A 72,089-nucleotide genomic window follows, 5' to 3' on the forward strand; every position below is an offset into this window, starting at 1 on the left:
TACTAATTAAACACAAAAAACACAACCGAAACAGAGGCTAGGTAAATTATTTATTACTAAACAGGAGCAGAAAGGAAGGAATAAAAATAAAATTGGGTTTCCTCCAAACAGGTGCTATCGTTTAACGCCCCTAGATAGGCATAAAAAGCAAGGATAGATCTAGGTATTGCCATCTTTGGTTGGTAATTCTTCAATGAGGCATCTAACATCCTTAGGAATTTCTTTATTTTTAGTTATTATCAAACTTTTAGGCACACGATCGAAGAAATCATTTGTAACAAATGGTTCCTTAATGATAGCAACAAGATTGGGATGAATACTTATAGATTTGAGATCCGCAGTTTCCTTACTAGAGGATTCACCCTTATTTTTAGGAACATACATAAGCTTGGCGATTTTAGTAGGAGGACTTGGAGTATTCTTTATGGAAGAATAAGTGGTTCCCAAGTTGGTAATGATATCTTCAAGTTTAGCGATCCTAGTGGAATCATGATTTATTTTCTCATTAACTATGGGCTCCTTCTCTTTAATATCTTTCAAAGTGACTCCTACTTTAGATCCATATTGAGAGATTCGGTTGTGGATCTTTTTATCCAAATTTTCAATTGACTCTACGATAGAAACCTTATTTTCAATAATTTCGAGCCTTTGCATTACATGCTCCAAAGTTAATACAGTTCCATTAACCAAAAGAGGTGGTGAGCCAAATAAATCTAGCATAGCATTATAAGAATCAAAAGTGTGGCTACCCAAGAAATTCCCTCCAGTAATGGTGTCAAGGACATATCTGTACCAAGGAGCAACGCCTACATAAAAATTGCGAAGAAGAACAGAAGTAGATTGCTTCCTGGTAGATCTATTTTGAGCATTGCAAATTCTATACCAAGTTTCTTTTAGCTTTTCTCCCTCCCTTTGCTTAAAATTTAGAACTTCATTCTCAGGAGACAACGGAGAAGATAGAGGACTCGCCATACGACAAACAAGCGGAAAAGAGGCAAACGGAAAAGAAAGGGAGGATATATATATATATATAGAGAGGGTGAATAAAACGGCAAGGGTGAAGTGGGGGAGAGGAAAACGAGAGGCAAATGGCAAATAATGTAATGCGGGAGATAAGGGTTGTGATGGGTACTTGGTATGTTGACTTTTGCATAGACTCCCCGGCAACGGTGCCAGAAATGGCTCGTTGTCAGGAGTCAAATCTTGACTTGCACGAACCTCCCCGGCAACGGCGCCAGAAATTCTTCTTGCTACCTCTTGAGCACTTCGTTGGATTTCCTTAGAAAGGATGATGTAGCAAAGTAGCATAAGTATTTCCCTTAGTTTTTGAGAACCAAGGTATCAATCCAGTAGGAGGCTGCACGCAAGTCCCTAGTACCTGCACAAAACAAATAACTCCTCACAACCAACGCGATAAGGGGTTGTCAATCCCTTCGAGGTCACTTACGAGAGTGAGATCTGATAGATATGATAAGATAATATTTTTGGTACTTTTATGATAAAGATGCAAAGTAAAATAAAAGCAAAGTAAAAAGCAAAGGAAATAACTAAGTATTGGAAGATTAATATGATGAAGATAGACCTGGGGCCATAGGTTTCACTAGTGGCTTCTCTCAAGAGCAGATGTATTTTATGGTGGGTGAACGAATTACTGTTGAGCAATTGACAGAATTGAGCATAGTTATGAGAATATCTAGGTATGATCATGTATATAGGCATCACGTCTGAGACAAGTAGACCGACTCCTGCCTGCATCTACTACTATTACTCCACTCATCGACCGCTATCCAGCATGCATCTAGAGTATTAAGTTCATGAAAACAGAGTAACGCCTTAAGCAAGATGACATGATGTAGAGGGATAAATTCATGCAATATGATAAAAAACCCATCTTGTTATCCTCGATGGCAACAATACAATACGTGCCTTGCTGCCCCTACTGTCACTGGGAAAGGACACCGCAAGATTGAACCCAAAGCTAAGCACATCTCCCATTGTAAAAAAGATCAATCTAGTAGGCCAAACCAAACTGATAATTCGAAGAGACTTGCAAAGATAACCAATCATGTATAAAAGAATTCAGAGAAGGTTCAAATATTGTTCATATATAATCTTGATCATAAACCCACAATTCATCGATCTCAACAAACACACCGCAAAAAGAAGATTACATTGTATTGGGATCCAAAAAGAGAGAAGAAGCCATCTAGCTAATAACTATGGACCCAAAGGTCTGAGGTAAACTACTCACACTTCATCGGAGAGGCTATGGTGTTGATGTAGAAGCCCTCCATGATGGATGCCCCCTCCGGTGGAGCTCCGGAATAGGCACCAAGATGGGATCTCGTGGATACAGAAGGTTGCGGCGGTGGAATTAGGTTTTTGGCTCCATATCTGATCGTTTTGGGGTACGTAGGTATATATAGGAGGAAGGAGAACATTGATGGAGCAACAGGGGGCCCACGAGGGTGGAGGGCGCACCTGGGGGTAGGCATGCCCCCCTACCTCGTGGCCTCCTCCTTTATTTCTTGATGTAGGGTCCAAGTCTCCTACATCATGTTCGGTGAGAAAATCACGTTCCTGAAGGTTTCATTCTGTTTGGACTTCGTTTGATATTCCTTTTCTTCGAAACCCTAAAATAGGCAAAAAAACAGCAATTCAGGGTTGGGCCTCCGGTTAATAGATTAGTCTCAAAAATAACATAAAAGTGGATAATAAAGCCTAATAATGTCCAAAACAGTAGATAATATAGAATGGAGCAATCAAAAATTATAGATACGTTGGAGATGTATCATCTGTATCTTCCATGTTAGGCGGGTTATTCTTAAGAGGAGTGAACTCCGCTCCTCACTCACGAGAAAATGGCTCTTCACCGGATGCCCAGTCCCATGCTTTATGCAAATCAAATCAAAATAATTGCAAACAAAACTCCCCATGGGACTCTTGTTAGTTGGAGGCACTCGTTGTTTCGAGCAAGCCATGGATTGATGCTTGTTGGTGAAAGGGGAGTATAAACTTTACCATTCTGTTTGGGAACTGTCGGGGATATACCCCGTGGTATGACCCGGCTGGAGTTGTAAACCAGCGAATGGTAAATTGGCGGAGAGTTAAGACAGATGGTAGCACCAGCAGGTGTTAAGTCAATCATAACCTGGCAGACAATGTTAAACCGGCAGACAATGTTAAACCGTCAGACGTTAAGAAGCCCAGGAAGGGAAGTCAAAATAGTTTAAGTCTTAGTCCAAGATGGACTCTACATGTAACCCGCCCCTTTAACTTATATAAGGAGGGACAGGGCTCCCCAAAGAGGGACGAGTAAAAAGAAACAATCTTAGGTCTAGACACAAAGAGGAGAGCCAGTTTACGGCGACTCCCTCATGATGATAATGAGATCTAGCCTCAAACAACATGTAGGGTTGTTACCGGATGATGTTTCGCAGGGCTCGAAGTTGTCTAAATCCCTGTCTTGTGTTGCGTCTTTCGATTCCGCTCAGCCCCTCTCAAGCTACCACATAGATGCGTTGGCCTCGCGACTAAGTCCTGACACTAAGGACATCTGTTGTGACAATTCCACGATAGTTGGCGGCCACCGTGGGGCTAGCGCACGATGGTGTTGAGTTCTTAGAGGGATTTTTTCCAGAGTTTTGAGAAGATCACGACTGGCCGGGTCAGCAAGAGCCGGGTGGCATCTACGTTGTACCACGCCCTCAAGCCGCCGAGACAGAAAAGAAATCGGTCTCGCCAAGATAAACCGCTGCTTCATGTGGTCTGTGAGAAGCTGGCAGGTTCTGACGACATAAGTAGATATATCAAATCAATCTTCGTCCAAGCCAATTTAAACTAGTGCAATCGGCGAGTCACCGTCATTGTTCCACGTACAATTATCTAAATCCATGTTGTTCAAGAGACAGTCAACAGGGATCACCTGCGTCATCTGCCAGTACAAACGGCGATCAGGACAAGTGCTTGTGGCCACGAGAGAGCTCCGGATTGATTATACCCAAAATCTAAAAAGTGACCGTGCACTAACTAGAGAAAACGAGCGGCTGGGCTTCCTAGTTATGCATGAGTTGTTTTTTTGTTTGCTAGTGCATGTCGTTATCAGTATTTAATATGTTCACACTGGTTAATCTAGTTTGAAAGAAATAGCTCCACGTACGATTATTTTGATTTTCCGAATTTTTAAAAAGCCATATCTTTCAAACCGCGCGTCGGAATTCAGATTCGTCTTCACTGTTAAATTCTTTGCGACGAGATCTTTAAAACTAGATCCCGCATGAGTATGTTTCGACGAAACTTTTTTGGTGCCAACTTTGGCGCTATATTGTGCAACTTCAGTACTGCTTTGTGCAACTTTAGTACTGCATTATGTAATTTTTTTTCAAACCCAGTTTTTTGAAGCTGCATCCACAGTAGTTATATTTGCACACATAGTAGTCCTAGTTGGCACATATATGGCCACAAAGTTGCACAACCTGGTCCGTATAGTCGCATATGAATTGTCATAGCTTGTAATGTAGTCTAGTTGCACACACATTGATGTTTGGTTGGCTTGTAACGTAGTCTAGTTGCACACAAATTGATGTTTAGTTGGCAGGAAGACTATTTGCACACATATATGCTTAGTTGGCTTGTAATATAGTCTAGTTGCACACACATTGATGTTTAGTTGGCAGGACACTAGTTGCACACACATATGCTCAGTTAGCGCGACAATGTAGTCTAGTTGCACACACATTGATCGTTAGTTGGCAGGACTAGATACACACACATATACTCCGTTGGCGTGATGATGTAGTCTAGTTGCACATACATTGAACGCCGCGAGGGTTTCAACGATGAAAACGGATTTGAATTTTGACACACAGTTTAAAAGATATATCTTTTATAATTTTCAAACCAAAAAATTAATACATTAAAGACAAATATGAGAACAGACATCCATCACGTGAAAAAAGACCACATATGGATAATTAATTAGCAATGTCCTTTTAACACTTTCAGATTACGGTAATTTTACTCTAGTATGTGATAGTGACTGGACCTCTGGCACCAGGGGCCGGCCGCTCGCGAGCGGCACCGAGCGCCTGGCCGCCAGCTAGGCCGGTATATTATGGGACCGGTCTAGCTGGTGGCCGGGCGCTCGCTGCCGCTCGCGAGGGGCCGGCCCCTGGTCCAGACGTCAAATCATTGCCACATGTTAAAAAGAGGAAAATTACTGTAATCCAGAAGTACTAAAATGACACTGCTAATTAATCACCCTACGTGGTCTTTTTTCACGTGATGGATGTATGTTCCCATGTTTGTCCCTAATGCATTAACTTCTGATTTTCAAAATTATAAAAGACATATCTTCTAAACCGTGTGTCGAAATTCAGATCCGTTTTCATCGTTGAAACCCTCGCGAGATGCTCTTCAAAAATAGATCCCGCATGGGGATGTTTCGACGAACTAGTCTTCCTGCCAACTAAATATTAATATGTGTGCAACTAGACTACATTGTCACGCCAACTAAGCATATGTATGTGTCAATAGTCCTGACAACTAAACATCAATGTGTGTATAACCTAGACTACATTGCCGTGCCAACTGAGTATATATGTGTGCTAATAGTCCTGCCAACTAAACATCAATGTGTATGCAACTGGACTAAATTACAAGCCAACTGAGCATATGTGTGTGCAACTAGTCTTTTCTGCCAACTAAACATCGATGTGTGTGCAAGTAGACTACATTACAAGCCAACTAAACATCAATATGTGTGCAACTAGACTAAATTACAAGCCAACTGAGCATATGTGTGTGTGTAACTAGTCTTCTCTGCTAACTAAACATCAATGTATGTGCAACTACATTACAAGCCAACTAAACATCAATGGGTGTGCAACTAGACTACATTACAAGCCAACTGAGCATATGTTTGTGCAACTAGTCTTCACTGCCAACTAAACATTAATGTGTGTGCAACTAGACTACATTACAAGCCAACTGAGCATGTGTGTGCAACTAGTATTCTCTGCCAACTAAACATCAATGTGTGTGCAACTAGACTATATTAGAAGCCAACTAAATATTAATGTGTGTGCAACTAGACTAAGTTACAAGCCAACTGAGCATATATGTGTGCAACTAGTCTTCCCTGCCAACTAAACATCAATGCATGTGCAACTAGACTGTATTACAAGCCAACTAAATATCACTGCATCGATTCAGTTGGCTGCACTATCGTCTTCAAATCACTAGCACGTCCCCAATAATTGATGTTGAAATCTGCTAGCTTGTCTTCCTCATGGCACAACTCCAGCTCCAAAATGTTTGAATCTAGGCGAGCATGTATCAAAGAAACTGAATAAGGCGAGGCCAAATCGGTGTAGCTAACATCAACGGGCAGGATCTAAAAGAAAAGTACAACTAGGAGCGGGATCCAAAGAGTAGTATAGTGTTGACACTCGATCCCCGCTGACGCTCGATTGCCATGGCAGTTGCCGCCGCTGCTGCTTAAAGGAGACGCCCAACATGAGGTAGCAGGTACTTTGACGACCACCACGAAACCGCCATCCACAACCACGACGCCGACGACATCTCTCTCTGGCTCTGAGAAAAAGGGGAGAGGGCGGCGGCGCTGTTGCTGCTCCGGCCCCACGGCCGACCTGCTCGCCGCACTCCGTCGCTCCGCCGAACAGAGCGTCGGCGTGGACCTCCGTGCCCGGCATCAAACAGAGACGAGGAATGGGGATCGAGAAGAGGAACGAGAGAGATGGCAGAGTGAATAAGGCGAAGAGAGAGAGAGATGGAGTGGTCGTTTCTAACAGCGACCTGTCGTCTAGCGCGGCCGCTCAGTTCGACTAAATCGTGCACGGCCACTTTTTAGATTTTGGGTATATTATGTCCAAAGTTACTACCGAATCATCTGCTGGAACTGGATAAGGCTACAGGCTCGGACTCCTCGAAAAAACCCGCCTCACCTCTGCCGTTGCTAGTTTGCGCCTTCAACTCGTCAGCCGCTGGCCGCGCCCTCTGCTGCTCTGTTGCTGGCCGTTCTTCGCCGGTTCATCACAGCTCGACTTCTATTCCACCAACCCGCCGCCGCAGTTACGGCCTCCAGAGTGCCCTTGCTGTTGTTGCCGGTTGTGCACGAGCCGCCTCCGACTGTGCTGTGCCAGTTGTCGAAGCCTCTGCTTCGCTCCTTCAAGTCGCCTCCATGGTCACTTCTGCCACGCCGACCCGCTGCTGCTATAGGCGTACCTCGAGACAGTTTTTGTGTCGCCTGAATTGCCTTGGGCCGCCAAGTCAACTCCAACCCGGAAACGGATAGAACTCCACCGGCTTCGCTTTCACTGGGCCGACCCGGATTCGCCTGCAACGAGTCACCGCTGTGACGCACTCCGAGTTGCCGCGCCTCCGTACCAGATCACTGGACCAGCTGCCGCTTTAAGTTGCCGCCTTGCCGGTTTCGCCAGTGCGCCAAACTATCCCGGCCTGGATTCAGACGCCTCTGCCGCGGCCTCGCACTATGCGGCCGCCTCTGACAGCACGAACTCGTGCCTTGACTCGCCCCAGGCCATCCGCGCCCATCATTCGGCCGCGATGGCCACGACCTCTCGCCCCGCCCTCGGTTCTGCTTCTGACTGCCGCAAATCGCCGCGGTTTCGGAGTGCCTCAGCCTTGCTTGACGGCCTCAATCGCGACTCTGCCTTAAGGGCATCTCCAGCCGCGCCCCCAGGAAGGCCTCCCCAGGCGATTTTTTTGCGCCGGCGCCGAAAAAACGGCCCAGTCGCGCCCCCAGGAGCCCGATTTTCGCCGGCTTGGGCCGAAAACAGCGCCGGCGGACCCAGGCCGAACCCGGCGCGCTGGGAGGCGCCCGGGGGCGCCGGGGCGAGCTGTTTTGGCGCGAAAAAGACGCGGGCCAGCCGCGTCAGCGACTCGGCGCCTCGTCTTCCCCCAACGGCCTCGGTTCCCGCGTGGAATCAATGGCAAGGCTGCCACCGGTCAGCCTTGCCATTGATTCCTCACGGGCGGTGCGTCACGGGACAGCGTGCCGACGCCTCCCCTCCCTTGCACGCGTACACACGGGCGCGGCCCGGCTATAAAAGCCGGCGGCCTCCACTCGCATGTGCCCACACCAGCCCCGCCCCTCGCCGCCGTCCAACCGCTTCCTCTCCCTACCTCTCCCGAGCGCCGCCGCCCAGCCCCTCCCTCTACCTCTCCCGAGCCCGCCCAGCCCCACCGTCGCCATGGCAGAACGCTTTCGCCGGAGACGAGGCGGCGGCGAACGGCTTCGGCCACCGTTCGCTCCGCGAACAGGAGTCCTGGCTCCTGTTCCAGGCAAACATCCCGGCGCCGCCGGACATGCGCGCTGGGCCAACGGGGTGGAGACTCAGCGCCGGGGGAGTGCCCATTCCCCCATTGCCCGACGCCGTGGTGAAGCCGAAGTACTTCGCCGAGGAGGTCGAGATCGTGCGCGCGTCCCTCACCGACGCTGAACTCTCCCTCCCCCAGTACGCCGCCGACAACCACGCGGCCTGGGCGGCGTATTTCAAGCGCCGCCAGCAGCAGCGCTTGGCGTCCACCAACGGCGCGCCGGTGGTCGGCGGCCGGCAGAACAGCGAGGGACGCCACCTCTGGTGGGGCGTCCCCGGCCGCACACTCGAGGGCGTGCTCACGTACCTCGAGGGCGGCAACGATCCGCCGTTGGCGTACCCCCGGCGAGGGTGGCCGCCCTGGCGCGGCACCAACGCGCCGGGCCATGGGCGCCAAGGAGGTTCGGCGCCTCCTCTTCTTCCTCCTCATCACGCTCTTCTTCACACTCCTCCGGCTTTCCGGCGCTGCTCGGCGTCAAGGCCAAGCCCGCAGCGGAGACGCCGCTCGGCCGGCGCACTCGCGGCGCCGGCATCGGTATCAACGAGGGCGGCCGGCGCGCCTCCTCCTCGTCGGCTCCCCCGCGCTTCGTCAAGCCAAAGACGGAGCCGGGGCTGGCACCGGTGAAGGCGGAGTTCGACGACGACGACGCGGCCCTCGAATGGGCGCGCCAGGACTCCATTGCGATGGAGAAGGCGCGCCGCGAGAAGGAGAAGGAGCGCCAGTGCGCCGCCCTACGCCGCTTCGAGGAGCGCCGACGCGGCCGCGAGGAAGGCGGGGTCGTCGTCTTATGTGTCAGCGACGACGACGACGCGTCGCCGCCTGTTCGCCATGGCGACGCCGGGCAGGGGTCCAGCAGGGGCACCCGCGTCAAGGAGGAGAAGGCCGATGACGACGATGGCGGCGACGACTTCAGCCCCTTTCTTTTTTTAGATTAGGTTAATGTAATGTTTGGCCGAATTTCGCCGAAATTTGCCATTTTTGACCGAAATTTAACTAGTTTTTATCATAACTTCGCCGAACGGTTCTTTTTTTTAATACACGCCTGGGGGCGGCCCTGGGGGCCGACGGCTGGGGACCGACTCGCCCCCAGGGCCATTTTTTGCCGGCTCACCCCCAGGCGGCGCTTTTAAACGCCCCCTGGGGGCCAACGGCTGGAGATGCCCTAACTCGCCGGGCTGCTCACCTCACCGGATAGTGAGCCGCCGTTTTTTCTTTACCTTTGTGTGGAGACGCCACCGAAGCGCTGCTACATCCATGGCCTCGCTGCGCCTCAAGCCGTCGTTTTTACTGAAACTGTCGATCATCAAATCACCTATACACTACTCACTACAAACCGGCTTGCATCGACTGCGCGACGAGACGTCGTTGCTGCGCCGGAGCTCTGGGGCTCGATGACCTGCCCGCCGCCGTTCGCCCGCGGGCTCCAACTGCCGAATCGCCAAGTTGCCATCGGCCCTGCTTCTCCCGGGCTGACCTCCACGACCCAGCCTCACTGCTTTAAACCGGTGCCCCCGAGCTGTCACTTCCAAGTCGCCATGGTGGCGCGCCTTTCTGCTTCAAGCCGCCTCCCGCGCTGACCTCTGGCACTGCCACGCCGTTTTACCCGGCGCCCTCAATTCGCCCCGGGTCAACCCACTTCCGCCGCGGCACAGCCACGACGCACCTCACCCTGGGCCGCCCGACGCGCCAAGCCGCGCTGGCGCTGACCTCTCGTTCCGAGCCGGGTTGCTCACCTCCGAGCTGGGTCACTCAGCTCCCGCGGACGAAGCGGAGCTGCCGTGGTCAGGCTGCGTCGCTTCCGATTCACCTCGCCGCTTCATCCATCGTGACCTTTAACCGGTCTCGCGCTTTGACTGCGCACGTTGAGTTGGAATTTTCTCTCCACTGATAAACCGCCGTCGGGTCAAGTTGATCCTGTTAGAACTAATCTTGTTATTGATGAGTCATGCATGTAGTTCAAGCTGCGGAAGGTGTGCACGTCAGAGTTGTGCTTCACGTGTACACATATGCAAAGCTAATTTGTTTAGTTAGTTCCATGCATAGATTAGTTAGTGCCTTAGTGCATGCATGGGTGTTAGTTGGGTAGCTGGGTCGTACTAGATAATGGGGAGAATTCAGGGATAAGTTAGCTGGATGTGCTCGTACGTGGTATGGTGGCCGAGTGTGGCGGCTGGGGTAGTGCGTGCATGTAGCTAGGAAGTTGGTTAGTGGGTTAGTGGCGTGAGTTTTGCATGGCTTGAGTGCCTACCTTCGTGTATATATATTGCACTGAGTAAATGGAAAAGAAGAGAGAGGGCTGAGGAAAATGTAGTCACGGTGTGCCACTAAGGAAGTGCCTCACGGCAAAGCTAGTTGGGCTTCTTCCTTGGTGCGTGTGTGTAGAGTTTCTTGTGTGTGTGTGTGTGTTCTTGTGTTCTTGAGAGAAACCTCAAGAGAGTTGTGTAAGGCAGCTTAAGGTAGAAGGAGCGGCGCTGCAACGCGAGGCGGCGCCAACAGATCCGGCCTCACCGCCGCCGATGCGGCCGTCCGAGTCGCCAAGTGACCCGCCTTGGGCTTCATCTGCATCACCACCACTGCCGAATCACCTTACTAGCGGTACGATGAAAGATCTGTCTATGCCTTCTGCTTGGCCACCGGGTTGAGCCGGCCCTGTTACCTCCGGATCACCCCTGTCTGACTGTCTCCGCCAAATCGCTGAGCGCCTCGAGCCTTTTTGCTGCTTCTCGCGGGCGAGCTACAGCGCCCCGAGTCACCCAAATCTGAGCACGCCGAGCTTGAGAGCTGGCCGAGGGTCCATCTGAGTCGACCGGTGCAGTGCTTTAGGTCACCACCTCGGTTGCGGTGAACGGACCATTCATCATCCAAAACCGTTTTGCCATCTACAAACATCAGGTGCTATTCATCTCAAAATTGTTTTATTAACACATATTATTTCTATCAAAGGACAAATTACTTTGATTTGTATATTTTTATATACAGGACCATTATTCACTACAAATATGGTTTATACCACCGATATGGAGCACGGATTGATAATATTCCGTCTGGGGATACTCCGGGACATATCATACGATGAATGGACGCACACAAGCTGTTGCCCTTGCGGTCCGGTCCACATCAGCTTGCTGGGATCGTGTCAGCTCGTTGTCAATTGGCGTGCGCAAATCGCCGCCCCCGGGGTCTGGTTTACATCAACACACCGGGCCGCACCTGTGTGCAGGAGCTGTTTATTGTATGAGCAAGTCACTGCTTGGGTAGCCCGGTTTTTCTTCCAATAAATAGGAGGCAAACTATTATTCAGCCGCCGTATGCACTGGATGGATCAATGAACATGCGCACAAATCGCTGCCACTACAGTTTGGTCAACTTCAAACAACCAGTTGGAAGGAGCCATTGGCCGAGTTGCTGACACGGCTCATACGGGATCATTTATAACCCGACGCAGTCACCTCAGCCTTCTGTGAATTTACATCGCGTTATCAACACCAATGATATATACCTTCTGCTATGGTCAAAGTACGGAGAATCTCAAGACAACTCCTTGAGTCATCTTACGACTCGGGGGCTACGATGATATGATTCAGCAAGTCTTGCCGGTTTAAGCAAATTCAAAAACCCCAGGACGATGGAGGGAAAGATAACCCGGTCCCGGAGGCTGTTACCATATCGATGACAATTTGAAGGCCGTCAGAAAATCTCCTGTTCAAAGTAAAAAATGCCGGTTTAAAATCCGGTTCAAGAGAAATCTGTTCTCCCACAAAGCTGTAAAGCTCTCAAATCCGGTTTAAGAATTTCCGGTTCAAAAAGGAATTAACTTCTCGCAAGTTCGAGTTTAAAGGCCGTCAGAAAATTTCCGGCTTAAAAAGAAGGATTCCGGTTCAACATCCGGTTGAAGAGTCATCTCTCTCACAAAGCTTTGAAGCTCTCAATATCCGGTCTAAGAATTTCCGGTTCAAAAAGAACAAACTCTCGCAAGTTCGAGTTCTCAGGAAAAATTTAAGGGACCAAAGAGAGTCTGCTGCACAGCACAGCTCAAACATAGGTACCCTTTGAGCACAGCTCACAGTATCATTTGGGGGCTTGGTCGTATTCGAACCATAGCTACACCTCTTGATCCGGCTATCAAGCCAATATTATCATAAGAGCACAGCTCTGGTTATTTCAGTAATCCGGCTATCAAGCCAATATTATCATAAGGGGCCAAGTCTGCTGCACAGCACAACTCAAACATGGGTATCCCTTGAGCACAGCTCATAATGTCACTTGGGGGCTATGTTCCAACCATAGTCACACCTCTTGATAGGCTTAAAGCCACCAGGGAAATCACTTGGGGGCTCTGGTCGTATCCGAACCATAGCTTATACCCTCTTGATCAGCATAAGGGCACCAAGGAAATCACTTGGGGGTTTGGTCGTATCCGAACCATAGCTACTCTTCTTGATAGGCATAAGGCCACCAGGAAAATCACTTGGGGGTTATGGGTTCGAACCATAGCTACACTTCTTGATAAGCATAAGGGAATTAGGGAAATCACTTGGGGGCTTGGTCGTATTCGAACCGTAGATACACCTCTTGATCGGCGCAATGCCACAATTATGACTACATGGGGGCTCTGGTCGTATCCGAACCATAGCTTAAACCCTCTTGATCATACATATACATCATCATATGTTGCATCATACGTTGCATCATCATTACATCATCATAACATGTATCATATGTGCATGGATATACCGGCTTATATGGCACGAATCGGTTTTCAAACCAGATTATTATTCATAATCTTTAATAGCCAACATGGCTGGATTTTCTTATGGTTATCAAATAACCAGTATTATGATTAAGGTTTTCAAAGTCGCTTTAGCACAATGATTATCATATTATCAATGGATATGATTTATTCTGCAATTGAAGGAATAGTCCCGAGTCGCTGCAGGCTTACGACCCGACACTTGGGGGCTACATTATTCAAGTAGGGATTACACCAAATACACAAGTCTCATGTCACTGCAACCATGCACCATGACACTTGGGGGCTAATGCAAAGTCATTGTTTTCTCACTTGTTGAAGACCCGACTCATCACATCATAATGAGCCGGCCCTTGGGGGCTACCAATTGCTCCTGTCAACAATTCAAGGTACATAAATTTTCATCTATTATTGAAGGATCCACTGCTCAGTTGGTAAAGCACAGAGCTCTCAACCTTGTGGACGTGGGTTCAAGCCCCGTGATAGGGGTTACATCGTATAATGTTGTTCTCAATGAGGTACACATAAAGTCCCAGCTCAATATTATCTTACTGAGCCGGCCCTTGACGGCTACACGTTGCTTTTTCAAGTCTACATGTTAATATCTATAAAGCCTCTGCTCATTATTGCATAATGACCCGACCCTTGGGGGCTATACTGGTTGAAGTTTTTATAAGCATAAGGCAATTTCAATTCCCGGCAGGTTGCTGCAAGCATGACAACCCGGCACTTGGGGGCTACATATATGGAATACTCAGTTCTGACTGGTGATTGAGATGAACAACTGGGATTTCTTCAAACTTGTGATAGCCATATTTAAAGCAAGTCTTAAGCTGTTGCTATGCTACCTTCTTAAGACTTGGGGGCTACAAGTGATGGACATATAAGAGGTATATTTTCAAGCAGGATGTTAACTACAATTATGACCCGCTGCCATCAATAATTGTAAACCGACAAGTTTAAGTCTTAAACCGGCAAAGTTCTACATTCTTAAACCGGCAAAGTTCTACATTCTTAAACCGACAAGTGATACATCTCCGACGTATCTATAATTTTTGATTGTTCCATGCCAATATTATTCAACTTTCATATATTTTTTGGCAACTTTTTATATTATTTTTGGGACTAACATATTGATCCAGTGCCCAGTGCCAGTTCCTGTCTGTTGCATGTTTTTGGTTTCGCAGAATATCCATATCAAACGGAGTCCAAACGGTATAAAAATGGACAGAGCTTATTTTTGGAAAATATGGAAAATTCGGAAGGAAATCAACGCGAACCAGTGCCCGAGGTGGTCACGAGGCAGGGGGGCGCCACCCCCTAGGGCGCGCCCCCTACCCTCGTGAGCCCACCAAAAGGCGGTTGACGCTCTTCTTTTACCGCAAGAAAACTACTATTCGGAAAAAAAATCACGGCGAAGGTTTCAGGCCAATCGGAGTTACGGATCTCCATATATATACGAAACGGTGAAACAGAGCCAGAACAGAACGCAGAAACAGAGAGAGACAGAGAGACAGATCCAATCTCGGAGGGGCTCTCGCCCCTCCCATGCCATGGAGGCCAAGGACCAGAGGGAAACCCTTCTCCCATCTAGGGAGAAGATCAAGGAAGAAGAAGATGAAGGGACCCTCTCTCCCCTTCTCTTCCGGTGGCGCTGGAACGCTGCCGTGGCCATCATCATCATCACCACGATCTACACCAACACCTCCGCCATCTTCACCAACATCTCCATCACCTTCCCCCCTCTATCTACAGCGGTCCACTCTCCCGCAACCCGATATACCCTCTACTTGAACATGGTGCTTTATGCTTCATATTATTATCCAATGATGTGTTGCCATCCTATAATGTCTGAGTAGATTTTCGTTGTCCTATCGGTGGTTGATGAATTGCTATGATTGATTTAATTTTCTTAGTTGTTCTTTATCTTTAGTTATGGATATGGAACACGAAATACCAAAAAAAATTAGGTGTACTTTCTGCTCATGGAGATGGGGAACCTCCTAAAACCCTCGATGCTGGTTATGTGAAAGAAATTATGTACTACTTTAATAATCCTGAGAAAACCCCATTCAATTATGTAATGGGAGTAACGTTGGATCAACGTGAATACTTTAGGGATTACCGCTTGACACAAAAAGGGAAACTATTATGGGATCAAATTCATATATTGAATTGGTATGCTAGGCAACAATGCTTGAGATATGATTATACTTGTTGCTCTAAGGTGAAGGCTCCACACCTTCCCTTTTCATGTGAATTTAATGATAATGAAACCTTAGCTTCTTATGCTAATGGTATATATGATTACTATGATGTGGAACAAATAGAAGAATTTGTTGCTTTTATGGGTGCTTATGAAATTGAATCTATGTTTAAAGAGTTTGAAGATTTTGATGATGTTGTTTATAGACCTGAAAATTTAGCTATCCTGAAATATTGTTATGAGAATTATGAATACAATTACGAAATTAATGCGCTTATTAAGAAAGTCTCCGTTGTCCAAGAGGAGACTAATATTTTGCAGGAATCTATGCAAGAAGAAGTTGATGACACTGTTAGCTCATTAGATGAAAAAGATGAGGAGGAGAGCGAAGAACAAAAGGAGGAAGAGCGAATTGATCACCCGTGCCCACCTTCTAATGAGAGTAACTCTTCAACTTATACATTGTTTAATTCCCCTTCATGCTTACCGAAGGATGAATATTATGATAATTGCTATGATCATGTCGATTCTTTTGAAATATCCCTTTTTGATGATGCATGCTATGCTTGTGGCCAAGATGCCAATACGAATTATGCTTATGGAGATGAACTTGCTATAGTTCCTTATGTTAAACATGAAATTGTTGCTATTTCACCCAAACATGATAGTCCTATTATCTTTTTGCATTCTCCAAACTACACTATATCGGAGAAGTTTGCCCTTATTAAGGATTATATTGATGGGTTGCCTTTTACTGTTACACATGATGATTTTAATGAATATAATATGCATGTGCTTGCTGCTCCTACTTGTAATTATTATGAGAGAGGAACTATATCTCCACCTCTCTATGCTTCCCACATGATAAAATTGCAAGAAACTGTTTATACTATGCATTGTCCTTTACTAGGTGTGCATGAATTGTTCTTTTATGACATGCCGATGCATAGGAAGAGAGTTAGACTTCGTCATTGCTTGATATATGTTGCTTTGTGCTCACTACTAAATTACAAATCATTGTTAATTGAAATTGTCTTTGATATACCTTGGGATCCGGGTGGATTCACTACTTGAGCACTATATGCCTAGCTTAATGGCTTTCAAGAAAGCGCTGCCAGGGAGACAACCCGGAAGTTTTACAGAGTCATTTATTTCTGTTGAGTGCTTCCATATAGTTTAAAAACAACAAAAATAAAGAGGGGAACCCAAAACTTTGTCAAAAAAGAAAGTGAAAGTGAGAAAGACAAGCACTGGTGAAGTGGGAGAGCTCCTTGAACTTTGTTCATGCTCATGGCAACTTTGAGAATCTTGATTACAGAAACTTTTATACAAAAATAATTATCCCCTTGTACAATTACATTTTATTATAAAAATAATGTGCCAAGGTTTGCCTTTAGGATGTTTACATTTGCTTGATGGTTTGTACGGTGCAGGACAGAAACTTTGGCTGTAGTGCGCGATTTTACATTTTTAGCTGGAACGTCAAATGGTTCTGATTCTTTTTGCACTGTATTCCTATACAAATTGTTTATTTTTTATAATTTTGGTAGAATGTTTCAAGTACCATAAGTATGGTGAATGTTCAGATTATTACAGACTGTTCTGTTTTAGACAGATTCTGTTTTTGATGCATAGTTTGCTTGTTTTGATGAAACTATCAATTTATATCAGTGGATTAAGCCATGAAAAAGTTATATTACAGTAGACACAATGCAAAAACAAAATATGAATTGGTTTGCAACAGTACTTAGAGTAGTGATTTGCTTTATTATACTAACGGATCTTACCGAGTTTTCTGTTGAAGTTTTGTGTGGATGAAGTGTTCGATGATCGAGAAGGTCTCGATGTGAGAAGAAGGAAGAGAGGCAAGAGCTCAAGCTTGGGGATGCCCGAGGCACCCCAAGTAAATATTCAAGGAGACTCAAGCGTCTAAGCTTGGGGATGCTGGGGAGGCATCCCCTCTTTCTTCAACAAGTATCGGTATGTTTTTAGATTCGTTTCGTTCATGCGATATGTGCAATCTTGGAGCGTCTTTTGCATTTAGGTTTTCATTTTTCTTTTATGCACCATGCTGGTATGAGATAGTCCTGGTTGATTTATAGAATGCTCTTTGCACTTCACTTATATCTTTTGAGTATGGCTTTATAGAATGCTTCATGTGCTTCACTTATATCATTTGAAGTTTGGATTGCATGTTTCTCTTTACATAGACAACCGCCATTTGTAGAATGCTCTTTTGCTTCATTTATATTTGTTAGAGCACGGGCATATCTTTTGTAGAAAGAATTAAACTCTCTTGCTTCACTTATATCTATTTGGAGAAATGACAGGAATTGGTCATTCACATGGTTAGTCATAAAATCCTACATAAAACTTGTAGATCACTGAATATGATATGTTTGATTCCTTGCAATAGTTTTGCGATATAAAGATGGTGATATTAGAGTCATGCTAGTGGGTAATTGTGGATTGTAGAAATACTTGTGTTGAGGTTTGTGATTCCCGTAGCATGCACGTATGGTGAACCGTTATGTAACGAAGTCGGAGCATGATTTATTTATTGATTGTCTTCCTTATGAGTGGCGGTCGGGGACGAGCGATGGTCTTTTCCTACAATCTATCCCCCTAGGAGCATGCGCGTAGTACTTTGTTTTGATGACTAATAGATTTTTGCAATAAGTATGTGAGTTCTTTATGACTAATGTTGAGTCCATGGATTATACGCACTCTCACCCTTCCACCATTGCTAGCCTCTCTAGTACCGCGCAACTTTCCCTGGTACCTTAAACCCACCATATACCTTCCTCAAAACAGCCACCATACCTACCTATCATGGCATTTCCATAGCCATTCCGAGATATATTGCCATGCAACTTCCATCATCATCATATACATGACTTGAGCATTCATTGTCATATTGCTTTGCATGATCGTAAGATAGCTAGCATGATGTTTTCATGGCTTGTCCGTTTTTTGATATCATTGCTACGCTAGATCATTGCACATCCCGGTACACCGCCGGAGGCATTCATATAGAGTCATATCTTTGTTCTAGTATCGAGTTGTAATATCGAGTTGTAAGTAAATAAAAGTGTGATGATCATCATTATTAGAGCATTGCCCCAGTGAGGAAAGGATGATGGAGAGTATGATTCCCCCACAAGTCGGGATGAGACTCCGGACGAAAAAAAGAGAAATGCCAAAAAAAGAGAAGGCCCAAAAAAAAGAAAACAAAAAAATGAGAGAAAAAGAGAGAAGGGGCAGTGCTACTATCCTTTTTCCACACTTGTGCTTCAAAGTAGCACCATGTTCTTCATATAGAGAGTCTCTTGAGTTATCACTTTCATATACTAGTGGGAATTTTCATTATAGAACTTGGCTTGTATATTCCGATGATGGGCTTTCTCAAATGCCCGAGGTCTTCATGAACAAGCAAGTTGGATGCACACCCACTTAGTTTCAGTTAGAGCTTTCATACACTTATAGCTCTAGTGCATCCGTTGCATGGCAATCCCTACTCACTCACATTGATATCTATAGATGGGCATCTCCATAGCCCGTTAATACGCCTAGTTGATGTGAGACTATCTTCTCCTTTTTGTCTTCTCCACCATCATATTCTATTCCACCTATAGTGATATGTCCATGGCTCACGCTCATGTATTGCGTGAAAGTTGAAAAGGTTTGAGAACGTCAAAAGTATGAAACAATTGCTTGGCTTGTCATCGGGGTTGTGCATGATGTGAATATTTTGTGTGGTGAAGATGGAGCATAGCCAGACTATATGATTTTGTAGGGATAACTTTCTTTGGCCATGTTATTTTGAAAAGACATGATTGCTTTATTAGTAGGCTTGAATTATTATTGTTTTTATATCAAAGGATAGATTATTGCTTTGAATCACTCGTGTCTTAATATTCATGCCATGATTAGATATGTGATCAAGATTATGCTAGGTAGCATTCCATATCAATTTTTTTATCATTTACCTACTCGAAGACGAGCAGGAATTAAGCTTGGGGATGCTGATACGTCTTCGTCGTACCTATAATTTTTTATTGTTCCATGCCAATATTATTCAACTTTCATATACTTTTTGGCAACTTTTTATATTATTTTTGGGACTAACATATTGATCCAGTGCCCAGTGCCAGTTCCTGTCTATTGCATGTTTTTGGTTTCGCAGAATATCCATATCAAACGGAGTCCAAACGGGATAAAAACGGACGGAGCTTATTTTTGGAAAATATGGAAAATTCAGAAGGAAAATCAACGCGAACCAGTGCCCGAGGTGGTCACGAGGCAGGGGCGCCCCCCTAGGGTGCACCCCCTACCCTCGTGAGCCCACCGGAAGGCGGTTGACGCTCTTCTTTTGCCGCAAGAAAACTAATATTCGGAAAAAAAAATCATGGCGAAGGTTTCAGGCCAACCGGAGTTATGGATCTCCATATATATACGAAACGGTGAAACAGAGCCAGAACAGAACGCAGAAACAGAGAGAGACAGAGAGACAGATCCAATCTCGGAGGGGCTCTCGCCCCTCCCATGCCATGGAGTCCAAGGACCAGAGGGGAAACCCTTCTCCCATCTAGGGAGGAGGTCAAGGAAGAAGAAGACGAAGGGGCCCCCTCTCCCCTTCTCTTCCGGTGGCGCCGGAACACTGTTGTGGCCATCATCATCATCACCGCGATCTACACCAACACCTCTGCCATCTTCACCAACATCTCCATCACCTTCCCCCCTCTATCTACAGCGGTCCACTCTCCCGCAACCCGCTGTACCCTCTACTCGAACATGGTGCTTTATGCTTCATATTATTATCCAATGATGTGTTGCCATCCTATAATGTCTGAGTAGATTTTCGTTGTCCTATCAGTGGTTGATGAATATCTATGATTGATTTAATTTTCTTGTGGTTATGTTGCTGTCCTTTGATGCCCATTATATGATTGCGCGCGTGGATCACACCCTAGGGTTAGTTTGTATGTGGATAGGACTATGTATTGGAGGGCAAGAGTGACAGAAGCTTCAACCTAGCATAGAAATTGATGCATACGGGATTGAAGGGGGACCAATATATCTTAATGCTATGGTTGGGTTTACCTTAATGAACATTAGTAGTTGCGGATGCTTGCTAATAGTTCCAATCATAAGTGCATAGAATTCCAAGTCAGGGATGACATGCTAGCAGTGGCCTCTCCCACATAATACTTGCTATCGGTCTAGTAAAGTAGTCAATTGCTTAGGGGCAATTTCGCAACTCCTACCACCACTTTTCCACACTCGCTATATTTACTTTATTGTTTCTTTATCTAAACAGCACCTACTTTTTATTTACGTACTCTTTATTATCTTGCAAACCTATCCAACAACACGTACACAGTACTTCTAGTTTCATACTTGTTCTAGGTAAAGTGAACGTCAAGCGTGCGTAGAGTTGTATCGGTGGTCGATAGAACTTCAGGGAATATTTGTTCTACCTTTAGCTCCTCGTTGGGTTCGACACTCTTACTTATTGAAAACCGTTGCGATCCCCTATACTTGTGGGTTATCAAGACCTTTTTCTGGCGCCGTTGCCGGGGAGCAATAGCGTGGGGTGAATATTCTCGTGTGTGCTTGTTTGCTTTATCAATAAGTAATTTTTATTTGATGTTCTTAGTTGTTCTTTATCTTTAGTTATGGATATGGAACACGAAATACCAAAAAAATTAGGTGTACTTTCTGCTCATGGAGATGGGGAACCTCCTAAAACCCTCGATGCTGGTTATGTGAAAGAAATTATGTACTACTTTAATAATCCTGAGAAAACCCCATTCAATTATGTAATGGGAGTAACGTTGGATCAACGTGAATACTTTAGGGATTACCGCTTGACACAAAAAGGGAAACTATTATGGGATCAAATTCATATATTGAATTGGTATGCTAGGCAACAATGCTTGAGATATTATTATACTTGTTGCTCTAAGGTGAAGGCTCCACACCTTCCCTTTTCATGTGAATTTAATGATAATGAAACCTTAGCTTCTTATGCTAATGGTATATATGATTACTATGATGTGGAACAAATAGAAGAATTTGTTGCTTTTATGGGTGCTTATGAAATTGAATCTATGTTTAAAGAGTTTGAAGATTTTGATGATGTTGTTTATAGACCTGAAAATTTAGCTATCCTGAAATATTGTTATGAGAATTATGAATACAATTACGAAATTAATGCGCTTATTAAGAAAGTCTCCACTGTCCAAGAGGAGACTAATATTTTGCAGGAATCTATGCAAGAAGAAGTTGATGACACTGTTAGCTCATTGGATGAAAAAGATGAGGAGGAGAGCGAAGAACAAAAGGAGGAAGAGCGAATTGATCACCCGTGCCCACCTTCTAATGAGAGTAACTCTTCAACTTATACATTGTTTAATTCCCCTTCATGCTTACCGAAGGATGAATATTATGATAATTGCTATGATCATGTCGATTCTTTTGAAATATCCCTTTTTGATGATGCATGCTATGCTTGTGGCCAAGATGCCAATACGAATTATGCTTATGGAGATGAACTTGCTATAGTTCCTTATGTTAAACATGAAATTGTTGCTATTGCACCCACACATGATAGTCCTATTATCTTTTTGCATTCTCCAAACTACACTATATCGGAGAAGTTTGCCCTTATTAAGGATTATATTGATGGGTTGCCTTTTACTGTTACACATGATGATTTTAATGAATATAATATGCATGTGCTTGCTGCTCCTACTTGCAATTATTATGAGAGAGGAACTATATCTCCACCTCTCTATGCTTCCCACATGATAAAATTGCAAGAAACTGTTTATACTATGCATTGGCCTTTACTAGGTGTGCATGAATTGTTCTTTTATGACATGCCGATGCATAAGAAGAGAGTTAGACTTCGTCATTGCTTGATATATGTTGCTTTGTGCTCACTACTAAATTACAAATCATTGTTAATTAAAATTGGCTTTGATATACCTTGGGATCCGGGTGGATTCACTACTTGAGCACTATATGCCTAGCTTAATGGCTTTAAAGAAAGCGCTGCCAGGGAGACAACCCAGAAGTTTTACAGAGTCATTTATTTCTGTTGAGTGCTTTCATATAGTTTAAAAACAACAAAAATAAAGAGGGGAACCCAAAACTTTGTCAAAAAAGAAAGTGAAAGTGAGAAAGACAAGCACTGGTGAAGTGGGAGAGCTCCTTGAACTTTGTTCATGCTCATGGCAACTTTGAGAATCTTGATTACAGAAACTTTTCAACAAAAATAATTATCCCCTTGTACAATTCCATTGTATTATAAAAATAATGTGCCAAGGTTTGCCTTTAGGATGTTTACATTTGCTTGATGGTTTGTACGGTGCAGGACAGAAACTTTGGCTGTAGTGCGTGATTTTACATTTTTAGCTGGAACGTCAAATGGTTCTGATTCTTTTTGCACTGTCTTCCTATACAAATTGTTTATTTTTTATAATTTTGGTAGAATGTTTCAAGTATCATAAGTATGGTGAATGTTCAGATTATTACAGACTGTTCTGTTTTAGACAGATTCTGTTTTTGATGCATAGTTTGCTTGTTTTGATGAAACTATCAATTTATATCAGTGGATTAAGCCATGAAAAAGTTATACTAAAGTAGACACAATGCAAAAACAAAATATGAATTGGTTTGCAACAGCACTTATAGTGGTGATTTGCTTTATTATACTAACGGATCTTACCGAGTTTTCTGTTGAAGTTTTGTGTGGATGAAGTGTTCGATGATCGAGAAGGTCTCAATGTGAGAAGAAGGAAGAGAGGCAAGAGCTCAAGCTTGGGGATGCCCGAGGCACCCCAAGTAAATATTCAAGGAGACTCAAGCGTCTAAGCTTGGGGATGCTGGGGAGGCATCCCCTCTTTCTTCAACAAGTATCGGTATGTTTTTAGATTCGTTTCGTTCATGCGATATGTGCAATCTTGGAGCGTCTTTTGCATTTAGGTTTTCATTTTTCTTTTATGCACCATGCTGGTATGAGATAGTCCTTGGTTGATTTATAGAATGCTCTTTGCACTTCACTTATATCTTTTGAGTATGGCTTTATAGAATGCTTCATGTGCTTCACTTATATCATTTGAAGTTTGGATTGCATGTTTCTCTTTACATAGACAACCGCCATTTGTAGAATGCTCTTTTGCTTCATTTATATTTGTTAGAGCACGGGCATATCTTTTGTAGAAAGAATTAAACTCTCTTGCTTCACTTATATCTATTTGGAGAAATGACAGGAATTGGTCATTCACATGGTTAGTCATAAAATCCTACATAAAACTTGTAGATCACTGAATATGATATGTTTGATTCCTTGCAATAGTTTTGCGATACAGAGATGGTAATATTAGAGTCATGCTAGTGGGTAATTGTGGATTGTAGAAATACTTGTGTTGAGGTTTGTGATTCCCGTAGCATGCACGTATGGTGAACCGTTATGTAACGAAGTCGGAGCATGATTTATTTATTGATTGTCTTCCTTATGAGTGGCGGTCGGGGACGAGCGATGGTCTTTTCCTACCAATCTATCCCCCTAGGAGCATGCGCGTAGTACTTTGTTTTGATGACTAATAGATTTTTGCAATAAGTATGTGAGTTCTTTATGAGTAATGTTGAGTCCATGGATTATACGCACTCTCACCCTTCCACCATTGCTAGCCTCTCTAGTACCATGCAACTTTCCCTGGTACCTTAAACCCACCATATACCTTCCTCAAAACAGCCACCATACCTACCTATCATGGCATTTCCATAGCCATTCCGAGATATATTGCCATGCAACTTCCATCATCATCATATACATGACTTGAGCATTCATTGTCATATTGCTTTGCATGATCGTAAGATAGCTAGCATGATGTTTTCATGGCTTGTCCGTTTTTTGATATCATTGCTGCGCTAGATCATTGCACATCCCGGTACACCGCCGGAGGCATCCATATAGAGTCATATCTTTGTTCTAGTATCGAGTTGTAATATCGAGTTGTAAGTAAATAAAAGTGTGATGATCATCATTATTAGAGCATTGCCCCAGTGAGGAAAGGATGATGGAGAGTATGATTCCCCCACAAGTCGGGATGAGACTCCGGACGAAAAAAAGAGAAATGCCAAAAAAAAGAAGGCCCAAAAAAAAGAAAACAAAAAAATGAGAGAAAAAGAGAGAAGGGGCAGTGCTACTATCCTTTTTCCACACTTGTGCTTCAAAGTAGCACCATGTTCTTCATATAGAGAGTCTCTTGAGTTATCACTTTCATATACTAGTGGGAATTTTCATTATAGAACTTGGCTTGTATATTCCGATGATGGGCTTCCTCAAATGCCCGAGGTCTTCATGAGCAAGCAAGTTGGATGCACACCCACTTAGTTTCAGTTAGAGCTTTCATACACTTATAGCTCTAGTGCATCCGTTGCATGGCAATCCCTACTCACTCACATTGATATCTATTGATGGGCATCTCCATAGCCCGTTGATACGCCTAGTTGATGTGAGACTATCTTCTCCTTTTTGTCTTCTCCACCATCATATTCTATTCCACCTATAGTGCTATGTCCATGGCTCACGCTCATGTATTGCGTGAAAGTTGAAAAGGTTTGAGAACGTCAAAAGTATGAAACAATTGCTTGGCTTGTCATCGGGGTTGTGCATGATGTGAATATTTTGTGTGGTGAAGATGGAGCATAGCCAGACTATATGATTTTGTAGGGATAACTTTCTTTGGCCATGTTATTTTGAAAAGACATGATTGCTTTATTAGTAGGCTTGAAGTATTATTGTTTTTATGTCAAAGGATAGACTATTGCTTTGAATCACTCGTGTCTTAATATTCATGCCATGATTAGATATGTGATCAAGATTATGCTAGGTAGCATTCCACATCAAAATTTTTTTTATCATTTACCTACTCGAGGACGAGCAGGAATTAAGCTTGGGGATGCTGATACGTCTCCGTCGTATCTATAATTTTTATTGTTCCATGCCAATATTATTCAACTTTCATATACTTTTTGGCAACTTTTTATATTATTTTTGGGACTAACATATTGATCCAGTGCCCAGTGCCAGTTCCTGTCTGTTGCATGTTTTTGGTTTCGCAGAATATCCATATCAAACGGAGTCCAAACGGGATAAAAACGGACGGAGCTTATTTTTGGAAAATATGGAAAATTCAGAAGGAAAATCAACGCGAACCAGTGCCCGAGGTGGTCACGAGGCAGGGGCGCCCCCCTAGGGCGCACCCCCTACCCTCGTGAGCCCACCGGAAGGCGGTTGACGCTCTTCTTTTGCCGCAAGAAAACTAATATTCGGAAAAAAATCATGGCGAAGGTTTCAGCCCAACCGGAGTTACGGATCTCCATATATATACGAAACGGTGAAACAGAGCCAGAACAGAACGCAGAAACAGAGAGAGACAGAGAGACAGATCCAATCTCGGAGGGGCTCTCGCCCCTCCCATGCCATGGAGTCCAAGGACCAGAGGGGAAACCCTTCTCCCATCTAGGGAGGAGGTCAAGGAAGAAGAAGACGAAGGGGCCCCCTCTCCCCTTCTCTTCCGGTGGCGCCGGAACACTGCTGTGGCCATCATCATCATCACCGCGATCTACACCAACACCTCTGCCATCTTCACCAACATCTCCATCACCTTCCCCCCTCTATCTACAGCGGTCCACTCTCCCGCAACCCGCTGTACCCTCTACTTGAACATGGTGCTTTATGCTTCATATTATTATCCAATGATGTGTTGCCATCCTATGATGTATGAGTAGATTTTCGTTGTCCTATTGGTGGTTGATGAATATCTATGATTGATTTAATTTTCTTGTGGTTATGTTGCTGTCCTTTGATGCCCATTATATGATTGCGCGCGTGGATCACACCGTAGGGTTAGTTGTATGTTGATAGGACTATGTATTGGAGGGCAAGAGTGACAGAAGCTTCAACCTAGCATAGAAATTGATGCATACGGGATTGAAGGGGGACCAATATATCTTAATGCTATGGTTGGGTTTTACCTTAATGAACATTAGTAGTTGCGGATGCTTGCTAATAGTTCCAATCATAAGTGCATAGAATTCCAAGTCAGGGATGACATGCTAGCAGTGGCCTCTCCCACATAGTACTTGCTATCGGTCTAGTAAAGTAGTCAATTGCTTAGGGGCAATTTCGCAACTCCTACCACCACTTTTCCACAGTCGCTATATTTACTTTATTGTTTCTTTATCTAAACAGCCCCTACCTATTATTTACGTACTCTTTATTATCTTGCAAACCTATCCAACAACACCTACAAAGTACTTCTAGTTTCATACTTGTTCTAGGTAAAGTGAACGTCAAGTGTGCGTAGAGTTGTATCGGTGGTGGATAGAACTTGAGGGAATATTTATTCTACCTTTAGCTCCTCATTGGGTTCTACACTCTTACTTATCGAAAACTGTTGCGATCCCCTATACTTGTGGGTTATCAGCAAGTTCTATGTCGGCTGAAGATCAGATGAGTATTTCAAAGACCAATACTTTTTGAGCATTGGGAGCTGAAGTCAAAAGGAGTTATTCTTCACAATATTTCTCTGTGACAAACCAATGTCGGCAAATTGATTATGAAGCTGGCCCATTGACTCGGATTTTATAGAAGAAGGAAGTGACAAAGACTTAAGGATGATCAGGATCAGTTTAACATGGATAAATCCAAATTAAACTGGGGGCTAATGTCGGGGATATACCCCGCGGTATGACCCGGCTGGAGTTGTAAACCGGCTGGGACTTGGTAAACCGGCGGAGAGTTAAGACATATGGTAGCATCGGCAGGTGTTAACTCAATCATAACCTGGCAGACAATGTTAAACCGGCAGATGTTAAGAAGCTCAGGAAGGGAAGTCAAAATAGTTTAAGTCTTTGTCCGAGATGGACTCTACAAGTAACCCGCCCCTTTAACTTATATAAGGAGGGGCAGGGCTCCCCAAAGAGGGATGAGTAAGAAGAAACAATCTTAGGGCTAGACACAAAGAGGAGAGCCGGTTTACGGCGACTCCCTCATGATGATAATGAGATCTAGCCTCAAACAGCATGTAGGGTTGTTACCGGATGATGTTTCTCGGGGCCCGAAGCTGTCTAAATCCCTGTCTTGTGTTGCGTCTCTCAATTCCGCTCAACCCCTCTCAAGCTACCACATAGATGCGTTGGCCTCGCGACTAAGTCCTGACACTAAGGACATCTGCCGTGACAATTCCACGATAGCAACCGCCTATAATGTGTGTAGCATGGAAGATATTGCCATCTCTTGGTTGTTATGTTGACAATGAAAGTATACCGCTCAAAATATTATTCATCTCTATTTCAAAACCGAGCTCTGGCATCGCCACAAATCCCTGCTTCCCTCTGCGAAGGGCCTATCTATTTACTTTTATGTTGAGTCATCATCCTCTTATTAAAAAGCACCGGTTTGAGAGCACCACTGTCATTTGCATTCATTACTGATTAGTTTACATTGAGTATGACTTGACTGGATCTCTTTTACCATGAATTACAATGTCTAGTAAGTCCTTGATCTTTAAAGGTGCTCTGCATTTATGTTTTGCGGTCTCAGAAAGGGCTAGTGATATGTCTCCAACGTATCTATAATTTTTGATTGCTCCATGCTATATTATCTTCTGTTTTGGATGTTTATGGGCTTTATTATACACTTTTATATCATTTTTGGGACTAACCTATTAACCCAAAGCCCAGTGCCAGTTTCTGTTTTTACCTTGTTTTAGGGTTTCAAAGAAAAGGAAAATAAAACGGAGTCCAATTGACTTGAAACTTCACGGAACTCTTTTTTGGAAACAAAGAAGACCAGAAGACTTGAAGTGCACGTAAGGGAAGCTTCGAGGAGGCCACGAGGTAGGGGGCGCGCCCACCCCCATAGGGCGCTCCCTCCACCCTCGTGGGGCCCTCGTGGCCCCCCTGACGTACTTCTTCCACCTATATATCTCCATATACCCTAAAAACATCAGGGAGCACAATAGATCGAGAGTTCCACCACCAGAAGCCTCCGTAGCCACTGAAAACCAATCTAGACCCGTTCCGGCACCCTACTGGAGGGGGCAATCCCTCTCCGGTGGCCAGCTTCATCATCCCGGTGCTCTCCATGACGAGGAGGGACTAGTCTTCCCTCGGGGCTGAGGGTATGTACCAGTAGCTATGTGTTTGATCTCTCTCTCTCTCTCTCTCTCTCTCGTGTTCTTGATTTGGCACGATCTTGATGTATCGCGAGCTTTGCTATTATAGTTGGATCTTATGTTTCTCCTCTCCCTCTACTCTCTTGTAATGAATTGAGTTTTCCCCTTGAAGTAATCTTATCAGATCGAGTCTTTAAAGATTTGAGAACACTTGATGTATGTCTTGCCGTGCGTATCTGTGGTGACAATGGGATACCACGTGATTCACTTGATGTATGTTTTGGTGATCAACTTGCGGGTTCCGCCCATAAACCTATGCATAGGGGTTGGCACACGTTTTCGTCGTGATTCTCCGGTAGAAACTTTGGGGCACTCTTTGAAGTACTTTGTGTTGGTTGAATAGATGAATCTGAGATTGTGTGATGCATATCGTATAATCATACCCGCGGATACTTGAGGTGACATTGGAGTATCTAGGTGACATTAGGGTTTTGGTTGATTTGTGTCTTAAGGTGTTATTCTAGTACGAACTCTAGGGCTGTTTGTGACACTTATAGGAATAGCCCAACGGATTGATTGGAAAGAATAACTTTGAGGTGGTTTCGTACCCTACCATAATCTCTTCGTTCGTTCTCTGTATTAGTGACTTTGGAGTGACTCTTTGTTGCATGTTGAGGGATAGTTCTACGATCCAACTATGTTATTATTGTTGAGGGAACTTGCACTAGTGAAAGTATGAACCCTAGCCCTTGTTTACCAGCATTGCAATACCGTTTACGCTCACTTTTTATATTTTCAGATTACAAAAACCATATATACTATCCATATACCACTTGTATCACCATCTCTTCGCCAAACTAGTGCACCTATACAATTTACCATTGTATTGGGTGTGTTGGGGACACAACAGACTCTTTGTTATTTGGTTGCAGGGTTGCTTGAGAGAGACCATCTTCATCCTACGCCTCCTACGGATTGATAAACCTTAGGTCATCCACTTGAGGGAAATTTGCTACTGTCCTACAAACCTCTGCACTTGGAGGCCCAACAACGTCTACAAGAAGAAGGTTGTGTAGTAGACATCAAGCTCTTTTCTGGCACTGTTGCCGGGGAGGTGAGTGCTTGAAGGTATATCTTTAGATCTTGCAATCGAGTCTTTTAGTTTCTTGTTTTATCACTAGTTTAATTTATAAAATAAAACTATAAAAAAATGGAATTGAGTTTGTTTCATACGCTTCATCTTTTTAACATCTTTCGTGAGTATGATGGAAAGGATAATTGTGCTCAAGTGCTAGAAGAAGAAATCTATAAAATGTTTGGCACTAAATATTTGAATGATGAGCATGATTGCAATGTTGTTAGTATGAATTCCTTGAATATCCATGATGCTAATGATATGCAAAGCCACAAGCTTGGGGAAGCTATGTTTGATGAAGATGATATTTTTTGTCCCCCAAGTTTTGATGAGCAAATTTATTATGATGGAACCATGCCTCCTATCTATGATGATTATTGTGATGACACGTATGCTTTAAAGAATAATGATAACCATGAAACTTGTCATTTTGATCTTAATTTTCAATCACATGATAGTTATTTTGTTGAGTTTGCTCCCACTATTATTCATGAGAAGAAATTTGCTTATGTGGAGAGTAATAAAATTTCTATGCTTGTAGATCATGAAAAGAATGCTTTAGGTGCTGGTTATATTGTTGAATTCATTCATGATGCTACTGAAAATTATTATGATGGAGGAATATATGCTTGTAGGAATTGCAATAATATCAAGTTTCCTCTCTATGTGCTTAAAGTTTTGAAGTTATGCTTGTTTTACCTTCCTATGCAAGTTGAATCTTGTTCCCACAAGTTGATTTCTCACAAAATCCCTATGCATAGGAAGTATGTTAGACTTAAATGTGCTAGTCATATTCTTCATGATGCTCTTTTTATGTTACAATTCTTATCTTTTATGTGAGCATCATTGAAATCATCATGCCTAGCTAGGGGCGTTAAACGATAGCGCTTGTTGGGAGGCAATCCAATTTTATTTTTATTCCTTGCTTTTTGCTCCTATTTAGTAATAAATAATTCATCTAGCCTCTATTTATATGTGGTTTTAATGTTTTAATTAGTGTTTGTGCCAAGTAGAACCTTTGGGAAGACTCGGGGAAAGTCTTATTGATCATGCTGTAAAAAACAGAAACTTTAGCGCTCACAAGAATTGCTGGCATGTTTATTTGGAAAGTGATATTTAGTTAATTATTTTTGCATATGATTAATAGATAAATTCCTCAGGTCCAGCAATTTATTTGAGAATTTTATGAGTTCCAGAAGTATACGTTTGATTCAGATTACTACAGACTGTTCTGTTTTTGACAGATTCTGTTTTTCGTGTGTTGTTTGCTTATTTTGATGAATCTATGGCTAGTAAAATAGTTTATAAACCATAGTGAAGTTGGAATACAGTAGGTTTAACACCAATATAAATAAAGAATGAGTTCATTACAGTACCTTGAAGTGGTGATTTATTTTCTTATACTAACGGAGCTTATGAGTTCTCTGTTAAGTTTTGTGTTGTGAAGTTTTCAAGATTTGGGTAAGGATTCGATGGACTATGGAATAAGGAGTGGCAAGAGCCTAAGCTCGGGGATGCCCAAGGCACCCCAAGGTAATATTCAAGGATAGCCAAGAGCCTAAGCTTGGGGATGCCCCGGAAGGCATCCCCTCTTTCGTCTTCGTTCATCGGTAACTTTACTTGGAGCTATATTTTTATTTACCACATGATATGTGTTTTTCTTGGAGCGTCAATTTATTTTGTTAGGATTTGCTTGCTGTTACTTAGAAAAATGTTTTGCATCATTTATTTCAATAAAAGTGGCATTGTTTGAAAACAGAAAGTTTATCGCTGTTGCAATAATTCCCTAGAAAAGTCAGGATGTGATAAAATGTTGAAACCTTTTGAATATTAAGATCTGATAAATTTACTACAGTGGGAATTTTCTTTCATAATTTTTGGAGCTAGGGAAGTATGGATGTTGCTGCATTCTTTACAGACTGTCCTGTTTAGGCAGATTGCTGTTATGTTTGCATTGTTTGCATATGTTTGCTTCTTTAATGATTCTATTTGAGGATAGGACTATTAAATATGCAGAGGCATTTAGTATGCAATGTTGAATAATAATTTTAGGGATTTTCTACGGTAGAGTATGATAAGGTTTTGGCAATGGTTTAGACTAACTTATCTCACGAGTCCTTGTTGAGTTTTGTGTGGATGAAGCTTTTGAGATTTAGGGAGACCTTGATATGAGAGGAATTAAGGAGACACAAAAGCTCAAGCTTGGGGATGCCCAAGGCACCCCAAGATAATATTTCAAGAAGTCTCAAGCATCTAAGCTTGGGGATGCCCCGGTTGGCATCCCACCTTTCTTCTTCAACAATTATCGGTTAATTTCGGTTGATCCTAAGTTTTTGCTTCTTCACATGATGTTTGCCATTCTTAGAATGTCATTTTATTATGCTTTTCTTGCTGTTTGAATAGAATACCAAGATCTGAAATTATTAAATGCTAGAGAGTCTTCACATAGTTGCATAATTATTCCACTACTCATTGATCTTCACTTATATCTTTCGGAGTAGTTTGTCATTTGCTCTAGTGCTTCACTTATATCTTTCAGAGCATGGTGGTAGTTTTATTTTGAAGAAATAGATGAACTCTCATGCTTCGCTTAGATTATTTTGATAGTCTTAAATAGCATGGTAATTTGCTTAAAATCCTAATATGCTAGGTATTCAAGATTAGTAAAATTTTCTTATGAGTGTTTTGAATACTAAGAGAAGTTTGATGCTTGATGATTGTTTTGAGATATGGAGGTAATAATATCAAATTCGTGCTAGTTGAGTAGTTGTGAAATTGAGAAATTCTTGTGTTGAAGTTTGCAAGTCCCGTAGCATGCACGTATGGTAAACGTTGTGTAACAAATTTGAAACATGAGGTGTTATTTGATTGTACTCCTCATGAGTGGCGGTCGGGGACGAGCGATGGTCTTTTCCTACCAATCTATCCCCTAGGAGCATGCGTGTAGTACCGAGGTTTTTGATGACTTGTAGATTTTTGCAATAAGTATGTGAGTTCTTTATGACTAATGTTGAGTCCATGGATTATACGCACTCTCACCCTTCCATCCTTGCTAGCCTCTTCGGTATCGTGCATTGCCCTTTCTCACATTGAGAGTTGGTGCAAACTTCGCCAGTGCATCCAAACCCCGTGATATGATACACTCTTTCACACATAAACCTCCTTATATCTTCCTCAAAACAGCCACCATACCTACCTATTATGGCATTTCCATAGCCATTCCGAGATATATTGCCATGCAACTTTCCACCGTTTCGTTTATTATGACATGCATCATCATTGTCATATTGCTTTGCATGATCATGTAGTTGACATCGTATTTGTGGCAAACCCACCGTTCATAATTATTTCATACATGTCACTCATGCATCATCGCAATCCCGGTACACCGCCGTAGGCATTCATATAGAATCATATTTGTTCTAGTATCGAGTTGTAATCATTGAGTTGTAAATAAATAGAAGTGTGATGATCATCATTTTCTAGAGCATTGTCCCAAGTGAGGAATAAAAAAAGAATAAAAAAAGAGAAAGGCCATAAAAAAGAGAAGGCCCAAAAAAAGAGAGAAAGGCCATAAAAAAGAGAAGGCCCAAAAATGATAGAAAAAGAGAGAAGGGACAATGCTACTATCCTTTGCCACACTTGTGCTTCAAAGTAACACCATAATCCTCATGATAGAGAGTCTCTTGTTTTGTCACTTTCATACTAGTGGGAAATTTTCATTATAGAACTTGGCTTGTATATTCCAAAAATGGGCCTCCTCAAGTGCCCTAGGCCTTCGTGAGCAAGCAAGTTGGATGCACACCCACTTAGTTTCTTTTGTTGAGCTTTCATACATTTATAGCTCTAGTGCATCCGTTGCATGGCAATCCCTACTCCTTGCATTAACATCAATCGATGGGCATCGCCATAGCCCATTGATTAGCCTCGTTGATGTGAGACTTTCTCCTTTTTGTCTTCTCCACATAACCCCCTCATTATTCTATTCCACCCATAGTGTTGTGTCCATGGCTCGCGATCATATATTGCGTGAAAGTTTATAGGTTTGAGATTACTAAAGTATGAAACAATTGCTTGGCTTGTCATCGGGGTTGTGCATGATGAGAGCATTCTTCTGTGACGAAAATGGAGCATGACTAAACTATATGATTTTGTAGGGATGAACTTTCTTTGGTCATGTTATTTTGAAAAGACATGATTGCTTAGTTAGTATGCTTGAAGTATTATTATTCTTATGTCAATATGAACTTTTGTCTTGAATCTTTCGGATCTGAATATTCATGCAACAATTAAGAGGAATTACATTGAAATTATGCCAAGTAGCACTCCGCATCAAAAATTCTGTTTTTATCATTTACCTACTCGAGGACGAGCAGGAATTAAGCTTGGGGATGCTGATACGTTCCAACGTATCTATAATTTTTGATTGCTCCATGCTATATTATCTTCTGTTTTGGATGTTTATGGGCTTTATTATACACTTTTATATCATTTTTGGGACTAACCTATTAACCCAGAGCCCTGTGTCAGTTTCTGTTTTTACCTTCTTTTAGGGTTTTGAAGAAAAGGAAAATCAAACGGAGTCAAATTGACCTGAAACTTCACGGAACTCATTTTTGGAAAGAAAGAAGCCTAGAAGACTTGAAGTGCGTGTAAGGGAAGCTTCGAGGAGGCCACGAGGTAGGGGGCGTGCCCACCCCCCTAGGGCGCGCCCTCCACCCTCGTGGGCCCCTCGTGCCCCCCTGACATACTTCTTCTGCCTATATATCTCCATATACCCTAAAAACATCAGGGAGCACAATAGATCGGGAGTTCCGCCGCCAGAAGCCTCCGTAGCCACCGAAAACCAATCTAGTCCCGTTCCGGCACCCTGCCGGAGGGGGCAATCCCTCTCCGCTTGCCAGCTTCATCATCCCAGTGCTCTCCATGACGAGGAGGGAGTAGTTCTCCCTCGGGGCTGAGGGTATGTACCAGTAGCTATGTGTTTGATCTCTCTCTCTCTCTCTCTTGTGTTCTTGATTTGGCACGATCTTGATGTATCACGAGCTTTGCTATTATAGTTGGATCTTATGTTTCTCCTCCCCCTCTACTCTCTTGTAATGAATTGAGTTTTCCCCTTGAAGTAATCTTATCGGATTGAGTCTTTAAAGATTTGAGAACACTTGATGTATGTCTTGCCGTGCGTATCTGTGGTGACAATGGGATACCACGTGATTCACTTGATGTATGTTTTGGTGATCAACTTCCGGGTTCCGCCCATGAACCTATGCATAGGGGTTGGCACACGTTTTCGTCGTGATTCTCCGGTAGAAACTTTGGGGTACTCTTTGAGGTCCTATGTGTTGGTTGAATAGATGAATCTGAGATTGTGTGATGCATATCGTATAATCATACCCACGGATACTTGAGGTGACATTGGAGTATCTAGGTGACATTAGGGTTTTGGTTGATTTGTGTCTTAAGGTGTTATTCTAGTACGAACTCTAGGGCTGTTTGTGACACTTATAGGAATAGCCCAACAGATTGATTGGAAAGAATAACTTTGAGGTGGTTTTGTACCCTACCATAATCTCTTCGTTCGTTCTCCGCTATTAGTGACTTTGGAGTGACTCTTTGTTGCATGTTGAGGGATAGTTATATGATCCAACTATGTTATTATTGTTGAGGGAACTTGCACTAGTGAAAGTATGAACCCTAGGCCTTGTTTACCAGCATTGCAATACCGTTTACGATCACTTTTATGATTAGTTACCTTGCTGTTTTTATATTTTCAGATTACAAAAACCATTATCTACTATCCATATACCACTTGTATCACCATTTCTTCGCCGAACTAGTGCACCTATACAATTTACCATTGTATTGGGTGTGTTGGGGACACAAGAGACTCTTTGTTATTTGGTTGCAGGGTTGCTTGAGAGAGACCATCTTCATCCTATGCCTCCTACGGATTGATAAACCTTAGGTCATCCACTTGAGGGAAATTTGCTACTGTCCTACAAACCTCTGCACTTGGAGGCCCAACAACGTCTACAATAAGAAGGTTGTGTAGTAGACATCAGTTAGCGAGATACCATCCTCTTATATCATATTATGATTGTTTTGAGAAAGTGTTGTCATCTGAGATTTATTATTATTGCTCGCTAAGTTGATTATGCCATTGATATGAGTAAACATGAGACCTAAGCGTTATTGTGAATATGGTTAGTTTATAATCTTTGCTGAAAACTTGAATGTTGGCTTTACATATTTACAACAACAAGAGCAAACATAGTTTGTAAAAGTTTTTCTTTATCACTTTCAGTTTGTCAACTGAATTGCTTGAGGACAAGCAAAGGTTTAGGCTTGGGGTAGTTGATACGTCTCCGTCGTATCTACTTTTCCAAACACTTTTGCCCTTGTTTTGGACTCTAACTTGCACGATTTGAATGGAACTAACCCGGACTGACGCTGTTTTCAGCAGAATTGCCATGGTGTTATTTATGTGCAGAAACAAAATTTCTCGGAATGACCTGAAACTTCACGGAGACTCTTTTTGGAAATAATAAAAAATACTGGCAAAAGATCAAGACCAGGGGGCCCACTCCCTAGCCACGAGGGTGGGGGGCGTGCCCCCTACCTCGTGGGCCCCCTTGAGCTCCTCCGACCTCAACTCCAACTCTATATATTCGTGTTCGGAGAGAAAAAAACAAGGAGAAGGATTCATCGCGTTTTACGATACAGAGCCGCCGCCAAGCCCTAAACTCTCTCGTGAGGGCTGACCTGGAGTCCGTTCGGGGCTCCGGAGAGGGGAATCCGTCGCCATCGTCATCATCAACCATCCTCCATCACCAATTTCATGATGCTCACCGCCGTGCGTGAGTAATTCCATCATAGGCTTGGTGGACGGTGATGGTTTGGATGAGATTTATCATGTAATCGAGTTAGTTTTGTTATGGTTTGGTCCCTAGTATCCACTATGTTCTGAGATTGATGTTGCTATGACTTTGCTATGCTTAATGCTTGTCACTAGGGCCCGAGTGCCATGATTTCAGATCTGAACCTATTATGTTTTCATGAATATATGTGAGTTCTTGATCCTATCTTGCAAGTCTATAGTCACCTACTATGTGTTATGATTCGGCAACCCCGAAGTGACAATAATCGGGACCACTTCCGGTGATGACCGTAGTTTGAGGAGTTCATATATTCACTATGTGTTAATGCTTTGGTCCGGTACTCTATTAAAAGGAGGCCTTAATATCCCTTAGTTTTCGCTAGGACCCCGCTGCCACAGGAGGGTAGGACAAAAGATGTCATGCAAGTTCTTTTCCATAAGCATGTATGACTATATTCGGAATACATGCCTACAATACATTGATGAATTGGAGCTAGTTCTGTGTCACCCTAGGTTATGACTGTTACATGATGAACCGCATCCGGCATAATTCTCTATCACCGATCCATTGCCTACGAGCTTTCCATGTATTGTTCTTCGCTTATTTACTTTTCCGTTGCTATTGTTATCATCACTACAAAATACCAAAAACATTACTTTTGCTACCGTTACTTTTGCTATCGTTACCACTACTATCATATTACTTTGCTACTAAATACTTTGCTGCAGATATTAAGTTTCCAGGTGTGGTTGAATTGACAACTCAGCTGCTAATACTTGAGAATATTCTTTGGCTCCCCTTGTGTCGAATCAATAAATTTGGGTTGAATACTCTACCCTCAAAAACTATTGTGATCCCCTATACTTGTGGGTTATCACTACCCAAGAAATTCCCTCCGGTAATGGTATCAAGAATATATCTATTCCAAGGAGTGATGCCTACATAGAAATTGTGAAGAAGAACGGAAGTAGATTGCTTCCTAGTAGATCTATTTTGCGCATTGCAAATTCTGTATCAAGCATCTTTTAGATTTTCTCCCTCCCTCTGTTTAAAATTAAGAACTTCATACTCGGGAGACAAAGGAGTAGATAAAGGACTAGCCATAACGAAAAAGCAAGCGATCCAACACACAAGCAAACAGGAAATGGGAAAAAAGGCAAATAGAAAAAGAGAAGGGGAACGGAAAGAGAGGGAGAGAGGAAAAGAGGGCGAATAAAACGGCAAGGATGAAGTGGGGGTGAAGAAAATGAGAGGCAAATGGCAAATAATGTAATGCTAGGTATAAGAGTTTGTGATGGTCACTTGGTATGTCTTGACTTGTGCTTGACTTGACTTGGCGTGAATCTCCCCGGGAACGGCGCCAGAAATCCTTCTTGCTACCTCTTGAGCACCGCGTTGGTTTTCCCTTGAAGAGGAAAGGGTGATGCAGTAAAGTAGCATAAGTATTTCCCTTAGTTTTTGATAACCAAGGTATCAATCCAGTAGGAGATCATGCTCGAGTCCCACGCACCTACACAAACAAATAAGAACCTCGCAACCAACGCGATAAAGGGGTTGTCAATCCCTTCACGGTCACTTACGAGAGTGAGATCTGATAGATATGATAAGATAATATTTTTGGTATTTTTATGATAAAGAGAAATAGAGATGCAAAGTAAAATAAACGGCAAAGGAAATAACTAAGTATTGGAAGATTAATATGATGGAAGATAGACCCAGGCCATAGGTTTCACTAGTGGCTTCTCTCAAGAGCATAAGTATTACGGTGGGTAAACGAATTACTGTCGAGCAATTGATAGAATTGAGCATAGTTATGAGAATATCTAGGTATGATCATGTATATAGGCATCACGTCCGAGACAAGTAGACCGAAACGATTCTGCATCTACTACTATTACTCCACACATCGCCCGCTATCCAGCATGCATCTAGAGTATTAAGTTCATAAGAACAGAGTAATGCTTTAAGGAAGATGACATGATGTAGAGGGATAAACTCATGCAATATGATATAAACCCCATCTTTTAATCCTCGATGGCAACAATACAATACATGTTGGTTCCCTTTCTGTCACTGGGATCGAACACCGCAATATTGAACCCAAAGCTAAGAACTTCTCCCATTGCAAGAAAGATCAATCTAGTAGGCCAAACCAAACTGATAATTCGAAGAGACTTGCAAAGATAAGCCAATCATACATAAAAGAATTCAATGGAGAATCAAATATTGTTCATAGATAATCCGGATCATAAACCCATAATTCATCGGATCTCGACAAACACACCGCAAAATAAGATTACATTGAATAGATCTCCAAGAAGACCGAGGAGAATTTTGTATTGAGATCCAAAGAGAGAGAAGCCATCTAGCTAATAACTATGGACCCGAAGGTCTGAAGTAAACTACTCACACATCACCAGAGAGGCCATGGAGTTGATGTAGAGGCCCTTCGTGATCAATGCCCCTTCCCGTGGAGCTCCAGAAAAGGCCCCAAGATGGGATCTCTCGGGTACAGAAGGTTGCGGCGGTGGAATTAGGTTTTCGTGGTGCTCCTGGATGTTTGGGGGGTACGTGGATATATATAGGAGGAAGAAGTACGTCGGTGGAGCAACGGGGGGCCCACGAGGGTGGAGGGCGCGCCCCCTGCCTCGTGGCCTCCTCCGTTGTTTCTTGACGCCCACTGCAAGTCTCCTGGATCACGTTTGTTGAGAAAATCACATTCCCGAAGGTTTCATTGCATTTGGACTCCGTTTGATATTCCTTTTCTTCAAAACCCTAAAATAGGCAAAAAAACAACAATTTGTGTTGGGCCTCCGATTAGTAGGTTAGTCCCAAAAATGATATAAAAGTGTAAAATAAAGCCCATTAACATCCAAAATAGATAATATAATAGCATGGAGCAATCAAAAATTATAGATATGTTGGAGACGTATCATGCCCGCGCATACCTCATATGACCGTTGAAATGGGCCACGGCACCCGTATGGAATGCCGCCGAACGCTCTAGTTATTTTCTTCTTCTGGCCGGGGAAGTTATATGACCACTCAAATTGGCGGGTGCGCCCGTTTAGAATGCCGTCAAATGCTCCAGACTCTTTATGTTCCCTCCGAAAGTTTTAAATGACCGCTCAAACGAGTGATGTAGTCGTTTTAAAGGCTGCCTTTTGATATGTTTCTTTTGAAATGTTTCTTTTTCTTTGTTCTCTTTTGAGGTTAGTTCCAAAACAATACATAGACATATTTCCAAGCATTGAAACATTAATACAACATAAAATTCATCTTGCACATAATAAAGCCTTCATTAGAACAACTATTCCAAACTTACTTCTTCATAAAGAACTTAAGTCACTCTTTAATTAAAACAAAAATAAAAACTTATTTGTCTACTTTATTCGCGTGGGTTGCCTCCCACGAAGCACTTGCTTTTTGTCGGATAGCTCGCCCGTAGTGGTGATCAAGGTGGTGCAAACACACCGAGACCATAGCTTGTAGCATTCACAATGATGCCTTCTTCAGTGTAGGTCTTCCTTTTCTTTTTCCTGAGGAAATGTCTCACAAATGGATCTTTAGCCGGTAAGTCAAATCTCACATTCCCCTCAAACACATTTATCACAACTTTAGTAGTCCTTAGAAAGTTCTATCAAGAATTATAGGAGCAATAGGATCTTCAGGCATATCTACTATCACAAGATCAATCATGACATGGCAATCATTAATTTGAACTATAACTCCATGCTTAATGTCTAATGCCTTAGTAAAAGTATAATTATTCATATTGATACGTCCATTTTGCATCATGTTTTCTTACTGTTGTTTATAATGTCTTTATCCATAATAATGCTTTTTGGAGTAATTCTAATGCCTTTTCTCTCATAATTTGCAAGGAACACACCAAGAGGGAGAATTCCGGCAGCTGGAAATCTGGACCTGGAAAAGCTACGTCAGGCCACCTATTCTGCACAACTCCAAATGAGTTGAAACTTCACGGAGATTTTTATGGATTATTTAAGAAATACTGGAGCCAATAAACACCAGAGGGGGCCACCAGGTGGGCACAACCACCTGGACACGCCAGTCCCCCAGGCGCGCCCTCATGGGTTGTGGCCTCCTCGGCCCATCTCCGGTGCCCATCTTCTGGTATATAAGTTATTTTGACCTAGAAAAAAATAAGAAGAGGACTTTCAGGAGGAAAGCCGCCGCCTCGAGGCGGAACTTGGGCAGGAGCACTTTTGCCCTCCGGCTAAACGATTCCGCCGGGGGAACTTCCCTCCCGAAGGGGGAAATCATCTTCATCATCATCACCAACAACTCTTCCATCTTGGGGAGGGCAATCTCCATCAACATCTTCAACAGCAGCATCTCCTCTCAAACCCTAGTTCATCTCTTGTGTTCAATCTTGTTACCGGAACTATAGATTGGTGCTTGTGGGTGACTAGTAGTGTTGATTACGTCTCGTAGTTGATTACTATATGGTTTATTTGGTGGAAGATTATATGTTCAGATCCATTATGTTATTTAATACTCCTCTGAGCATGAACATGTTTATCATTTGTGAGTAGTTACTTTTGTTCTTGATGTCACGGGAGAAATCATGTTGCAAGTAATCATGTGAACTTGATATGTGTTCGATATTTTGCCAGTATGTATGTTGTTATTCCCTTAGTGGTCTCATATGAACCTCGACTACATGACACTTCACCATAATTGGGCCTAAGGGAATGCATTTTGGAGTAGCAATTAGATGGCGGGTTGCGAGAGTGATAGAAGGTTAAACCCCAGTTTATGCGCTATTTCGTAAGGGACCGATTGGATTCAAAAGTTTAATGCTATGGTTAGAATTTATTCTTAATACTTTTCTCGTAGTTGCGGATGCTTGCGGGAGGGTTAATCATAAGTAGGAGGTTTGTTCAAGTAAGAACAGCACCTAAACACCGGTCCACCCACATATCAAATTGTCAAAGTAGCGACCACAAATCAAACCAACATAATGAAAGTGACTAGATGAAATTCCCGTGTACCCTCAAGAATGCTTTGCTTATCATAAGAGACCATTTTGGCATGTCATTTGCCTCAAAAGGATTGGACTACCTTGCTGCACTTTTGTTACTATTATCGTTACTTGCTCGTTACAAATTATCTTGCTATCAAACTACTCCGCTACTTACAATTTCAACACTTGCAGACAATACCTTACCAGAAACTACTTGTCATTTTCTTCTGCTCCTCATTGGGTTCGACACTCTTACTTATCAAAAAGAGCTACAATTGATCCCCTATACTTGTGGGTCATCACATATTCAATATAATCTCAGTACTAGCATAAGGACCTAGACCGAGACTATCATAAATAGATTTTGGGATGGAGACACTAGCCCCTAGATCACAGAAAGCACTGAATTTATTCAATCCAATCTAAATCTCTATCGTTAGTTCAAAAGCATATTATTGCTTAGCTGGCAACTTAGTGTAAAGCTTCTACCTTTCATCATCAAGTTCACGTACCTTAGCTGCACTTGTTCAACAAAGACATTGTATACCTTGTTATTAGTTACCTCAGGTAGTGGATACTTCATTGATATCATCTTTACAAAATCAACGGCGGTATAATTGTACTCTAGCACATGGCTTGTGTCAAGCATTTTGATCTTCTCTTCGTTGCTTCTCACCATTCTAATATCTTCAACTGGGTTGGGTCCCGGTTTACCTACAAACTTGGCTAAGATTAATGTTTGACTCTCTACAAATTTAGCCACCTGTGCTTCCATATTATTGGATCTTCCTTCATGTATCTGCACATCATTTGTTAGTCCAACAACCTTACTGGTCAATTAACCAAGTAAGTTATCATAATTCTTCAACATACTCTTGAAGTTTCCATTCTGCTCAGTTTGACTAGCAATAAATTTTTTAAGAGTTACTTCAAGAGTATTTCTATTGCTGCTATTAGCTCCAATAAATTATTTGATGCTCCTCCATTACTAGGATAAGGTAGTCTAGGAGCATAACCATTATTTTTCCAATTGGGTTTATAGCTATTATGAGCAATAAAATTCACATCACTAGTTTCTTCAGTAGTGATGGAATTTATGTTTACCTCTTCTTTACCTTTCATCACGGAGATAGGTTCATCAAGTTTAGCTGTCAACTCCGTGCTACTTTCTTCAATGGCATTCACCCTCTTGGTGGCGACTCTTTCAACATGCCATTGGGCGTGGTTCTCTTGCATATCATCAAGAAATGTCTTGACATCTTCTATGGGCTTTCCCATGATTGTTTCTCCTGCAGGTGTATCAAGCATAGTTTCTGACATGTGATTTAAACCATTATAAAACATTTGAATGATTAGCCACTCCTACATTCCATGATTGGGACAGTTCCTTATAGCTTCTTTCATTCTATCCCATGCAAGCGCTAGTAGCTCACATTCTTCCTACTCAAAACCTGTAATCTGAGAATGTAATTGCATAATTTTTGCAGGTGGACAAAACTTATATAAAAAATTGTTGCAATAATCAGCTCAAAAAGTGATACTGCCTCTAGGAAGAGCTAGAAGCCATTCATTTGCTTTCCCTCTCAAAGAGAAAGGAAATAGAAGCAACTTTAAAGCATCGGGATCATAATCTCTAATGTGTGTCATGTTGCACAATTCAGTAAAATTATGCAAGTGCATACTGACATCTTTAGAAGCAGGTCCTCCAAATTGGTCATGTTGGACCATGGAAACTAAGTTCGATTTCAACTCATACTCGGTGGCTGCAAACTCAGGTTGTGCTACAGGTTCACGCATGAAGTTGTTGCTGGGAGTAGCGAAACTCCCAAGATTACGAGTCATGGTAATTTTTTTTGTTTTAACTAAAAGTAAAAAGTACAAACAAAAACAAAAACTGAAACTTAACTTTAACAAGAACTCTAAACACAAAGACTAGGAATACTAAATCCCCCCCCCCCCCCGACAACGGCGCCAAAAGGGCTTGATACCTGCTTTTATTGATCCGGTAACGAAACAGGAAAATGTATCCTGCACCTATTTTCCGAGAGGTGACCCTGGGTTATCGAAACCACGAGAGGAAGATTTCTTTGAAGCAATTGTCTTTAGCATCATCTTCACTGATTCCAGCAAGCCAAAATGCTGCTTCCAGCCAAAAACATATGCAGCAAAAATCCATGGTGGCGGCCTCCGCCGCCCGGCACTATCTCCCCCCTGTTGCAGCCAATCGGAAACCGATTCCCGCAAAAAAAGAAAATCAAAAGTGGCTCCAGCAAAAAATAAAAAAATACAACAACTTACCGCAGCCAACGCCGTCGTCGCCCACCACCATCCTCACCGGTTGAAGCAAATCCACCCCCCGGGTATAGCAATTCCCCGCCGGTTCCAGCAAAGGGGAAAAAAGGATGACGTTTCTCGTCATCAAAAGGGGTAAATGGTGGTAGGGCAACCGCTGCCATCAAAGGATAGAAAGAAATTAAACCAGGGAAGGGGGTGGCCATGGCCGGCCGACACCGCGTCGCCGATGGCAGAGGAAAGAAATTAAACTAGAGATGCTTGTTCGTGACGCCCGTGCGCGACCGGCGCAGTTTTCAGCCGGCCCGCCGGTGCGAAACGTTTCCCTAAATCGAACACACTCGGCCGCTCGACCGATCTCAACGGACAAAAAAGAAACACGTCCTAATGGTAGTTTGCTTTTTTTTTAGTACAACGGTACTTCGCTAGAAATCACCAAATTCTGACGTTCCGCAGTTAGCTTTTCCGTTGATAATTGGTTGTTTGGGGATTCGTGGACAATGCAGGCAGAGCCAAGGCGGATCGCATGCAGTTGGCAGTCCGAGCACAGGTCATGCCGCCCACAGGCGAGAACGAGCGTCCGGCTTCACGCACGGGAGGGCGTCGCTCCTCGCCATAGTGTCGACATCGTGGACTCGTCGCACCTCCGCGTCCCGCCGGGACAAAAAGCAGCCGAGTCACACCACACCACGCGAGCCACTGATGCCCGGGCCCCATCGCACGTACGGCCCACTCGGCCCTCCGCCGCGCACGCCAAACCGGGCCCACCCGCGGCGCTGGTCCCGACCGACGGCGGCGGCTTGGGGATGACAACATCCTCCCCGCGCGCCGATGTGTTTGTTGCTCTTGCTCCACGTCGCATGCAGGCGCGGCCGCGTGCGCGTATAAATTTCGTGAAAGTCCACTCCGTTCCTCGAACTGGATCGAGTAATCCGTCGACTGTTCTGGACACCAGCACAGCAGTTTCGGATCGGCGGCATTGTCACTCATGGCGTTCTTCGAGGTGAGCGCCTTCTCTTGCCGCGTTGTTCTACTGAACCGTGAGGCAAAATTCGTCAGTTTTTGGTGATAATCATTCGAATCCTCCATTGGTTGGTGTGGTGGCAGGAGATGGAGTCGCGCTACGTCCCCTACCTCCGCACCCACCTGCACCAGTTCGCAGGTACTACTACATCCATGCATGTGCTGTTTATGTCCATTTCCTCTCATCGCTAAACACATCATGGGAGCTCGTGATTCTGACGCGCCGGCAGCGGGACGTTCGTGCTCGCCAAGGCGTTCGCGGCGGGGGTCATCCTCGCCACCGGGTTCGTGCACATGCTGCACGACGCTGAGGAGAAGTTGTCCGACCCGTGCCTCCCGGCCATGCCCTGGCGCCGGTTCCCCTTCCCGGGCTTCATCGCCATGCTCGCCGCGCTGGGGACGCTCGTCATGGAGTTCGTCGGCACCCGCTTCTACGAGCGCAGGCACGGCGAGGAGGCTGCCGCGGCGGCCACAGCTGGGCATGACGACACGACGGCTCTGCTCGAGGACGGCGCGCTCGCAGGTGTCGCTGCCACCGGGATGAGCGGCGGCGACGACAAGCATGACGCGATGCACATCGTTGGGATGCGCGCCCACGCGGCTGCGCACCAGCATAGCCATGCGCATGGCCATGACGCGTGCGATGGAGGAGCCGTGTACGACGCCCACGCCCACGGGAGCGAGGAGAGGCCGTCCCAAGCTCGTCATGTGGTTGTCTCGCAGGTACGGACAGTTTAATATTACATTTCAAACTTTTTTCAACAAACTGAACGGAATCCATGCAAATGGGCCGATATTCATCAAAGTTCGGATAAAAAATTAACATAAATCATCCATACATAGCATGCAAATTAAGTCTAATACAACAATATCTCAAATTCGACTAGATTACGGATGTCCAACGAGTTTTTTAGCAACGGATCATGTCTTTCCAAACATACTTCCCCTTCAGTTTCATTCAACAGTGTGTGCATGTAAATGGCCGTCCCTATGTCCTATGGTACACCACGGCAGCGCGTGCGGGCTATATATAATGTGTAGACCAACATTGAGAGAATGAATCAATCAACAAGTTGAGTAAGAGGAAGCAAAACTTACGATCTCGTCCACCATGGAGGTCGTCGAGGGGGGGGGGAGTGTACTTGGGTACAAACGGCTCCAAGGTGGGCAGCTCCATCGTAAAGGTGAGCGGGCGTGTCGGTAATGATTGCAGACGTCTAGCAATGCCTCTGTGACGGCCGGAGACGTACAACAACTGCATCGAAGGTGGCAGGTGCGGATGTAAAGCAAGGGGGAGAAGGAGTGGAGTGGAAAGAAATGGGACTGGGAGGGAGGATTGGGTGGGCCGAGGATTTCGGAGTCCTGCGTGTCTGCTGTCCGGACTCCCTCAAACTTTCCCCCACTTTGTCTCCAATTTGCGAGAGAAAAGGCGTACCGACCGCGCTGCGGACCGATACATGCCCGTGTTAGATGACTTTCACGGTCTGAATAGCGCGGTCCGGACGAATCACTACTAGGAAAAGGGCTATATATGGAATTGACACTAATGGCGCACCAGACATGTGGTGCGCCATTACTATATACTAATGGCGCACCATGTGTTGGTACGCCATTAGTGTGCAAATACTAATGGCGCACCACATCCACGGTGCGCTATTAGTAAATTTTTTTTTTTCAAAACTACTAATGGCGCACCGTGGGTGTGGTGCGCTATTACTAGTTGAACTACTAATGGCGCACCACTCCCACGGTGCGCCATTATTAAAAATAATTTTTTTTTTCAAAATTACTAGTGGCGCATCGTGGGAGTGGTGTGCCATTACTAGTTGAACTACTAATGGCGCACCATGCCACGGGGCGTCATTAGTAACTTGGCCACCACTTCCACCGAATGCACCACCCCCTGGACCGCCTTTTCAGTTTAAAAAAATAAAAAATTGATAGAAATATCAAAAAAAAAATAAAAGAAAATAAGTTTCCCATGTGATATGTGGTCTAGTTGTTAGCAAAATTTACAAACATGAATTTTCAACTTTTTTGCAAAATCTCTTAAGAATTTGTAAAAATGGGCATAATTTTTGCATACGAACTCGGATGAAAAAGTTTTTTATATGAAAAATCATCTACTCGAAAAGTTACATCCGAATTTAACGGGGAAACCCCGTTAAACATTTTCAAAATCCTCAAAAACCTAACAGAAAAAAGTTACGGGGCTTTTAAGATCTGGAAAGGCAAAAAAATTCAAAAAAAATTCAAACTTACTAATGGCGCACCTGCCTATGATGCGCCATTAGTATCTTCCCGCCTTTAAAATTCAAAATAAGTCAAAAAATAAAATAAAAGTTACTAATGGCGCACCCCATGATGCGTCATTAGTATCTTCCCGCCTTTAAAATTCAAAATAAGTTAAAAAAATAAAATAAAAGTTACTAATGGCGCACCTGCCCATGGTGCGCCATTAGCATCTTCTCGCCTTCAAAATTCAAAATAAATCAAAAAAAATAAAAAAAGTTAGTAATGACGCACCTGCCCACGGTGCGCCATTACTATGTCGTATATATGGCTGGGCGCACCTCCTCCACTCCACCTCTCCTCCACTCCATCTCCTCCTCTCCTTTCCTCCACTCCATCTCCTCCTCTCCTCCACTCCATCTTCCCTTCTCTCCTCCACCATACTACCCTCCTCCTCTCCGGCGACCTCCTCCTCCTCCTCTCCGGCGACCTCCTCCTCCTCTCCGGCGACCTCCTCCTCCTCTCCGGCGACCTCATCCTCTCCGGGAACCTCCTCCTCCCTCCTCTCCTCCCCTCCCCTCCCCTCACAGTTTCTCCTCCCTCCTCTCCGGTGAGCTCCTCCTCCCTCCTCTCCTCCCATTCCCTCATGGTTTCTCCTTCCTCCTCTCCGATGCTTCGGTGAACTCCTCTCCGGCGACCTCCTCCTCCTCTCCGGCGATGTAGGCGAGCGCCTCTCCGGTGACCTCCTCCTCCTCCTCTCCGGCGAACTCCTCTCCGGCAAAAGAACACGGCAAAAGAACGTACAAGATCCAAAAACAGGAACAAAATTTGAAATAATATCGTGCCAAAAAACGAGCAAAAAAAAACTAGCAAAAAATGGGCAAAAAAATCACGATCCAGATCCAAATTCAAAATTCAAAAATAGCAATGGCGCACGGTGGGGGTTAGACGGTGCGCCACTACTATTTTCCCACCTTTAAAATTCAAAAATACTAATGGCGCACCAGTGGCCTATACTAATGGCGCACCGTGGCCTATACTAATGGCACACCAGTGGTGCGCCATTAGTATAACAGATACTAATGGCGCACCAGTGGTGCGCCATTAGTAAAAATTACTAGTGGCGTGCTAGTAATGGCACAACAGTGATGCGCCATTAGTAGGCAAAACTGGTGCGCCATTAGTAGGCCTTTTTCTAGTAGTGAATGCTGGCGGTTTGCGGGTCCACCTTGGAGATGTCCTAAGGCGGCAAAGTTTCACTTAAACACATGTCACATCGTGTATACAAATCAAACTTTCAGAATCTAATAACATTGTAAGTCAATCTCCCAATGAAATCCAGTTACCCCAAAGATCATAACAACTTGAAATTCACAAAATCGTTGTATTCTTGCTACCTTCCCTATGCGGGTTATATAGCAATGTAAACACATACTCCCTCCGTTTTTAAATATAAGTCTTTTTATACATATCAAATGGACTACAAGGTACGGATGTATATAGACATATTTTAGAGTGTAGATTCACTCATTTTGCTCTGTATGTAGTCACTTGTTGGAATCTCTAGAAAGACTTATATTTGGGAACGGAGGGAGTATATAGTAGTATAGTACACATGTTTAGTCTCTTATGTTCGAATTCTGGCCGGTGCAATTTCCATTGCTTTAACTTAAATGTGCTATCTTGAATTCTTGATAGATGTTTTTCAGTTTGAAAATCCGCAAAGTATATGCTAAATAGTGATTTTCTGTATTGTTTGCAAGATTCTGGAAATGGGGATTGTATCGCATTCGGTGATCATCGGGCTCTCTTTGGGCGTTTCGCAGAGCCCATGTACCATCAAACCTCTTGTTGCTGCTCTCTCCTTCCACCAGTTCTTCGAGGGTTTTGCCTTGGGTGGCTGCATTTCTGAGGTAATTGTCCGCTTCATTTCCACTTTATGGTTAGTAGTTCCTCACTTGAAGGTGGCACTCATGAGCCCTTCATGCCAATTGCATCAACTCATTACATTTTGCATGGACAAATGCAGGCTCAGTTCAAGAATTTCTCTGCACTCCTGATGGCTTTCTTCTTTGCTATCACAACACCTGTTGGGATTGCCTTGGGGGCGGGGGTCGCGTCGTTCTACAGCGCCAGCAGCCCCAGGGCATTCGTGGTGGAGGGCATCCTTGATTCAATGTCGTTCGGAATACCGATCTATATAGCATTAGTGGATCTCGTTGCTGCTGATTTCCTTAGCCGGAGGATGAGCTGCAATCCGAGGCTACAAGTGTGCTCATATGTTGCCTTGCTTGTTGGGGCTGTTGCCATGTCAGCACTTGCTATCTGGGCTTAGTGAGTATTCTTGAAGAAAGGTGCCTTGGGACAAGTTGCTTGGCGTTCAATGCGCTCGGAGTTTTCCCTAGCTGCCAGTAATTGAGGCCTTTTATTTCTCTATCCATTCTTCTCATGGTGGTGGGCCGTGTAAGTTCTCATTGTGGTGGCAGAGAATTGAGGCTAGTTTATTATAAGGAGTTTTTTAGTCTCCCTAGTCTTTGCAGATGTACATTTCATCCTCAATTGAGAAACAGTATAACGAGGCTAGCTACGAGCCTCCACAAGATGTCACCGTTTCAGCCGTCCGATCAAACATACGATCCCAGATCAAATGGCGTCATTCCTCGCTCGCACGCGTCGCGCGCCGTCTCGCGGGCCGCTGCTCCACGGAACGAGCTGGTTTTCCTCTCCGCACTCGGGCCATCGAAGGCCCACGTCGTTCCACTAACACCTAGGGGTCGTAGGCGTTCTAGGGTTATCCTCCCCGTCCGAACCGTTTTTGTGTTCCTTCCGCGCCGCCGTTTTTTGCTTCTCGATTCACCGGCGTTCCTTCTTCCTCAACACGCCATGTTCCGCCGTCGGCGAGCTTCTGTTGCACAACTGCCTCCGCGCCGGTGCCGTCCACCTGCCCTGAAATTTTCGTCCGCAACCCCTTCTTTACGGTTTTTTAGTTTTGCGTCCTGCAGGGTTGGTCAGTCTATTCCTCTTCCGTTTCTTCCCCTGCGGCGGCGGACTCGGCGGCGCCATAGTACAGGATGAATCGGTCGTCTGCGTCCTGTAACTCGCTGGTAGTGATGATGTGTTTGTTTGTTGTTTTTTCATCTTTCCTTCGTCCTCCTATCTTGCATCCATGAACCTTTTAGTGTCCATGGGTATTGATCCCTTTGCCCACTATATCTGCTCCTCTTTTGTCATGCTCTGTGCGCGTATTACAAGGTAGATTATTTACTGTTACTTGTTTCAGGAGTCGCCTTCAAAATTTCTCTCTTGGGGCTGGAGCTGGACACAGGGTGTGGGAGCATCATTTGCGAGAATGCCTTCTAGATAGGTACCCTTCTTCTTCCTTCCACTTTATAATTCTTCCACCTTTTTAAGTGGTTGTACATAGTATGTTATCTCTTCAGTTTTTATCCCTGCCGGGATTCCCTTATACTTCTTGCAACTTGTGCTCTGCTTTTAGTGTTTGAAATTCATGTGTGCCACAGGTTATACTTCATTAGCATAAAATGTGTAAACATTCTTGAGTGCATCGTCAGGGAGCTAATGATTGTCTGTGACCGATAAAATGTTTTTTTCTAGCAGGTTTCAATACAGGCTGATCTATCTGCAACGCTGCCGCAGCAGAGTAACACTAAATTTTGTTTGGGGTGTATGTCATCGTATACTGTAAGTTATTTTGTGTGATTCTTTTGTGCTTGGATTAGCAGGTAATATCATGAGGTTTCTGGATCTCAGCGGCAGAATAATATTTCTAGAAAATATGAATTACATATCGCTTGTTACCTTGCCCAATTTTTCTGCATGACTGGATTAAGAGAACAATTTTACCACCAGCTATCAACCCAGCACAAGGTTTCTAGAACTCACGAACAATATAGTCCAAATGTTCCATGGCAACAAAAAGCAAGCAACTACCAAGTCAAAGCTTCCTGTAACCGGAAAAAAAAGCCCCCTGTCGCTCCCAAGGCGAATGATGCCACATCTAATAGTGTCGTGCCTAATGCTGCCAATAGTCTACCAGGGTGTACTCGAAGCCACTGAAGCTCATGGATTAGCATTGTCCCGCTCTAGATGATGTTCTGATTTGTACTCCCTCCGTTTCAAATTACTCGTCGTGGTTTTAGCTAAAACCACGACGAGTAATTTGGAACGGAGGGAGTAATAAACTAGATTGTGTCTTTCTTTTTGAGAGGGAATTAGATTGTGCTTTTGTTGGAACAAACACAACATTATTCAGGATGTTCTTTTGGTTTCAATGTACTGTGTTATTGTGAATGTATACTAATATGTTATAGAGTTTGGAACAAGATCAGTTAGTACTATATAATAATTAGCTATAATATTTTGGTTGTTGATTCCAAGTTAATGTGGTCGATCCCTCTGCATTTAGATAACTGTCAGATTTTACTTAGTTATTGCTCTCATTGCTTACTGAAAGTATATATGAGCCATACACGTTTTTTTCATTGCACTTAGAAAAAAAAGTACTGATGCACTAACATACATAAGATTACATGTTGTATGGCCAAGAGCAACAAAAACACACCGATGCATCTGGCTTTTATTTGCTACCATCTTCACCAATCTTCTACCTACATCTCGCACTTTCGAATTATTCTCTTGAAGCATTTGCTTCAGCGCATCTCATTTTCGCATTTTGTCGGCATCTTCTACAACCACATCAGCTTGGCTCCCTAAAGATGGCCTCAGCTTGGCATTCTCCCCCTTCAAGTGCCATCACTCTAGCAGAAGTCTTAAGAGTAATTAATTAAAGAGAGATGATTCTTGATCATGTTACCTCCAAAAAGAACAACCACTGGCCTGAATACATGCTCTCAGGGCATGGGGGAACATAATCCAAGATTTTGAGGCTTTCAAGCCCAAAGATTCCACAAACTGACAGAATCCTAATAAAAAAACTAAAATGGAAATGCCTGGTATGCCATGTAGCAGATATAGCTCCTGCTAGAGTCGTCCTCCGGCATAACACCGATGGTGCCCACACCAAAACCAGTCTCTGTAAGCCACCAAAGACCACACTAAACTGTTGGTTCCATAACTAAAAGTAAAAAAAAATACCACATAGGCACGCAGGGTTCCACTTCTAACATTGTAAGTTTGAATCATTCAAATCTTCTAAAAGTTTTGAAATGTCTAAATTTCCTTCAATATTTATGTTGTTATTTTATTAATTGGACCGGGTGCGGCAACGCGGCGCCTTCATGTTCTAGTTTTAGATAAGAGGACATGTCCGTCCCCAAGTATAATCTTGCATATACATTAATGAGGATCTCCCGAAAGCTGCTTCAATTGCTTGAATCCAATGGCAGGTTCTGTTTGAAATGAGGATGGTTATGAACTCACACGCCAGTCTTTTGCCCGCACCTTGTAGCGCTCTTTTGGTTGTATATGTGGAATGACGTTTCTGCTCCGGTGCTCCCCCCTGGGCTGAACGCGGGGTGGAAAAACACATCGACGGCCAGGATGAACCAAAAACGGTTCATAACGAGGGGCATGATCGTCTTTGTTGCCCCCGCGTATAGCCGTCGAGGAGCCCTGGGAGGCCCGTACGGGCCCGGTTAGATCGTATGCCCGGCCGTATACGTATGCCCGTACATACGGCGACCTTTCGTGCACGCGTGAAGTCGCCCGCGCGTGGGGCAGCACGTGTCACGGGTAGTTGCCAAATCTGTCCCATCATATAAATGTGGACGGCAACCACCTCCGGCCGCATCGCCCACCATTTCCCCCCGCCGCATCGTCTCCCTCTCTCCACTCCCCACTCCCCACTCCCTCTCCTCTCCAACCTCCTCATCCCCCTCACCGCATCCTCTCCATCGCCATGGCGAACGCAGGAGGCGAGCGCCCCGCTTGGGGCGCAGATCTGGTGGAGCAGGCGCGGCAGGTCGTTGCGGGCACCTTTGTGAGGGGATGTGCCGGCGTCCAGCGCGGTGCTCCCCCGCTGCAGATCTGGAGAAGGCGGGGGCAGGCTGCAGCGGTGCAGTCTAGCCAGATGCGCCCGCTCTGGCAATCTCCGGCGAGGCGCAGAAGGTGGAGGCGGGCTCTGGCGAGGCACAGAAGGTGGAGGCGGGCTTTGGCGAGGCGCGCGAGGTGGAGAAGGTGGAGGCCGGCTCTGGCGAGGAGCAGGCGGAGCAGAAGGTATCTGCTTATCACTTTAATGTGGTAGTTTTTAGATTGTAGGGTTTGTGGCCAGAAGGTTTTTTGGTTAGATTTGTTGGATGTAGGGTATTCTCTGCATTAGGGTTTTTTTGTATTTGATTCGTGCAAGAATGGTAGACCTCATATGATTATTAGATTAGGTTAGAAGTAGCCGGATTGAGGGATGGGGTTTTTTCAAATGCTTATTAGATTAGTAGTGGAATTTTTGCAATTCTTTAGGTGTTTGGCTTGAGGATTAGACGATGGATTGGGTTGGTGCCTGCTTTAGTTCTTTGGCTTGATGATTAATTAAATGGATGCTTAGTTCTAGGTATTATGCCTGTCATAGTTGCAATTCTTAGATGCTTGATTGATGCATGTTGTCGTAGTTGCAGTTCTTTGATGCTTGATTGATGCCTGTCAGGCAGAGGCTATGAGATGGGTTGTGCATGGCCTTGTGTTTTTGGAAATTGTCTACCTAAGGTGATTAGATGGTGCATTAGTTTGGTTGTAAATATAGTGAAGGATGTGCTCATGTAATGGGTGTTGTCATGTTAATCAAAAAGAGCTTCTCAAGGGCTGGATTTGTTTGTGTTGGATTGGGGCTTCTGAAGGAGAGGGGAAGGGGCAGTCTATGTTTATTTAGTTTGGGTTAGTAGTGGAATTTTGCCGCTGCTTCATAGATTTTAATTAGTATGAGGTTGAATACATTATTTAAGGGGGAATTTAAGGTCAGATAGACGTCATATGATTATTAGATCTGTAGTTCAATGCTGCAGACATATGTGATTATTTGATTTGATTTGTGGTTCAATGATACTGGATGGAAACATATTTGATTTGGAATGCATTAATTTTGATGTGCCAATGAATTGATTTAGATGATACAAGATTCATCTATAGTATAATTTGTTGTTGTTTAGGTAAGTAATGAAATTTTAGATGTTTGTTGGAGACGTATGCATTTATAGTTGAAGTTGTACCTAATTAACTACTGCATTATGTTAATATGTGTAGGAGCTTTGCTGCATTATCCCAAAAACAGTAATTTGTGCATATTAAAATTTGTAGTTGGCTTCTGTAATTAGTAGCAATGTCAAGAATCCAGCTTGGATTTTATTAGCATTTATGAAGGAAAGCATTTGTCTGTTGATTGATTGCTTAGATTCTGCATTTATAAGGAAAGCATTTGGTCAGTTGCAACATAGCAATGTGGTTCACATTCACAATTTTGTTTATAATGACATTCTTTGAACTACAATTCAATTCATTGTAAATGATGTGCTTGTTTGACAATATAGCAGGAGGAGGAGGATCTTGTGGGCAACAAGAGGAAGTGGGACAAGACTGGATTCTACCCATATGACTCTGATGAAGATGAGCCGTATGAGGTAAGGCCTAGTTGAAATGTTATTTGTGCATTGAGTTAGTATTACATGTTTATAGTATTTGAATGCATAATGTATTAATGTCAGTCATTAATGTGTGCAGTATGAATCTGGAGATGATGTGGACGAGGGGAACGTCGAGTCCTTTGAAGAGAAGGAGGTGCAGAAGATCAGGGCCCAAGGATCTGCCATGTACTATAACTGGAGGAAGGACAAGTACAGGTGCCCGTACTGTAGCAAGCCCAAGCCCAGGTCTGGGTTGCTGGAGCATCTGATGAAGCATTGTCGGGCTACATCCATCAGCAGTGATGACTACAAGATCGGGGCTCAGCATTCTGCCCTCCACAAGGTCCTGAGAAACCCTAACCTCTAGTCGTACATCATGCTGATCATCAGAAGCTGGAAGCCGTACTCATCATCACTATATTTGATGATGTTTTACTTTTGGAAAGCTGCATCTGGGTCTGAACTGGTTGGAAACTACCTCTATTAACGTAATGTATTGTGTGTGTGAACTGGATCTGTGGTGAACTGCCTGGTACATGTGGTGGTAACTTAGAATGCTATCTATATGTGTGGCCTTAACTTTATTGGTGGTGAATGCTTCCTTCATGTTTAGTTGTTGTTTCGATGGTGCAATGATCACAAATGGCACTTCAGTGTTGCTTCAGACATGATGCAACACCTGTCTATGCTGTGGGCAAGTGTAACATGCTGTGCCCATGTGCCAATTATACCAAATATTGAATCTGGCAATGTTCCAAATTGGCTGTCATGAATTATAGTACATGGGGTTTCGTAAAGTTACTGATAATTGTTCATCCTCACACATTCCATCAATGCATAATTTGAATAAGCAAAAAGATCAAATGTTCCATCATTTGAACCAATGCTGCAATAACAGAGCAAATATTAGTTATATGTGCAAAAAATACTAGTTAAAAATAATGTGTGCAAAAAAAAGTAATTTGAAATAAGATCTACTTTATTTTTTAATAAAGTTATATTACCCTACTTATTAGAAATTTGAAAGTGTCACTTATTTATAAGAAAAGAAAATATAAATATTCAAAAAGATGTGTTTGATAAAAATACTTTTTGAATTTTTGGTATGTTATTATTTGAGAGGTCATGTAATTTTTATGTTATTTTTTGAGTGCTCAGGTAATTTTTATGTAAACTGAAGGAAAAGGAAAAAATAAACAAAAGGAAAAGCATGGGCCAGCCTAGCCATCTTGGAAACCTAACTTTATAAATAGAAAAATTCAAAAAAATATGAGGGCATTAAAAAATAAAAAAATATAAGAGGGCACTAAAAAATAAACAAATATAAGAGGGCATTATAAATTAAAAAAAATTAAAAAATAGAAATAAAAAATAAGAGGGCATTATAGACCGATGTATTTTACAATGCCCCCCTGAGGTATAGACCGATGTTTTGACCAGTCAGTCTAGATGTCATTATAAATTAAAAAAAACAAAAAAAAATAAAAAACCTTGGAAACCTAGCTTTGTTTGTGCAAGAGATCATGTATGCAAAAGTTTAGGTGATTTGGAGGTGGTCGAAAAAATGACCGCATTCCGGAGGGGCCATTAATTTGGTCACTTAAGCCAGTTTTTGAACAAATGTGCTTTTTCCCACCACCTCCAAATCACCCAAATTTTCTTGCACATGATGACCCACATGTACCAAACATGCATATGAAACAAAATTTGGAAAAAGAATATTTTACAATGCCCCCCTGAGGTATAGACCGATGTTTTGACCAGTCAGTCTAGAGGGCATTATAAAATAATAAAAAATTCAAAAAATCTAAAACCTTGGAAACCACCTTCGTTTGTGCAATAGATCATGTGTGCCAAAGTTGAGGTCATTTGGAGGTGGTCGAAAAAATGACCGCATTCCGGAGAGGCCATTTGGTCACTTAAGCCAGTTTTTGAACAAATGTGATTTTCCCACCACCTCCAAATCACACAAAATTTCTTGAACATGGTGACCCACATGTGCCAATCATGCCTATGAAAGAAAATTTGGAAAAAGAATATTTTACAATTTCCCCTGAGGTATAGACCGGTGTTTTGACCAGTCAGTGTAGAGGGCATTATAAATTAATAAAAAATTCAAAAAATATAAAACATTGGAAACCCACCTTTGTTTGTGCAATAGATCATGTGTGCCAAAGTTGAGGTCATTTGGACGTGGTCGAAAAAATGACCGCATTCCGGAGGGGCCATTTGATCTAACTTAAGCTAGTGTTTGAACAAATGTGAATTTTCCCACCACCTCCAAATCACCCAAACTTTCTTGAACAAGGTGACCCACATGTGCCAATCATGCCTATGAAAGAAAATTTGGAAAAAGAATATTTTACAATGCCCCCTGAGGTATAGACCAGTGTTTTGACCAATCAGTGTAGAGGGCATTATAAATTAATAAAAAATTCCAAAAATACAAAACCTTGGAAACCCACCTTTGTTTGTGCAATAGATCATGTGTGCCAAAGTTGAGGTCATTTGGAGGTGGTCGAAAAAATGACCGCATTCCGGAGGGGCCATTTGGTCTAACTTAAGCCAGTTTTTGAACAAATGTGATTTTTCCCACCACCTCCAAATCACCGAAACTTTCTTGAACATGGTGACCCACATGTTCCAATCATGCCTATGAAAGAAAATTTGGAAAAAAAAGAATATTTTACAATGCCCCCCTGAGGTATAGACCGATGTTTTGACCAGTCAGTCTAGAGGGCATTATAAAATAATAAAAAATTCGATAAAATATAAAACCTTGGAAACCCACATTTGTTTGTGCAATAGATCATGTGTGCCAAAGTTGAGGTCATTTGGAGGTGGTCGAAAAAATGACCGCATTCCGGAGGGGCCATTTGGTCTAAACTTAAGCCAGTTTTGAAACAAATGTGAATTTTCCCACCACCTCCAAATCACACAAACTTTCTTGAACATGGTGGCCCACATGTGCCAATCATGCCTATGAAAGAAAATTTGGAAAAAGAATATTTTACAATGCCCCCCTAAGGTATAGACCGATGTTTTGACCAGTCAGTCTAGAGGGCATTATAAATTAATAAAAAAATTCAAAAAAATATAAAACCTTGGAAACCCACCTTTGTTTGTGCAATAGATCATGTGAGCCAAAGTTGAGGTCATTTGGAGGTGGTCGAAAAAATGACCGCATTCCGGAGGGGCCATTTGGTCTAACTTAAGCCAGTTTTTGAACAAATGTGATTTTTCCCACCACCTCCAAATCACCCAAACTTTCTTGAACATGGTGACCCACATGTGCCAATCATGCCTATGAAAGAAAATTTGGAAAACGAATATTTTACAATGCCCCCCTGAGGTATAGACCGATGTTTTGACCAGTCAATGTAGAGGGCATTATAAATTAATAAAAAAAATAAAAAATATAAATCCTTGGAAACCCACCTTTGTTTGTGCAATAGATCATGTGTGCCAAAGTTGAGATCACTCGGAGGTGGTCGAAAAAATGACCGCATTCCGGAGGGGCCATTTGGTCTAACTTAAGCCAGTTTTTGAACAAATGTGAATTTTCCCACCACCTCCAAATCACCCAAACTTTCTTGAACATGGTTACCCACATGTGCCAATCATGCCTATGAAATAAAATTTGGAAAAAGAATATTTTACAATGCCCCCCTGAGGTATAGACCGATGTTTTGACCAGTCAGTCTAGAGGGCATTATAAATTAATAAAAAATTCAGAAAAAATATAAAACCTTGGAAACCCACCTTTTTTGTGCAATAGATCATGTGTGCCAAAGTTGAGGTCATTTGGAGGTGGTCGAAAAAATGACTGCATTCCGGAGGGGCCATTTGGTCTAACTTAAGCTAGTTTTTGAACAAATTTGATTTTCCCACCACCTCCAAATCACCCAAACTTTGTTGAACATGGTGACCCACATGTGCCAATCATGCCTATGAAAGAAAATTTGGAAAAAGAATATTTTACAATGCCCCCCTGGCGTATAGACCGGTGTTTTGACCAGTCAGTGTAGAGGGCATTATAAATTAATAAAAAATTCAAAAAATATAAAACCTTGGAAACCCACCTTTGTTTGTGCAATAGATCATGTGTGCCAAAGTTGTGGTCATTTGGAGGTGGTCGAAAAAATGACCGCATTCCGGAGGGGCCATTTGGTCTAACTTAAGCCAACTTTTGAACAAATGTGAATTTTCCCACCACCTCCAAATCACTGAAACTTTCTTGAACATGGTGACCCACATGTGCCAATCATGCCTATGAAAGAAAATTTGGAAAAAGAATATTTTACAATGCCCCCCTGAGGTATAGACTGATGTTTTGACCAGTCAGCCTAGAGGGCATTATAAATTAATAAAAAATCAAAAAAATAATATAAAACCCTGGTAACCCACCTTTGTTTGTGCAATAGATCATGTGTGCCAAAGTTCAGGTCATTTGGAGGTGGTCGAAAAAATGACGGCATTCCGGAGGGGCCATTTGGTCTAACTTTAGCCAGTTTTCTAACAAATGTTATTTTTCCCACCACCTCCAAATCCCACAAACTTTCTTGAACATGGTGACCCACATGTGCCAATCATGCCTATGAAAGAAAAGTTGGAAGAGGTTTTCCTTGACAGTCCCACCAAATGATCCCAAACTTTTTGCACACCATACCATGACCATGGCATGCATGTGGTAGTAGAATTCATATACCACGGCATGTGTAAAATTTATTAGATCACTTGAAGGTCAAAACATTAACTTGTCACATATGCAAAAAAAATGTGTATTGAATGCAAGTGAGCATGTGTATAATTTAGTGTGTGATTTGAAGATCCATACACATGGCAATATGCCAAAAAAAAGTACCCACCTACGAGAGCAGGAGAATTCATACTCCACGGCTTGCATACGACTAGGAACCCTGCTGTGCATGGGCCAGGATGCAGGCCCGTGGTACAGAATATCTCTGCTGCTAGTAGGCCCCACGGGGCAGAGGGGACGAGAGTTAGGCAATATACTGCCTGCAATTGATAGGAGCTTGGGAGGGGAGTCGCAGCCGGGTATATAAACCGGTGTGGCGCTCTCTCGCTTGGCGAGGTGGGACTAACCTCCCACCACCCAACGGCTGTGCGCTGCGATGTGCCCTGCGCGGCTCCGCCTTGGGCCCAATTCGGGCGGGCTGGCCCAGGGCAGCCTTACCCGCGCGCTGATATGTTTTATATTTTCTTTGTTCTTTTCTTGTTTATATTTCTAATATTCAAAATCAAATCTCTTTTCTTCTATATTATTTCTAACAGTGTTTACTAAAATTAAAAAATATGCCAAATTCTGTTGTGTTTTATTTCATTTGTTCGTACTCTTTTGTATATTGATAATATTTATGAAATATGAACTAAAATGTTGTGTTTTATTTCAATTCTTCATTCTAATATTTCTTATCTTTATTATTTTTTAAATATTTTTAGTTTGTAAGATAAAATGTTCTGTTTTATTTCACTTCTTCATTATAATATTTGTTCTCTTCTTTATATTTGAAATATTTCCAAAATGTAAGATAATATGTTATCTTTTATTTCACTTCTTCATTCTAATATTTGTTATTTTCTTTATATTTGAAATATTTCCAAAATGTAAGATAATATGTTTTCTTTTATTGCACTTATTCATTCAAATTTTTCTTCTGTTTTCTATATTCTCCTCTTTTCTTTGTTCATACAGTTATAAATTTAAATAATGTATGATATAATTGGGACAATCGCATGTATGCCTCCACTTGCACCATGTACTACAAGTAGGTTCTTCTTCTCGGTCTCACCAATTGATACCAAACTTTTATGCACACCCTACGATGACCATAGCAAGCATGCCTGGCAACTACCGTTCATTTCCGACACTCTATGCATTTTGTAGGCGTTTTGCAGTGATAAAACCCTAGAACACTGCCGCGGCGTGACGCAACGTGTGTTTTGTGTCCGAACTCGTGCCCACCTTGCCTGGGGGGGCCACATTGGCCATGGCATGCATGCATGAGAAGTATCGTTCATTTCCGACACTTGATGCATGTATAATATTATAGAAATGATAGAGATACTATAAATATTGTTGAACATATACAAGTATACAATAACTAATAGGTGTCACAAAGAGTTTTTTTAGGGATGAACCAATGATATTTCTTTTGAGGGAAGAAACAATGCAGGTAGGTGGGCCGGCCCAGACCACAAATAAGTGTCGGATCCATATTGTGGGGCCCACAACGCCGCGCTTTCCATGCACGTCGATCACACGCACGTCGATCACGGGAGTAGTTGCCATTCTGTTACACATTTATGGGATCGTGCTAATCCATATGTTCCTAATCCCTACGATTGAGGAGCACGTTCAGCCTCGCTTCAACGGAGGAAAATATAGATCACGAGATTGGCCACAGGGAAGTTACGACGACCTAGGCGTCGACCTCGTATATAATCTCCTCCTCCTCGCACATGTCGTCGACTAAATCGACTCCTGCCGGCGAGGCGTCGACAGCTCCGTCCGCCGCATCCCACACGCCACAAAAACCCCGAGAAGATCAAGGTCGTCCGCACGTGCAGGCCGACCTTGACGAACTACGTCGAGAACGCATCACCGACTTCTTTCATCTTCGTCGACCGATCAAGTAAATTGTCCTCCTTCACTCGCGCCTTCATAGCAAGCTACTTCCTCCGTCTCATTGCTTTGATGGACTTAGGTTTACCACATATTTTCAACTAGTATGAACTCGACTAGATGCGTTCTGACCAGATGGCGTAGATAAAAACAATCTTTGGTTCTTTCATAGCATGGTAGAATAAGATGTTGTTTCTCAAGAAGCATGATGCAATACATTTTTTGTCACAAGATCCAATTATATTTTTGTCACACGATCCAATTATATTGTTGTGCACATAGAACATTAAAGAGTTATTAGCATTAGATATTGATGAACCTCATATAGGTATCATTGCTATAGACTCTAGTTTAGTTACAGCTGAACGATTTGTCACCCTGTTAATAAGACAACCAGAAGAATTAGTAACAGTTTACCATATTAAATTTATTGACTATATAATTTATCTGATACTCAAAGAACTTGATCAGATGCAAGTAAATTCAATTACCAATTGTAGTTATTTTTTTATTACCTCATGTCAGCACACACTTGGCTGCATGTTGCAGTATACATGGTGATAGTTTTGTATTTGCATTAGTGTTATTTTTGCATTAGTGTTATCTACTACCAGAAAGTTTTATATTTTTGCATGTCTATTGTTATTTTTGCTTTAGTGTTAGCTAATGTCACGAAGTTAAATATTTTCTTTCAACAGGATGGACGAGCTGAATGGAGAAATAGTATGCGCCGTAGAGAAATGGTGCAAGATTGTTGCAGCTCATGGTCATCAGGGATCACCAGTACCTCCTCCTCGCCCTCCTCATGGTCATCAGGGATGACCAGTACCTCCTCCACATCGTCCTCCACGACGTCACAGCCCAACGGCAGCACTGGCTTCGACACGTGGCAGACCTTGTAGTCCGGGCTGGACGGCCGCAGGGAGAGCGAGGTCGACGTCGACGCGGTCCGCCCTCGACGCGACGCGTGCTGAATCTGGCCGCAGCGTCATGGTGGTGGAGCGGTACATCCACCACCTTGCGCGCTGAACAAGGGAGTCGCTTAGCGTGGCCTCTCGCATTTCCCACATGAGTAGGACAGCCGGCAGGATGCCTCGGCCGTAGGGGAAGGCGCGCTTCCTCTCGGCGTCCACTACAAGAAATATGTCAAGTTATGACCTTCTGTCAGTGACCCTCGAAAAATTGGTCATAAATTTATGACCATTTTAGATCAATTGGTCAAAAGCTGTCTGGGGGTTCTAAACCCTAAACCATAACGACCATTTTGGTCAGAAAGGTCATAATTTCATTAGAGGAAATGGTCATAAAGCAAACAGCGCTAGTCCGCTGCCTTATTTCTAGTTGTTAACGACCAATATAGATGGTCATAGCCTTGTAAATTGTGGTGGGTTGCTATGACTAGGCGCCACCTCATCAGTTTTGCCTATGTGTCATGTCCATGTGGTAGTTTTTGCCCTAGGTTGTGAAGCAACCTATATTTCTGTCATTCCCAAAATTCCCAAAAAAATCTCATAAATTCTTTGGGTCATATCTTCATCAAATATGTAAAAACCTTCCTTGCCTAGTTCAAAAATAATTCAAAAATATTCATTTTCCTATTCTGTTCAGAACAACAGTTTGTGAAGGAAGTACCACTTTGGCATGTCCAAATAGTATCCATTTTCTACAGTGCTTTCCTATGCCCAAATAACCATCCTCCAACAAATACCAGCTCAATCCATTCATTATTTTGAGCCGAGCTTCAACATTCATAGTTATGTCCAGTGTGGTAGTTTGCAAAGCAAGTACCACCTAGGCTCCTCCTTTTGAGCTAAAAATTTGTGAAGACGGTCTTCTTAGTAACTGATCATCCTCAGCCAAAACTCACGCCCATTAGCCATGTACATTTCCCGTACCGCTAATCAAACACTTGGCTGCTAATTCATGTTTGAGCATCGATCGGTCTCCTCGTGAGAATCTTATGTTGTAATTTTCTTCATAGCACCTACCTGGGGAGTGCCCAACCCACTAGACATGCCTATGCCGCCCAGAACACATGGCAATGCCAGGGTCACGCGGTGACCACGCGGCGGGCATGCGAGTTTACGCGCTCTAGAGTTGGGGCCCTCGGCCACCGCCCAAACCTCGACGTATCACCACCAAACCATGTATTTATGATTAACTAGGTACTTATGTACCTAGAAATGATTTTTGGAAAAAATAAATAGCAAACTATGAGGCAGCTGCAGTTCAAATTTGACCCGCTTCCAACTGAATCGACGGAAATTTGTCTTTTTCACGAGAGGTGGATCAAAACTTTTTACACCCAACCATTTTGTCAATTGTGCATTAAATATGTCCCTAGTATTTTAGAAAAATGATTTGGTCCAATTTTGCAACAATTATTTGGGAGGTCCTTCACAAAAAAACCTCCTTTTGGGCACTCGAAAAATGGAAAATGGTTTTTTCGTCCAAAGAAAATGAAAACTTTCTTAGGCAACATTATTTTCCATTCCAATATGCACCCTTGTGCACAATATGAGATCATTTGAACAAACTATGCCATGAATGTGGCCGTAAGATTGATCATTTGGCTTGAAAGCCATTGATCTCCACACGTGATAGCTCGTTTCTGAGAACACTTTTTAAAAATAATTGTTGTATTACAAGTTTGTTATTTTTCCTGGGAACTTGGCCACATATGATGACGCAATGCAAAGGTTTCCCAATTTTTTAATTTTTTTTGAATTTTTTATGCCCGTTTCAAAATGCGGTCAAAACGGCGGGAATGACCGTTCCTAGCTAGTGGTTGAATCTTGGAATTTTTTTGGTGTTTCTCTGATTAAATAGACACTTATGTACATAGAAATTATTTTTGGAAAAAATAAATAGCAAACTATGAGGCAGCTGCAGTTCAAATTTGACCCGCTTCCAACTGAATCGGCGGAAATTTGTCTTTTTCACGAGAGGTGGATCAAAACTTTTTACACCCAACCATTTTGTCAATTGTGCATTAAATATGTCCTATTATTTTAGAAAAATGATTTGGTCCAATTTTGCAACAATTATTTGGGAGGTCCTTCACAAAAAAACCTCCTTTTGGGCACTCGAAAAATGGAAAATGGTTTTTTCGTCCAAAGAAAATGAAAACTTCCTTAGGCAACATTATTTTCCATTCCAATATGCACCCTTGTGCACAATATGAGATGATTTGAACAAACTATGCCATGAATGTGGCCGTAAGATTGATCATTTGGCTTGAAAGCCATTGATCTCCACACGTGATAGCTCGTTTCTGAGAACACTTTTTAAAAATAATTGTTGTATTACAAGTTTGTTATTTTTCCTGGGAACTTGGCCACATATGATGACGCAATGCGAAGGTTTCCCAATTTTTTAATTTTTTTTGAATTTTTTATGCCCGTTTCAAAATGCGGTCAAAACGGCGGGAATAACCGTTCCTAGCTAGTGGTTGAATCTTGGAATTTTTTGGTGTTTCTCTGATTAAATAGACACTTATGTACATAGAAATGATTTTTGGAAAAAATAAATAGCAAACTATGAGGCAGCTGCAGTTCAAATTTGACCCGCTTCCAACTGAATTGGCGGAAATTTGTCTTTTTCACGAGAGGTGGATCAAAACTTTTTACACCCAACCATTTTGTCAATTGTGCATTAAATATGTCCTAGTATTTTAGAAAAATGATTTGGTCCAATTTTGCAACAATTATTTGGGAGGTCCTTCACAAAAACACCTCCTTTTGGGCACTCGAAAAATGGAAAATGGTTTTTTCGTCCAAAGAAAATGAAAACTTCCTTAGGCAACATTATTTGCCATTCCAATATGCACCCTTGTGCATAATATGAGATCATTTGAACAAACTATGCCATGAATGTGTCCATAAGATTGATCATTTGGCTTGAAAGCCATTGATCTCCACACGTGATAGCTCGTTTCTGAGAACACTTTTTTAAAATAATTGGCTTATTACAAGTTTATTATTTTTCCTGGAAACTTGGTCACATATGATGACATAATGCGAAGGTTTTCCAATTTTTTGTTTTTTTTTGAATTTTTTATGCCCGTTTCAAAATGCGGTCAAAACGGCGGGCATGACCGTTCTTAGCTAGTGGTTGAATCTTGGCAAACTTTTGGTGTTTCTCTTATTAAATAGATATTTATGTACCTAGAAATGATTTTTGGAAAAAATAAAGAGCAAATTATGAGGTAGCTGCAGTTCAAATTTGACTCGCTTCCCGCTGAATCGGTGAAAATTTCTCTTTTTCACGAGAGGTGGATAAAACCTTTTGAAACCCAACCATTTGATCAATTGTGTATTAAATATGGCCTAATATTTTAGAAAATTGATTTGGTCCAATTTTGCAACAAATATTTGGTAGGCCCTTCACAAAAAAACTTATTTTAGGCACCCGAGAAATGGAAAATGAATATTTCGTGCAACGAAAATGAAAAATTTCTTAGGCAACATTGTTTTCCATTCAAGATACAAACATATGCATAATGTGAGACCATTTTTTTGAATTTTTTTCATGTGTAAAAGTAGAAGAAAAACGGAAGGAAAAACACAATTATATGTGCTCTATTCTCATTGGTGGGTTTAGTTGTCACACGGATCGATGACATGGCGCCCATCCATCCGTCCAACTCTCCACCTCTCCATCCAGCCATCCATCCACAGCCCAAACCCTAACCCGCACGCGCACTCCTCCTCCCTCAGATCCTCGCCGCCGCCACCTCCTCCCAGATCCCCCTCTCCTCGACCCAGACCTCCATCTCTCTGCCATCCCACCCCCGCCGTCGGCCTCCCCCACCCCCGCCGCCACCGACCTCTTCATCGCCCCCGGCGCTGGCCATCCTTCCTTCCACCATCCAGATCCCCCATTTCCTCGCTGTCTCGTGTCGCCGCTACCACCTCCCTCCGGCGGAGCTCGTCGCCATTCCCCACGCCCTCCTCCTCTCACCCCTTCCCTTCCCACTCCCCACAGCGATGGCCGACGGCCTCACCGTGGCGCAAAATCCCCCACCACCATGAAGCCAACGAGGATGTTCCCGTGCCGGCCGCTGGTGTCCCCGCCGCTGCCGCGGGCCCTCGTCGCCGAGGCGCCCGTCTCCGTGCGGCGGTTGCGCGTGGTGCGGTGCATGGCCAAGGAGCGGCGGGTGCGGATGGTGGCGAAGCAGATCCAGCGGGAGCTGGCGGACATGCTGACCCGCGACCCCGTCATGCAGCGCGCCGTCCTCCCCGAGGCTGCCCTCGACGCCAACCGCTACCTCTCCTCCCCCACCACCATCGCCGACGTCGAGCTCTCCAACGACCTCCAGGTCACGCCCGGACTCTCCCTCGAAACGATGCGGCTGCGCTGCAATCTGGGATGCTGAGTTCCTTGTCTCTGCTCCGGTTTGTGTCCGCAGGTGTGCAAGGTGTATGTGTTCGTGTTCGGGGACGAGAGGGGGAAGAAGGTGGCCATGGCCGGGCTCAAGGACAAGACCAAGTACCTCCAGGTCATGCCCGAGCTCTCCAACGACCTCCAGGTCATGTCTGCTTACTTCCCATTTTGTTTATAGATCATTATGCTAGTTTCTGTCTTGTTTAATTGGTTAATTGTTCATGCTTGAAGTTAATTAGCTAGAGTAGTTGGTTAGTTACACACTGGTTGGTGCATGCTAGCTCAAGTGATACATGCATGGATGTATGTTCAGTCAAGTCAGTCAGTCAAGGAATTTGTTTCAGATTCAGGTGTGATGAATTTGTCATCCACCTTAATTCCTTGACACCTGTAGTTGTTTGCCTCGAGAACTATTTGGTCTAGCACTTGGAGATCTTCTCTGATTAGGGCAGGGGGGACAAGGTAGCTAGATTGCTAGGAGAATCGATAGTTAATAATTAAGTAAACGTTAGTCTGTAAAGGTAACAAGACGGAAAGCGTTCGTGCGTGGTGCCTTTGTTTGCAGCTAGCTGACGAGGGACAAAGGAATACTATGTGTGTCAGCAATTAATTCAAGTTCCTTTTCATGTTATGGATCCTAGCTTGATTGGCCCTGATTAAGATAAGCTAACTCCAATTATGTAGCTAATTTATGTCTTATTTAATTTGGACGAATGGTTGGGTATATATATTGATTAATTGGTTAAGTGTTCATGCTTGTTTGTTAATGCAGTAGAATTTGGTGTGCTTGAATAAAATGGCGCTCATTTGCATCATTGTATTTCTGCTAAGTTTTAAGAAGAATTCTGGTACGAACGCACTGACCGTATACTTGTACATGTGCAGCTGAGGAACCTCCTGTGGGCTACTTCCAAGCATGATGTGTACGTGATGCAGAACTATTCTGTGAGGCATTCGTCATCCTTACTCCGGAGAAGAAAAGAAGTGCTCAACGTGGCAGGCCCAAATCAGATGATCTACCACAGAGCGATGTGATAGTCCTGCATCGTCAGAATGTCGGTCAATCTCTGATCCACTGTGCGACCACACTGTGCAGGATATGCAGGGAGGTCGGCCCTTGTCCAGGGTGAAGATCAGCACCATGACGGTGAAAGACAACCTCCTGGCGGCTAGTGGTTTCCATGGGGAGCTGATATGCAATGTAAGGAGGCCGGAGTAGGCACGCAGTGCACACACAAAGCTTTTTTCTGCTTGAGAACATGTAGAAATGTAGAGTTGTAGCTTGACAGCTAGGTATTTATTATTTTGTTTGTACCTTGTCAGTGAAGCCTCTTCATTTCGAGCAGCGATAGCCTGATTGGTAAACTAGTGCTTTGTGTGTGCTAGTACCTCACAAAGTCATCCTAGTATATGCACAGATGAAATTATTCACTCTGCCATTGTCACTGTTTCCTAATCGAGTACAACAAACCTCCTATGGTTTTTTGTGCAAAATAAGTGTGAAACATTGTAGTGCTGACCCCAACATGTACCTAGCATTTCTGATGTGTATTTCCTTTGATTCCCTAGGCTTAACCTGTAAGTTATAATAACTGTGAATCGGTCCGTGGGAAATTGGGCATATTGGGTTGGTAAATATAGAACTGTAGAGATGTAGAACTAAAGCGTGGTACTTAGCCGTTTAAGTTGTTGGTACTTGGTAGTACCTACACAGTGAAGTCTAGTTGATTTAGGAAAACTTGACTTGAGATTTTCTTTCTTATGATTTACTGATGAAACCTTGATTCTTGAATCTTGATGTAGGTATCCCACCGCCGATCCATATCCAGATCAGCTGCGTCGCCGGTTCCGCCATCTCCGACCGCACTCCCCCGTCTGCGGCGTCGAGCCGGGCCTGCTCACCTCCTCCTTGATGGTCGCGCACCGGGAGAGCCCTCTGTCGGCAGCGATGCAGCCGTGTCTTGTGCCGTACAAGGGACACCGGCGCAGGATGCTGTCGTCGTCCGTTCCTAATGCCGCTGAGTTGAGGTACTTGAGATTCTCTCCCCACTACATTGTCTCACCCATTCCCCTTCACAAATTTCCTCGCAATCAAATCGATGCTGCAGCTGCAGGTGTTCCTTGATGCTACATATGTTAGTTTCTTTTGGTAAACTAGAAACTGACATCAAAATCAATTCCTCTTTAGAGTGTGTTGCTTGTATCTACTAGCTGGTTCTGTTGCTTACTGCTTGTTGACTCTGGTTAAGTACTAGTGGTATTGCTGCTGGCTAGATGGGAATTGCTGAATGATTGCCAAAGCCCCGTTAGTTCTTTGGTTGTAACAACTGATTTTTTTTCTTTTGGTACAATATATGGTCTAATCTAGCACTGAATATCCATATGTTGTTTTAATCCTGATGATGATGTTGTAGAATAAAGTGGACACCATATTCGGTTTCTCTAGATGCTTTATCTCTGGTGGTTTCTTGTTTGATGCACATTGTTATTTGCAGGGCTATGAGTATATTTCCAAGGAAATATACTGACCCTGATGTGTCAAAGTTGCCCATTTGCCCTTTCTTAAACAATTTTACTTTGTTTGTGTTCTTCCTGTATGTCTAGTTTCACATTACTGGTTTTTCATGCCATATTCATCAATCCTGCTCACATGCCTTATGATTGAGTAACCTGATTAGTATTAACGCCACTGTCCTATTACATGTATCATTTGACACACACATTAGTAAATCTGAATTAATTTTGACATAGTTGCTTATTGATTGAATATGAGTATTGTTCCTTATACTCAAATGGAACTTTGATTTGTTATAACTTTGAATGATCGTTTTTAAACCTTGTCGTGTATGTGAAACATTCAATGCTTATTTCTTGCTAAGTTTGTCATATGTGCCAATTCAATTCCCTGTTTTGATGAATGTGCCTATTCCAGATAAGTAGAATGAGCTTGTTAAAATAATAATAAGTAGAATGATAAAATACTGGTGTGTCTTTAGTTTTTATATTAAAAGTATCCGTGTAATATTTCTTCTATCAGTGACATACTTTTTGTTCTCTTTTGAATGTCCAGATGTTTTGCAAAAGGAAGAAGCAGTACTTGAAGAAGCGGATTACAATGTTTTCTCGTCGTGAAGCACTAGATAGGCTTGTTCTATTTATTCTTCCTGTTCTAGAGTATTCCCGCACCTGAATGCTTGACTACAACATGTTGTAGGTTGCTTGAATCTGTACATATGTGATGGAAATTTGTAGAATGTGTGTTCTGAGATATTTCCGTAATATTCAACTAATTCGTGGTAACTTGATTCATATTGTTATTCAAACTGGTTTGAAAATTTTCTTTAAATGGTCTGGATTTGGACCTTAAAGAGGCTAAGGATCAATTATATTGGACAAATATTTTGGGTAAAAAAGTAAAACGAAAATAAATGAATGTGGAAAGGCCAAGGCCCAGGAAAGAAAAACCTGGAAAACATTGGGCTGGACTCATTTGAAAAAAAGATATAAAAAGGCTAAAATGTGGGCTTGGCCCATGTAGTCAACCAAATTAATAGGAAAAAAATACATTAAAAAGGCCGAATTATTGGGCTAGGCCCATGTAGAAAATCGAATTGGACCGGGCTGAATCTTGTGCCACGTCAGATTGCCACGCTGGATGCCTACGTGGCCTGGGGAGGTTGCTAGTGACCAAAACGCCACAGTAGACGTATTTTGGTCATAAACGTCTTCGACCATTCCAGAAGAAAGGTCGCTATAGTCAGTTTATGACCGCCAGCTTTTGACCTTCTATTTTTGGTCACAAAAAGGTCACAAATGAAAAACCATGACCTTTCAGTGACCAATAGTGGTGGTCACAAGTTGACATATTTCTTGTAGTGGTCGGTGAGGACTTTGACAAGGCCACGCGCGTGGTTGACCAACATCTCCGTGCTGGGGAACCAGCCGCACACCTCCGTCAACTGCGCGCGCCACCCCTTGTCATGGCTGGCGAGGTCCATCATCGCTCTCTGCCAGCCGAGGCTTCTCTCCATGGAGGCGGCTGCAGCGGTCGCCGGCGAGGGTATTCTCGATCTACTGTAGGTGGGGATAAGAGGGGAGTTCGAACCGACGCCCGTGGGAGGTGGGTGAGTGTGTGGTGGGGAGGAGAGTGGTACAGTTACTTATTTAATGGCATTTAGGACGTGGGCAGGGGAAATGTACAATATTCTTTGTACCTCCCGCCCCGGTCATTACACAGAAAAGAATTTTTTTGAATTTTGTTTAGAGGGAAACATCTTACTTTATTTAAACAAAGACTGGTATGTCGTCTGCTAATACACTAAGGATATAATCAGGGGGCGAAAGCCTCCAAACCAAAGAAACACAAGCGCCTACAGCTACCTTAGCCAAAGTATGAGCCGACCGATTAACACAGTAAATAATTGAAGCAAGTGTTCTACTCTTGTTCCTTCTCCACTTATCTGCACATGATAGAAGACAAGCTAAGTTAATGAATGATACAAAATTTAATAATCCACAATGCATACAAACACTTACTTCTGATATAGTTTGCATTTCCTGCTACGTCTAGTGTGTCCTACCAATTTGCAAGCGCCGCACCGGGTTTTCAACTCATCAAAAGAGAGTGGTCTACCATTTTTCAAGACAGGGCGGCTCTCATCTACCTTTGTTGCACCTTTGCTTGACACTTTCCTAGGATCTTCAACCTCAATCATGTTGCCTTCACCATCGTCCACATATTCAACTGCACACTTACTGATGTCATTTGTTTGCTTCAACAAATTTTATTGTAGCAGATCATACTCATGACTCTTAGCTATCACAGCCTTCAAACTCTCCTGTAACTGATCCCACAAAGCAGGGTGTTTGCATGCCGCATGCATAGCTTCAGACGCTAACACACTGACCTGGCTATATTTCATTCTTTCCCCAGCCCCAGTCCAACCAAATCCCAACAGATCGCTTATGCGCCTCGCGGGCAGTCCCAACCTTGCTTCTTTCGTGAACCGAATAAGAACTAAACACTTTGGTATTTCAGATATGTTCAAGTGCTTCAGTACATGGAATATGTGCTTGCAAGGTAGACCCTTTCGAATCATTCTTCTGCAGCTGCACCTTATAGTTTCTGCGGAATTTACTGGTGTATACTCCACCCAAAAACGACGCTTCCGGTTATTCTTCCAGGCCACGATGTACTACTGTGATCCGTCTCCCAGCTTAATTTCTACAATCTCCATGCCGTCAATTTTTCTAAGATCATCTTGCAACATATAGAAGTTTGCTGGAGTGAAGACATGAGAAGCAGCTATCTCAAGTTCCCTCGAGCTAGTAACTGGCACCGGTAAACTCTGTGAGGCCGTGTAGTCATCTCGCGCCTCGTTTTCACGGATACGCACAACGGCGCTC

At 43.1% G+C, this 72,089-nt stretch overlaps 2 long non-coding RNA genes and 1 pseudogene across 2 annotated transcripts; all 3 read left to right on the forward strand.

The window, feature by feature from the left end:
• The first annotated feature begins 44,796 nt into the window (after positions 1 to 44,796).
• Positions 44,797 to 49,653, forward strand: LOC123151747 (zinc transporter 10-like; annotated as a pseudogene).
• A 176-nt stretch (positions 49,654 to 49,829) lies between these two features.
• On the forward strand, positions 49,830 to 51,355 carry LOC123150710 (uncharacterized). The gene is made up of 3 exons (XR_006475311.1): positions 49,830 to 50,167; positions 50,344 to 50,427; positions 50,682 to 51,355. It is a non-coding gene; the product is annotated as an uncharacterized lncRNA (long non-coding RNA).
• A 2,080-nt stretch (positions 51,356 to 53,435) lies between these two features.
• LOC123150711 (uncharacterized) lies at positions 53,436 to 55,264 on the forward strand. Its single transcript, XR_006475312.1, has 2 exons — positions 53,436 to 54,649; positions 54,750 to 55,264. It is a non-coding gene; the product is annotated as an uncharacterized lncRNA (long non-coding RNA).
• The last annotated feature ends 16,825 nt before the right edge of the window (positions 55,265 to 72,089 follow it).

Source organism: Triticum aestivum, chromosome 7A (genome assembly GCF_018294505.1).
Source record: "Triticum aestivum cultivar Chinese Spring chromosome 7A, IWGSC CS RefSeq v2.1, whole genome shotgun sequence".
In the NCBI taxonomy this organism is placed as follows: domain Eukaryota; kingdom Viridiplantae; phylum Streptophyta; class Magnoliopsida; order Poales; family Poaceae; genus Triticum; species Triticum aestivum.